Raw genomic sequence first — 72,089 nt, forward strand, 5'->3', positions numbered from 1 at the left:
GGGTTCGGAGGGCGTTACAGTTTGGCATCAGAGCCACATATTTTAAGTCACTGAAACAAGCCTAGATTGTCGGGAATGGATAGAGGGTTAGGATTAGGATTAGGAAATATAAAGATAGAACGTCGAGAGGTTGAATGTGACTATACAATAGGTTTTGGTATGATTCACGATTTTCAGATAGCTGCGATGGCAGATTCTTTTATCCCGGGATCTTTTGATCATTCGGAGCCTTCAGTCGGAGGACCATCATTTGATTCACGCCCTGCTCTTCCACTGGTGTTAGCTATATCACCTCCTGTCATGACGGTTGAACCTTTTTAAGCTATTATCTCATCCCCTGATGTGAGGCTACCTATTCGAGAATCCCCCACACGCTGATTCTAGTTCTACCAGATATTCAGTTGTGCATGCATCTTTTCTGTCTATTCTCCATTTTATTTTATAACATCCGTTTAAAACTTGTCTTATGGAGTAACAACACCCAGAAAGATGGATTCGAAAGCTATAACATATGGTGAGTACACGAGGTATTAAGAAATGTTAGAAAAACCTAGAGTGAGGATACGTGTGTTTCAGAAGATAGTCCCTACCAGGTTATAGGGAGCTACTAATGAGTATGCCACCCACGATTATCTTGTGGAGTGAGCTAGATGGATCTTTAAAGAAGTTTGAAAGGATTGGAAATCGAGAGTTTTCTTGAAATTAGATGATGATGTGATGACCAACCATGATACGAATAGAAGTAATGTGATATAAATCAACCTTGTGTTATAAAATAAATCAGATGATTGTTGGATAGATTTGTTATACTCAGTAATAGTAAGAGATGGCGATGTGAATATTACCAGTATGAAAGAGTATAAGTGAAGTTATGAATAAGATAGTATGCAACGGTAATTGGAATTTTGTTGACCAGTGAAGGTGTAAAATGGACCCATTAAGGGGTAAAAGATATATGGAAATGAATGTGCTCTTATCTGATTATTTTCCTAATTGGATTCCTTGTGATAGTTGAGAAGGACAACAACCAACTCATATAGTAATGACGACCAGATGTATGATTTTCAAAATTTTAGATCATTTTCTAAAGAGATTTTCTTCATAATTTTTTTAAATTCTTTGGAACAAAACAAGTTTTAAAAACATGGTTGTCAAATTACTATTTGAGTTTCTTGTTTGTTATAAGATTCAGATTATCCAGAAGAATACTTGTTCTAGAAGTTAGTATGTTTCGTTTAGAAGACCAAGTAAACCCACTATTACGGAGAAGATTTGTTTGTTCCTAACAGAAGAATGAAAGTCTTGTTTGATAAATTTAATGACAGAACCAATGTACGGAGAAACTGTTCATCCAATTTCTGAGATGATTAGAGTTCGAAGAATATGTTGCTTCACAAGAAGCTGGGTACGAGCAAAGAAGATTAAGGAAATCTCCAGACTTTCTAAAGGAAGAACATTATTAGCAAAGAAGGCGATATGTTCAACAACCAGCAGCATAAGCGAAATTTGAAGTTATAATTGTAAATCTCGTAAGACCGCAAATTGAGTCGAATCATATACATGGAAGTGCAACGCGAAAGATACGAGACCCGGTACATGGGAAATTATTCTAATGATCGATTAAGAAGGCATGTCAGAAAACTTTATAAAGTTAATATATGACTCAGAATGAAAACTATTGGTCAGACAAGCGTTGGAGCTGTAAGCGGATGAAATATGGATAGCTACCAATGGTATCATTCTTTCCTAATATCCTATATAATCCTATAAATCTCGAGTAAAGTATAGACTTCTTTCATGATCAGCTCTATAAGGTGATTGTTGAATCCCTTTCAAATCATTCCTTCTTCAAAATATTGTTTTCTAATTGGGACAAGCAGTGTTATGGTGTGACGCTTTGTCGAAATGACAAAGAGTCTGGTGGGATGCCACCTAATCATGTGTTGTGTGCCATATGGTATGAAAGACTGGCCATCTTGAGTACTAATATGGTTGTCTCATTCCTATTTAAATCGTTATTTATTCTTTCTTCTTGAATCTTGATTTGTTTATTCATGAATCCTTCCGATTGTTTCCTTGTACTCATAACCTTACAAAAAGTTTCCAATCATAATCATATACACAAATTCCTTCTTGTGTAAGGTCTATCCTTTGAATATTTAAGAAAGGAAGTAAAATGAACCCGTGTAGCAGATAAAGTTACGTAATAAGTATGGACAATTGCAAGCTGATGGATGGTGGACATTTACGAGCAGAGGAGAATCATTATGTTGATAACGGGATGGTTGCGAGGACATCAAATCAAAGGCAGAGATCCGCATACATGATACGTTGCAAATATGAGATTTTGGCGTGAATTGGAGTAATTAGCAAATCATATGAGGTAAATTAACTAGAGAAATAAGAAAGTAAAACTGCATATATCAAGTGAGGCAAATGATCGATTGGACAATAAAGGCGAATGAAGAAATTCTTAATAATAACCAGATAATCGATTAACACGTTGTGGAAATGAGGCATACCTCAATCATGTGGGAGATATTTGCCATGAAGATTCAAGATCGAAGAAATGCTAGTTATGAATAAACTTTGAGTGCGTTCGTCAAGGAATGATTGGGCTTTCCCATTCAATATCGTAATACATAAGGGGAGATGAAGGTAGGGTAGTTTGACTGCAACAATTTTTAAGATATGAAGCTTTAAAACCAAATGAACTCATTCGCAAGATTATAAAAGTGTTGGTTGAGACCAGGTGTTGGTCATCAGAAGTTGAACAAGTTAATTAATAAGAACAAGTGTATGTTGCCAATGATGGACGAATTGTTAAGTAGAGAGCTTGATTTGAATTATGAACTAGAATAATTTGTGATTATACTTGGTATTGATATTCTGTTATAATCAGAGAAAATGGGAAAAATATATGGTATAGTAAGAATTGTTCGCTATAATCCTAAGTAGAACTAGAGACATAGGTTGTACTGATTAATATTACATGAGGTGGTAAAATGGTGAGTTTAGAAGGTGGCAGTGAATTGGTATATTTGAGGATTGATTGTTGGTTGTTTTGATTGTTGGTGTCGGCTTGAGTCTGACTAGTAATTAATAATATAAAGGAGATGCTGCCCGAATTTTCAGAGATTACCCTGCTTTTAAAGATAGAATGTAAACTTCCGTATGTTATTGATATTTCTGTGATACTCCAAATAATTGTGATCTTGGTTTTCGAAAGAGGTTGTTACATCCAATCTGACTATATATAATTGGTTTTTGATTTCATTTAGCTAGTCATCACTTGGTACAATTGATCAATTAAGTAAGTTAATTGGTTAATTTTACCAATTAATGTTCAGTTAGATGGAAATCGATTCCAATTAAATTAAGTCAAATTTTGATGTGACTTTTAAATCTGAAATCAAAACAATAAGGAATTAGGGAAAAGTAAGAACGCTGGTAGAATTCAGAAATTGCTGCAAATGTGTAAGTTTTTACTTGGATGAGTATGCCCTTCATAATGGACAAGAGAAAAAAAAATTATTTGTATGGACAAGTGAGAAGAATATTTTCAAGAGCTAAAGATTTAAGATGAAGCAACGAGAAGGAAGGAAGAAAGGAGATGGAATAAAGCAGAGGTTAATAACTATACCAATGTGGACGTCATTAGACAGTCAATGAGATGTTATCATCTGCAACAAAGTTTTATCAAAAGACGTCTTGTTTCTAAAGTGTTGTGATAATCATATAATAAATAATTTGTCAAGTATTTCTATTTTGGATAAAGTCTGAGATACAGTTTTAATTCAGTTTCCGATTGATGTTGATACTTAGGTTGTTGTTAAATATCAAAAGTGGTATTAATACAGATGATTGATGTTTACTTCAGAATGGGATGTTGTAAGCATCAAAGTTCGTATTAACATCTAATTTGATATGACAACAAATGGGTATTAATGTCAAGTGTTCAGTTTTGAATAACCTACGAGAATGAAGAACGGAGATAGAAAAGGAAGTGGAATCAAAAGGGTGATAAAGAAACTTCATAAGATGCCAGGAAAAGCAAACGTTGTAAAAGATGCATTAAGCAGAAAGGAAGGACTGAACGTGTTGACAGTATCAGAAGAATTATACAAGGAATTTCATAAGTTGGAATTGAAAGTCAGAATTGTCATCCTAACAATGCAAAGATGTATAGTATGACTTTTCAGCCAGAGTTGCTAGAAAAGGTAAATAAATGTCAAGGGGAGATAATGGATCAAGATATTAATCGTTAAAAAAAAGGGGGGGAATATATATATATACTCAAAAGGATGATCAAGGAATTCCCAGATTTTATTTCAGAATTTGGGATTCCACTAGTGACAGAATTGAAGAATGGAGTTTTACAAGAAGCTCACAACTTAAGATATTCAATCCATCCATGGAGTACCAATATGTATATAGATTTAGAGGAAAAATTTATTGGTGGCCAGATATGAAGAAATGGTAAAATAGATTAGCAAATGTTACACGTGTCAAGAAGTTAAGGCGGGACATCAAAGACTAGATGGGTATATCTTGCCAAGAAATGTCATGGTGGTGCCACCTGAGAACCAAAGGTGAGGAAAGCGTTAATTGTATTATTATTGATAGGTTATTCAAACCTAATCATTCTCATTTATTAATAAACAGTTTGTCCAATAAATGGGTCAGTTGTTGCTTGAAGAAATGATGGTATATTATCAGATCTAGAAATTTATTGTAAATGATCAATATTGTTTAATGTGAGATTTGACGGGAGTATTCAGAATATACCTGTCGAACCAAAATATTATATACCACTCCTAGATGAACGGGCATTATGTAAGGCGGAACTAAAAAGATAGAAATTTGGTTGAATGATGAAAACTCAAGAGATTCAAGGTATGATACGAGACATAGATGTCAAAGAAGACTCTCTGATAAGATGGCATAAAGAAAAAATAAACGTTATATGTGATTAGACGTCCAGGAAAGCATTGCAGTTAGTTTCATATGAGAACTCCTTAGAACCAAAATAAATGATAATATGGGTTAAGAATATGTCGGTGATGCCTCCAAGTTAGTGTACTTTCTCCAAAATGACAAGAGATCTTCGCTCGATGAATATACTCGATTGTGATTCAAGAAAAATAAAATATGGTGATAAGTGTGTGCATTAGTCATAGTTAGTCGAGATTTTCTCATTAATTCTTAACTCTGAAGTAATTTCGAGAACGTTAGAAATCGAATACCCATAGTTTCAGTATATCATTCGCAGATGAACGAAAAGATTAAAAGAACGATTAAAGTGCCTCGAATGCGATTGGAAGTGATTATGAACTAGTGAATTGAATAGAGAAACATGTGGGAATGATGTTCAACAACCGGTAGCTATTGCAAACATTCATGAGTACGAATTACTAGAATTACAAAAAAAGATAATTAGTAAGAATTATGCTGGTCCTTTTGAGACAGTACAATAGTCAGGATAAGTGTAAATAAGTTGGGTTCACCGCCACACGTTTAGCAGATTCATAAGGTATTTATACGTGTATACTCAGGAAGAGTAATCTAGCTCCATTATATATAAATAGAGACTTGAGTTGAGTTATGTAAGTAACAGATATAATATGAGGGTAGAGAGGGGTTGTTAAATAACGACTGATGTTGCGAGTAAAAGTTTATGAAAAGTTGTAAGGCTGAGAGATCAACCCGAGAAAATGAGAGTGAGATATTTGGATGTATCATTATATGATCCTTAGTATGATTCTGAGGACATAATCCTTTTAAGGGGGAAGGATGTAATATCCGATATATCGCGTGTAATTATTTTTATCAATAAATAATTTTTATATGATTATTATGTGATTTTTTGGTGAATTATCTGATGATTGGTGTGGATATGTGGATGTTTATATGTGATAAAGTATAAGTATGTTAATTTTATTATGACCAGAACAAAATATAGATAATTAAGGTATTTTTCTGGTAATTTTTGGACTGTTATATGATTTTATATTGATTTATGAAATTATTAAAATTTTCTGAATAATTACAAAATTATTTTATAAAGCCGGGAATCGTCCGAATTCGACCAATTTTACGTTTTTACAACCCGAAACTCTTCCGAAAACTCCTTCCTAACCTAATCTGGTAATTTCAGACATTTTTCGTGTTTTGACTTTTTCGATCCGGATTACAGTTTGACCCGTGCGCGGCCCGGCGCAAGATTTTCGATACGATAATCATTTCGGTGAATCAACAAAACCCGTATTCTCGAAGGACGGGATATTATTACAATATTTTCGTATAAAGTGTTTTATAAGAAGCCCGGTTTGGATAATTATCCAATACGGGTATCAAATCGGATCATTTTTGCAGTTACTTAGCGGCTAAGTAACTAACTTATCGATCCAAAACGATCCAACACGAACCAATATTGCATAAATATATTGTAATAACCCCAAATTTTGGAATTTTTTTAAACCCTTATGAATAGTGATTTTGCTGAATAAGAAAACTTTTCATGCCACACTATGTAGGGGTTCTTCTATTGTTATTCTGAGATCTTATTAGTACTTTATATGGGATATAAGTGTATGTAAAGATCGTCAGAATCCAAATTCGAACATTTTGATTTTTCACGAAAATCCACCAGATACAGAAAGAAGTGAGTATAAGGTAACATGATAAATAGGATTTAAATTCAAGGATTTTAAGAGGGGATCATAAAAAGGAATATAATGTTTTGAGAAAGGTTAAGGAAACCTAAGTAATAAGATCCCAGGTATGATCCCTCAAACGATAAACGAAAATAAAAGTTAAGCGAACAGTATAACAGATCAGCGGTCATTAGCCAAATAATTAAAAGCTAATCAAAGAGATTAGTGGGGATGATGTCATCAAACCAATGAGAAGAGGACAAAGGAGGGAGGGTGACATCACATGGTGACATAAGCATGACCAAGCAAGTGTGTTGTTGGATGATTGTGAGCCACACAATATTTACCATGGTAACAACCTAATTAACAAGCAAAACAAACATAAAAATCAAAAGCAACCAAAACAAAAACATTTTCTTCTTCCCCCACTCTTTGCTCTCGGCTTTTCCATGAAAAGCAAAGGAGAAAATTTAAAAAATCAAGCTACACACCTTCATAATTCAAGAGGTTTGTTTCTTTAGCTTCCATAATTCATAACTAAGATGAGCCATAAGTTTAAGCTCAAGATTCCATGTTTAACATAGCTAATCAATTCATCTAAGTTCTTGGTGAATAGTGTTTTCAAGAAACTAACTTTGTATTTTCTTATGTTTTCTTCAAGATCCAAGCTTAGTAAAGATAGTTAGTGGTTATTTAAGGCTTCCTAAGTGATTCTCCACTCTCCAAGGAAGGTATAACCCCTCCAAACCCTAACTTTACTTTGAGTATTAGGTTTGGTTTTGTTTGTTATAGTTCATGAGAGCATGATTCTTGTATGTTTAGAGTTTGGATGGAATTATAATGAATTTGGGTTATAAATCTTGGTTGTTGGTTGATGAACCTTAAGTATAATTAGTAGCTCTTGTTTGAGATTGAATAAGTTGGAAAAATCATGAGGTTATGGACTGAGTTAGTAAGGTTTGGATGAAGTTTGGTGGTATTGGTGGTTATGGGTTGATTTGTGGTTGATTGTGGTTGATTGGAGTAGTTTAAAATTTGGTAATCGCGTAAACATAGTCGTCGTAATGTCTGATTTACTTTAGACTATTTTTTCTCTTAACATTAGGACCCGTGAACTCACTTCTAGGTTTTTACCATTGCCATGATTAGATAGTTCATGTTACGAGCTTCGTTTTGATATGTGGTTCGTTTGATTCCGATGTACGGATTAGGAGAAAGGACCGTTTTAAGTAACGGCGTTTCGCGAACGAACCATTACCCCTCGCCTTACTTTGAAACATAGGTTAAAGATCTTAAAGGACTAATTGGAGTATGAAACATTTATGTAAAGTGTATTAGGCAGTTGGTAAGGCACTCGCGAAATAATCGCCTTAAAACCCTTAATGGTTAATTTATTAAAAATGGTGGAGCCGAGGGTACTCGAGCGACTTAAGTGAATCGTTAAGCACAAAAGCGAACGTTAGGGTCTAATTGGTTAAAGTATAGATTCATAAGCGACTTTGGTTTAATTCCAACTTATATGTTGTTTATAGGTTACCAGACTCGTCCCAAGCTATTTGCAACCCCCAGTCGCTCAGGCAAGTTTTCTACCCGTATAACTGTTGTTGTGATGTATATATGTATATGCATGGTCTTGTGATAAATGCATGTTTGTTTTTAGCAAATTCTTGCGATATATTATAGCATGTGATATGGTATATATGCATGCCTGTTTCGTATTCTTGATTTATATATCTGTTGGTACAAATGCTTATTAGTTGCATAATACCTATGCTAGAGATAAGCAGTAGTTGCGTATACCCTGAGGATAGGGGACCCAAAGGTGAACCCTTTTCTAAAACCGGGAGTAGATGTTCCCGAGTATATGATATATATATATAGTTATATATATATATATTGATATAGTTTTCAAAACTATTAATCGAATAAGGTTTATTCGATAACTTTATTTTATTTAATGAATATTACTTGAATATTCATTCGAGGACTTATGACTCAGTTTATATTATTTAATGAATATTATTTCGAATATTCATTCGGGGATTATGACTCCGTTATTTTATTAATGAATATTATTTTGAATATTCATTCGGGGGCTTATGACTCCGTTTATTTTATTAATGAATATTATTTTGAATATTCATTCGAGGACTTATGACTCCGATTATTTACTAAGTAATATTCTTTATTTTATTAAAGAATAATGTTTCGATAATCAAACTTATTTTTGATTATTCAAATAAAGATAGTACTTTCGTATAAGTATATCTTTGGTTATTTAATACCCATTTCAAGTATGAGTTTAACACTTCTACTTCGATTATTTTATAGAGATTATCCTTTTTGGGAATATTATTACTTAAATAATAATATTCAGATATTTTCTAATATATTGGGACTGATTTATTTCATTAAATCAGCATTACTCCAAACATTCTTAAAAATGTTTTCGAGTCTTCAAAATGATTTTTAAAAGTTAGGGCGGATCCCAAAACTCATTTTTATATTTAAGATCCTCCTTTCGAAGGGGATTTAAATACTCGCTCAAAATCTGAGGGATCCGGCTCTGTGGTGTATTTTACATTCGCAACGAGGTTGCTGTTTTGAGAAAACAATTTGATTACTTGCCCAATGTCCGGGAAGTAAGCCCATCTAATTGAGTCGGCATAAGCGACAGGCCGGGGTACGGTCTATCAAAGTGTAAGTGGCTGGGTGGCAGTCCATCAACGCGTAAGAGGTCGGGTGGCGGTCCAGCACAAGGTCTTAATGCGGCCAGGGTGATGACCGGTGGGGGATTCATCCATCTACTAGTAGAAAAGGTTACTTATTGGTATCTTTGCCTGATCAGCAAGATATCAGGTTTATGCCAAGGTTTTCTCCTTTCCAAATTCATTGGATATTGCAACTCTGTTTATAATTTTCATAACAGAGGTTTTCAAGGAGTGTATGAAATATATATATATATAGGTGTATATATATATATATATATCGGGACTTAATGAAGTATCTCGTAACTTCATTATTTATAACGATATTCAAAGATTGAATCTATTCAAATCTTGTCTTGTAGTCTCATCTATGTGATGAACTTTTGAAACTAATTATAACTTGAACGGTGGTAGTTCAAGTAGTATTCGAAAAAGATATAAGCATATTGAAGTATCTTGTAACTTCATCTTTTCAACTTATATCTGGTTAATGATTATCTTATGCATGACAAAGATTTTCACAAAAATGTTGAGACAAGGTTAGATATATGAGATCACCTTACAACGATAGTTTTATACAGTTATAAACTGGAACTCTGTGTATATTAGGAACTACCAATAGGCTAGGCTTTCAACTTTCGATGTACCAGACTTATGTATCTTTATCAATTGTAATAATGACAAAGAAATGTAAATTTATTCAGAAACCCTTTTTTAGTGTATTGGCATATAATTTTGGAATAAAATGACTCGTGTTATTTTTGAATATTCATCTCTGAAACTATAACTTGTGGTGTGTGTGTTTATTGTGGGGTCACAGTACAGAGTAGTTGATTGTTTATTAAGATTGGGTGTTATTAAGGGAAATGGAACTCGTGACAACCCGGATCCCCGACCCCGGATTTGGGGGTGTTACATATATATAGCCCTTTTATTATTTCATATTATTCGTATAATCATAATCAGTCAGTAAATCTCGTAAAATACAGAGAAAATGTCGAATTCATGTCGCGTTCTTGATAATCAAACCTGAAAACAAAGGCGTTACCGAACTCGGAATCTAGCGTGCTATATACCGAATCAAAGCTCTCGAAAAACTCTATCCATCTCCACCATCTATTCAAGTGCAGAAGTCAAGGTTTTTTTCTTATTTATTCATTTTAATTCGAATTAATTAAGAATTAAAATAGGAATTTTTGTTCGTGATGTTGTTTGTGCGATTTGATGGCATAATCATGTAGATCTTTTCTTCCTGGTCATTTTGGTATTTATATGAATGATTTGGAGTTCAATAACATGTTCAAATTAATGTTTGATTCTCGAATTGAAGAACTAGGGTTTATAGCTATGAATATTCTTAATTGGAATTTAGGCGTTTGTGATTCAAGGGTTATTGGTTGAAATTGTTTGCACCAAGTTGTAGATCGTGGGAAGACAAGTCGATTGGTATATTCGTAATAAACAAACGATAAGGGGAAGGGGATGATCGGAAAATTGATGCTAACGGAGGCGTAACTTTCTGGTTGAATTTCCGGCTTACTCGTTGATTGTTTGATCAAACTAATGGCATAATCGTGTTCCTGGAAGCTTGTAGTTTATTCCCTGTTAATTTCACGCGTTTTTGGGTTATTTTGGTGGTGGCCGGAAAAGCTCCGAGCGGCGGCCATGGCTGCCGGCCGCCGGAGGTGGAAGAAGGAGGAGGGAGATGGTAGAATTACCATTCTACCCTCCCAGTTTGTAAAACTTTATAAATTGGTCCCTGTATTTTTAAAAACTTATGAAATTCAGAATTCTATTTATAAAAATTCCAAAAAATCAGATATCTGTTTATATAATTACAAAAATTGTATTTTATTTTTATATTATTTTCAGAAAATTGTTTTTAATTTTCAAAAATTCCAAAATGGTTATTTTAATTCCAAAAATTGTTTTTTAATTTAAAAATAAATCTTAATTATTTATTTAATTAATTTTAGTTAATAATTAATTAATTAATTAGTCAATTAATTTAAATATTAATTGATTAATTAGTTTAGTTATTTATTAATTGATTTTAATTATTTATTTAATTGGATTTAATTATTTAAAATTGATTTAAAAATTCTGAAAAATAGTTTCGAGCTTTAAAATATTATTTAAAATTATTTTCAAAGCTCGATAATTATTATAAATTATTTTAAAGCCAGATTCGGGCATTCAAACCCTGTTATTTAATTTTAAAATGATTCGAAGTCCCGTTTAAATTCCAAAAAATGTTCAAAAATACGTATTAAATACCTGGAAGGTCATTTTAACCCCGAATCATCTTTGAAAAATTATTTTGATGGAATATCTTTCGTTCTATGTGCTACGTGCTATCTGATTGATGTGTTTTATGCCTATGTGGTTATTGTTTGACGGTTTTTGCTGTAACTTTCAATCCGTAAATCGGATTTGAGTAAAACGAAGGGTAGATAAAAGCTTATGACGTCTATGTGACGATTAGAATAATATGAAATTGAGTATTGATAGATACTTGTGATGCCTAGCAGAGTAATCGAGGCATAGAAACAGAAAGCCAATGATTAGTAAATAGAACTGAAGCGTAGAAAAAGAAAGCAAGTGATCGGTGAATAGAAGCAAGGCATAGAAAAGGAAGATAAATGGTTGTTGAGTAGAAACGATAAATGAATGCAAGTGAAGTTGGTAATCATCTGTGATAAGGCAAGTACTTCTGAACCTTCTTCAAGATATATTGTAATTATTTTCGAACTATCTCATAACCTGTCGCTTTTATTCAAAATAACTCCTATTTTATATTGCAAGCGCTTTAAAATATTTAACCTTGAACCCTGATTCTTATTGATCTTGAGCCATAAGCCTTATTCCTGATAAACCATTGATTATTGAATTCTCAGATACAAGCCAAACACATACAATACTACTCCATGAATACATATCTACCACATACTAATTTCTGATATTGAATTGTTTGACATACCAACCCTTATTCATTGTTTAACAGAAGACCAATCCTTGTAACCCTTGAACCCTTGGTCTTCTACTTTCTGATTCTTTCCTTGATTGAAAGCCAATCTTTTTGAATTCCTTGTTATACCTTCATGGTATTGTGAATCACCCTATGCTTCAAGATAAATATTGTATATGATTCAGCTTATTGAATTATATTGATTATCATATTGAATTGTTTTAGAATTGGATAGTTTTATAAATAGGGGCCAGATTCGTGGTCGGACCAGATTCGTGGTCATAATAGGCCAATGTGTGCCTTGGATCCAGTATATAGAGTAAAGTTGGGAGCCTTGTTCGGGGTTAGTGTGTGACTGATCAACAGCCTAACCTTGGTTTTAAATTGAAAAGTAAATATCCAATTCTAATCATTGTTTATTCAGAAACTTGATTCTTCTGAATCATTTCAATTGGTTATTGTTTAACCTCAATTATTGCTATTATATCTTACTGAGCTAGTTAGCTCACTCTTACAAATATTCTTATATTTTCAACAGTTGAAAAGGAAATTATTGGTAACAAGGATTCCCAGTCCAGTGTGCAAGCTAGGATTCCAGGTTAAGTTGGATCGAGCTAGAAGGAGCTTTATATTGTAGATGAGTTATGCAAGATTGTAAGAACGATAGTATTATCAGTTATAAGTTGAACTAGTTGGGATTTGGTACGATGTAATAAAAGATAAGGTTGTGGCTTATTTTCATACTTGAACCTGTTGCGATCCGTGGTTGTGAAAATAAGGGTCACTGCATATAATATTTTATATACAGGTTTATATATTGTGTGTGTGTGTATTGTGAGCCCCAAACTTCTGACCCGGGTTTGGAGGGCGTTACTGTTTGTGATATATAGCGATGCCTCGCATAAGGGGCTAGGATGTGTGCTTATGCAGCACATAAAGGTTATTGTGTATGCCTCTCGACAGTTGAAAGAATATGAGATAAGGTATCCTACCCACGATCTAGAATTAGCAGCCATAGTGTTTGCTCTAAAAATTTGGAGGCACTACTTGTACGGTGGAAAATGCGAGATTTACACAGACCATAAGAGCCTCAAGTATAATTTTACTCAGAAAAAATTAAAAATGAGACAGAGAAGATGGTTAGAGCTGATTAAGGACTAAGATTGTGAAATTTTGTATCACTCGGGTAAAGCCAATACGGTGGCTGACGCCCTCAGTAGGAAACGTAGACTCAAAATGATAATGATATCTGAGGAGTTAGTTAAGTAATTTGAAAAGATGGAGATTGACGTGAGAATAACCGGTAAAGAATCTGAAGGACTATTCGAGATCATGTTAGTACCAAAACTAGATGAAAAGGTACGAGTGTGTCAGGAAAAGAAGATGAATGAAGAAAAAGAAACATTGACTGGTGAGGAGGTGAGATGCGAGAAAGATGAGAGAGGGATCATGAGGTATGCATCCCGGATTTAGGTTCCAAATGTGCAAGAACTAAGAGACGAGCTGATGCACGAAGGGCACAACTCTAGGTATTCATTCCACCTAGGAAGTACGAAAATGTACCATGATCTTAAGGAATATTATTGGTGGCCTAACATGAAGAGAGAAGTAGTAGAGTGGGTCAGTAAATGTTTGACATGCCAGAGAGTGAAGGTTGGACATCAGCGACATAGTGGACTATTACGGCCCCTGGAAATTTTGGAATGAAAATGGGAGCATATAGCTATGGATTTTATGACAGGCCTATCAAGGACTAAAACCAATCATGATGTCATATGGGTTATCATAGATAGACTGACCAAGTCCGCACATTTCCTTCCAATCAATCAAAGGTACACCGTAGACAAGTTAGTGGATATTTACCTGAGATAAATCGTGGTGAGGCACGGTGTTCCCATTGCCATAGTGTCAGATAGGGACCCAAGGTTTAACTCCCAATTATGGAGAAGCTTCCAAGAGTGTGTAGGCACCAGACTGAATATGAGTACCACTTACCACCCCTAAACAGATGGGCAAAGTGAAAGGACCATCCAGACCCTAGAAGATATGTTACGAGTAGGTGCCATTGACTTTGAAGGGAACTAGAATGACCACTTACCCCTGATCGAATTTGCCTACAGTAATAGCTACCACGCTAGCATAAGAATGCCTCCGTATGAAGCTCTTTACGAAAGAAGATGCCGATCTCCCTTATATTGGGATGAAGTTGGGGAACATAAGATAACAGGGCCTGAGTTAGTCCAGCAAACCAGAGAGATGGTAGGACTCATCAGAAAGAGGCTGGTAGCGGCTCAAGACAAACAGAAGTACGCCGACCAGACCAGGAAAGATAGAGAGTATGAAGTAGGAGATTCAGTGCTGTTAAAAGTGTCTCCATGGAAAGGAGTGATGAGATTTGGAAAGAAAGGGAAGCTGAGTCCAAGATTCATAGGACCCTTTGATATCTTGAGGAGAATAGGACCTCTAGCTTACGAGCTCGCCTTGCCTCCTAATTTGTAACAAGTGCACAACGTGTTCCATGTGTCAATGCTAAGGAAGTACCATGCAGATGCGCGACATGTGATTGAGTATGAACAGGTAGATTTACAACCAGACCTGACCTACGTTGAGCAACCAGTGAGAGTGATGTACAAGAAAGAACAAGTGTTGAGGAATAAGACTGTGAAGCAGGTCAGAATCTTGTGGAGAAATCAGAATGTTGAAGAGTCAACTTGGGAACCAGAGGACGCGATGAAGGAAAAATATCCCCACCTATTTTCTGTTTGATTCCGGGACAAAATCCTTTTTGGAGGGGAAGACTGTAATAACTCGAATATTTAGAAGGTAAAAGGGAACATGATGAGTACTTGTAATTAATGGGATAATAAGATTAAAGTGAGTTACATGGACGGTTAATAAAGTATCACGTATGTACGAGTAGCCATAAATACGAACGAGATCTAACGAACCGAAATTGTTTATAATTATGGATTTTCGAGTGGACCCTAGAGCATCCTCCACTTCAAAGTATCCATGCAAGTTTACGAACCCAACTTCATATACCGTTGTGTTGTGAAAAGATTGTTTTACTATCTTTCGTACAAATGTCATGCTTGCCATGATAATAACATTATGAGTTTTACGCTTCAAAGGCAATTGAGTTACGATACATATTTGTCGTAGAATATTATAGCGCCACTATAAGCATGGTGTATAATTATAAGACCGAGAGTCGGTCAGGGTTATAAAACAAAAGCCCGGGAGCCATCCCGGTGATGTTTTGGACGATCAAAAGTCCGTGTTTATTTATTCCAAAGGGACTCGATGTCCACTTGCGAAATAATTATTACCTCAATTTATTTAAAACGATTTCCAAAATCATATTCCCGTAACTATATTTTGTTACTCGATCAAGGTATATACTTCAATTATTCATTTAATATAGGAGAATTATTCTCCAACGGTTTATAATTTCAACTCTATTATTTATAATTATTAAGACTGCTTTAATTATTAAACATAAATTAGTTGAGAAATATTATTTCAAATATTATTTTAAAGTATAATTATTTGAGGTTTAGTTATTTAATAATTATTATTTAATTATTAAATTATTTATCAAATGATTCAATATGATTAAAAAATCACAAAACCTAATTTTAAAAAATTTCTAAGTTTCATAAAATCATACTAATACTTTTAGATCATCGAAGAACATTATCTCGACATATTTAAAATATTTTGAGTATAATTTCAAAAGAAATTCCCCCTTATTTATTTATCTGTTGACAACGGTCAACTCACATTATCTTAGTACTTCCTCCGAAAATTCTCGGAAGTACATATATATATATACATATATGAGATGAGTTATGCCTATCAACAAGCAAACGCTTGGGGAGCTTCGATATAGTTCGATGTTCCAAATATATGATAGGATTCTTAAAAGGACAAGGGAGGGTAGAGATCCAGTACTACGTGGACTGGGGAGACTGCCATTCTAATTTTCCGTATGTGAAGGTACCATGCATACTAAAGGACATACGAAGTATGCAAAATATACTGGGGGAAGGGAAATCATATAAAGCCTGAATACGGTTAGGGTGACAACCAGGAGTAAGGAAACCATCGTTCTACATGTAGAGAACAATAAATATTTACAGTTATACGACTGATCATCGTATCTCGGGGTCTCCGGTGAATGTAATATTCTTCCAATTGGAATTGAGATGCAATGTCGTACCCCAAGCTTCGGTGCTGGGTTTACCATTAAGGTATTTACAGACTAATAAGTCAATAAAATAATTATTTTGAAAGAAGGTGTGTATCACCGAGAAGTACTATTTCTAAAACAAACATATTGATAAGTATATGGTGTCAGTCATAAATTTCTCATACAGTCTTTTCATATTGTACATTATTATGCTGTAAATTATAGTTCACACTTATTTTCTTAAATTGACACAACACAACAGTGAATCAAGATTCCTATCATGAAACTCACGGCCAGGAAACGGGTAGGAAGCGGCCAGCTGTTCCGTAGGATGTTGGTATTGTGCCTCAGGTAGATCGAATAAGCTGGATTGGTTTTCAGTTATTTTTAGTCTGTCTTATTTACAAATATGACTTATGTAAAATAATAACTAAGAAATGTATATTTGGCCGCCGGTCTAACCTTACATAGCGGTTACCCCCGCGTTAAGACTTAATCACTTTTGGGATTGTAATAATTATCAGCTTGTGGATTGATACACTTTAGTAATGTATGGTTCATTTCCAAGACAATAACCTGTAAGTGCGTATGGGTTGATAAGTGTGGGGTCATAAAGTATGAGTATTTATATATTGTTGTACGAGATAAGTGTTAAACAGGATGGCATGGCCTCCTAGGTCCCTGACCCCGGATTTTGGGGTGCCACAAAAATAATACAGAGCCTTAGGTTATCAAGTCTTGGAAACGATAGGATATAACGTAGACATAAGAATAATAATAATCAATTAGAACTCAAGTCGGGTTCATCATCAAACTACACTAGTAGTCTTGAGAGTTTTACCCTCAAGGGAATTCTGACTTTAAGTTAGTAACACCTTGCCTATTTTGTCAGGTACTAGTGGAGCCTATGGGGGAGGTTAACCCTGTTGAGGATGATTTGGCCCCTAAGTATGACCCTACTCCCGAGCCAGAGGACCCACCTATTGATGACTCAGATGATGACCCTACCAAGAAACCCCCGGAAGAGGAGACTAACTTCCCTATCCCCATAGTTAATGATTTTGAGGTGCCCCAAGGCGATGGCGTAGGCTGGACAGATATAGAGATGTACCCTCTCCCGACCGTTCACCCTCCCACACCTCACCCAGGGATGCTGAGCCCTTTCCCCTCTTCCTCCCTTTCTCCAACTGTTCATCCTGCTCCATCTCGAGCTCATAAGTTTCTAAAATCCCATACAGTCTTTCCAAAGTAAACCCTTTATAATCTTGAGAGTTTCTGAGAGAGACCGTCATAGGCTTATAGTATTTTGGCAGAGATCTAAGGAATTTCAGGTTCAAATCTTTTGTTTAGTAGACTCTTCCATGCAGCTTCAGTGTATTTGGTAGTTTTGAAACCTACTGAAGATGTCACTTAAAGACTCATTTTCTTCACAATGACAGTGCTCATATTGTTATATTGGAAGGTTTTATAACTAAGATTAACTAAGAGATTATACTAAGGAACATTAACTAAGAGAGTTGAATACTATATGATACAAACATGGGATTCTAACTTCATTAAATACTTCATTCAATAGCCTTTTCGTTCTTAACCTTAGCATGTAATGGTGATGACACTAATCAGATAACACGAAACTGATAAACGCCAACTTTTGTTGTACGAAAACCATACTACCAGACATCCATAAAAGAGATAGAAGCTGAATAGACACTAATTATACTGAGACCCTATATGTCTATAGAATTTGACAACATAACGGTTTAATGCACAAGTTATCTATCGTGATTACATAGGGCAATTAAGATGTTTAAATTACCTAAGAATCATTTACAATAAATACATGAACCTATGCTAGCATGACAAGTTCTAAACCCTTAAATTCACTTTCGCTTCATTAAAGATTAACACACTATCTAAAAAGTTCGCGACGCTTATTAGACGAATAAGCAAAACCAATACTAGGTTATCATACAATCACCACACACTAAGGTATCGAAACAAATTAACTAAAAAATCCATAAATAAATCTGTTAGAACCCCACGATAACGATTAGCCCATAATCGGACTCATCATCAATGTGGGTTCCGATGAAAACATGGTATAATAAACGTAGTCTTTATACTGAATAAATAATAAACCAAGTACGAAACAAGAGTATAGGTTCACGAATAAGAAAACTAGCATCCAAAGTTATAACTTAAAATATAGAATCACAAGAATAAACTAGATCTTCTTCGCCTTGGTTGAATTGTGCTCTCCGGTCTTCTTACACCTTCTCCTTAAGCTCTGGTACGTCTTGTTATGAAAAACAAACATAAGTTATGTTTATATAGCAGCCCATGCAGAGTAGAACTCCATCAATTAGAATCACAAGAGAATCAGGATTCTTTTGTCTCGACCTGGCGCGGCTGCGCGCTTGACCAGCGCGGGCGCGCTGAGTTTCTGTTCTTTGGGTGCAGGCACGCGCTATCACAGCGCGGGCGCGCTGACTCTTCGGAGAATTTTCTGACTTCTTCATTTCTTGCTGATTTGAGTTGGTCTTTTCATAAGCTTTTATTCTGGACATCATCCTAACACCATATTAGCATCAAATCAATGTCAATTCACCTGTATTCCTGTTATAAGCATGAAATGCAAAAACACTACAAAACACGTTAAAAACACCAACAACTTGAGTACAAAACACCAATACAAAGATTTACGGAGCGTTATAAAGTGTCATAAATGCCACTCAACATACCCCCAAACTTGAACTGATGCTTGTCCTCAAGCATAACAGACTCAAAGAACAAGAAATAAAAATGCATGAATGCAACTATATAAATACAACGGTCCCCATAGAATAACTAAATCGATCAACAAGCAACATCTCAACAAATGCAGTTATTCGCATAAATATCAATCAAGCCCCACAAATCAACTTACAAGCCAGAAACGTACGTGTGTGCAAATGCTTACAGATATACTATCACAACTAGATCAATAATCATGACTCACTACTCATCAGAGCAATCGCAAGGTTATAAATAGAATAAAAGCTAAACTCAAAATAACTTATAATACTTAAATCTTATATCGGAGTTTTACATGGATCCATGCTTTTATTGCTAACACATAAACAATACAAATATTCTTATTTGACCGTGCAATGAGTGAGGTCCATAAAAGGTTTATACTATAATACCCATGTAGCAAGCGTTAGGTGAGTGGATCCCATACTTTAAAAAGCCTTAGGTTACTAGGCACAAAGTCCCCTAGGAACTTAATAACTTGAGTATTAAAGAGCCCACTCGTGATCAATTATGCATAAACACATATTTTTTTTCCTTTTTTTTATAATTTCTGAACGAGTGTGTTTCGCTCCATCTCGTTCAACCCTAGACTACTCATAAAATGAGCCGGCTACTAGCCATTTGACACCTATCCACAACAACTAGCAATGAAATCCAATTTTCTCCAATTTTCTAAATTTCCATGCTATTATTTCATTAAGAGAATATCCTAAATTCTAAATATAAACAAGCGATTAAACCTCGACAAACAAATAAACCATGACCATGATCTAGCCCTCAAGCAACCTATAAGACTTAGTGAAATATAATTGTCTCTAGCATGTAAATCAACTCGATATGACTTAACATCACTAAGCACGACATCACTACACCAGCATCAATATCACTTATTAATCGGAAAAATCATCTAAGGGATCATGTTATTATGCAAATGCATGAAACTATATGCAACAACCATCATAAAAACTACAAAAAACTACTACATGACAAATATGTAACTATATGAACTAAACTAGCATGATACAAACTATATATGACTCACACAAAACACATAATCCTTAACTACTACCCCCATACTAAAAATATTCAATGTCCTCAGTAAAGGTAATAGCAAGGAATCAGGCATACCTAATCAAAAACAAGGTCATCACTCTCAAGGGGTGGAGTGTCATGAGTGTCTGGAGGTGGATACACAGAGTCCTCATGGAATGCTATGGATGTCATGCATTACATCCATCCTCCTAGCTAAATGTCTATACTGCGTCTACTCAAACCAACACTACCCTGTGCTTTCTCCTGCTGCTGCTGCTGTGATCCCGAAGGACCAGCCTCCCTCCCAACTGAACTCTCCATGCTGCTCGACGAGCCTGCGAAGTCCCACCAGCATAAGTTTTATCCGCTGGCCTTCCACTTGGCAGATGGTCATAAGAATATCCAAGCCCCTTAGGATCGGGCTTCCCACCATACCACTCCGTCATATTCAACAATGTCGAACTATCAATTGGAGCACTAGGGAGTTGCAGCTGCTCATGTGCGGGCCAATGAAGGCCAACCGCCACACACAACTTCGTCACAATGGACGCATAGGGTATCGAACCTATATTACTCCCTTGCAAGAACCTCAGAATACCCTGAAGGATAACCATCCCAAGATCCACATAGTCTCCCTGAAGAATCCCCCACAACAAACGCGCACGCTCCACAGTAATCTCATACACGTGAGAAGATGGCATCATGTTAGCACATATAAAAGAATTCCATTCACGTGCAAACCTGTTCATGCACGATGCAGGGAAAGTGGCATACTCGTTCGTGCCCTTCTTGAACTTCCAATGAGTCTCAGGCACACACAGGATAGTAACAATCAAATCCAAGTTAAACTCCTTCGGAGTCTTCTCATTCCAGTTCTCCTGATCAGGCCTCCTCTCGGGCTGCTCAATCTCTCTACGAATAGCCTCAGCACTGTATTCCACTATCATCCCCTTAACCATCATGAAACCGTTCTTCTCCGCCTCAGCATTAGCATAAAACTCACGCACCACACTCATGGGCATAGTAGCGGGTGTCTCGCAAAAAGCAACCCAACCCATCTCCAAAATCATCTCCAACAACTTACCATCTTTCTCCGATGGAAGAAAACCACGCTCCTTGGCTATAGGCTTCGATAAAAGCCTCACATACTCCACCTTAGCCTCGGGAGTTGAAAGTCTAGGACTCACACCACCTGCACTCGAAGAATCAGTGGTGTTGTTGCTTACTTGGGTTCGTTGTCTTTTTGGTGCCATTGAGATTGAATAAGTTTAAGAAAATAGAAGTTTGTAAGAGAGATTTGTGTGTTTGAGAGTTTGAGAAGTGATGGAAAAATTTGTGTATAAGTGTATGTATATAGGAGATTGGGAGAGAATTAGTTATGGAAAAGGAGTGGAAATTGATTATGGGAATAATGGGAATAATGGGTTTGAATTGATTTTGGAATAAAGTCCCCGATTTTCTCTTATATTATGCTGTTTTTTTCCGAACACAGGGATTCAGCGTGGCCGTGCTACTGTAGTTGGCCCTGAATTTTTCTATTTTTCTATTTTTTTTGTGTTTTTCTCTTTTCTTTCTGCTCCCTCTACCTACTAATGTACAACAAACTTGGGTTGCCTCCCAAGAAGCGATTGGTTTACGTAGTTAGCTTGACGTAGAATCTCGAGATCAAGTGGACAATAAAACGACACTAACCACCTCACGGTTTACCGTATCCCCATAGTAGTGCTTCAACTTCTGACCATTTACTTTGAATGCTTGGCCTGGATCATTCTCAAAAATCTCCACAGCTCCATGCGGAAACACAATTTTGATTATGAAAGGCCCGAATCATCTTGACTTTAATTTTCCAGGAAATAGACGGAGACGAGAGTTAAATAACATAACTTATAGTCCAGGCACAAATAACTTGAGCACTAGATCCCTATCGTGCCACCTCTTGACTTTCTCCTTGTACATTTTATTGTTTTCATACGCTTGAAGCCGAAATTCGTCGAGTTCATTCAATTCAAGCATTCTTTTCTTACCAGCTGCATCTAAATCAAGGTTCAACTTCTTCAAAGCCCAATACGCTTTATGTTCAAGCTCCACAGGCAAATGACACCCCTTACCATAAACCAACTGAAATGGTGACATTCCCAACAGAGTCTTGTATGATGTTCTATATGCCCAAACAGCTTCATCAAGCTTCAAAGACCAATACTTCCTTGATGGACACACAACTTTCTCTATAGCAGTGAACTTGCGATTGCAAAAATGCGATCCCTCATCACTGATTATGACTCTTGGAGTCCCAAATCGTGTGAATATCTTCTTATGAAGAAAATTAAGCACTACATTCGCATCATTTATCGGCAAAGCCTTAAATTCAACCCATTTCGACACATAATCGATTGCCAACAAGATATACTGATTATTACAAGATGAGACAAACGGCCCCATGAAGTCGATTCCCCAAACATCGAAGATCTCAACCTCGAGAAGCACATTAAGATGTATCTCATCCCTCTTGCACATATTACCCACACGCTGGCATCGATCCCACTTTAAAACAAAGTGATGTGCATCCTTAAACAATGTAGGCCAGAAGAATCCCACTTGAAGTACACGAGCTGATGTCTTCTCTCCACTATAATGGCCTCCATAAACAGTCGAATGACAGTCTCGCAAGATCCCCCCATTTTGCTGTACGAAATACATCTCCTGATGATTTGGTCAGCGTCTTACCTAAACAAATATGGTTCATCCCATATGTACCACTTCACCTCATGAAGAAACTTCTTCCTTTGAGCGTACGAAAAGTCTGGAGGCATGATATTACTCACAAGGTAGTTTATAATATCTGCAAACCATGATTCTTCCTCTTGCACTCCAAACAGCTGCTCATCGGGAAAAGACTCATTTATCAATGTCTTATCTTGTGAAGTCGCACTTGGATCTTCCAAACAAGAAAGATGATCAGCGACTTGATTCTCGGTACCTTTTATGTCCTTGATCTCTAATTCAAACTCCTGAAGCAAAAGAACCCATCTAATTAATTTAGGCTTCGAGTCCTTTTTCGAGACGAGATATCGAATTGTAGCGTGATTAGTGAAAACGGTCACCTTCGTCCTAAGCAAATAAGATCAAAACTTCTCAAAACCGTAGACAAAGGCCATAAATTCTTTCTCAGTAGTAGTATAATTCAGTTGAGCACCATTGAGGGTCTTACTAGCATAGTATACCACATGAAATATGTTGTTCTTTCTCTGCCTAAGAACTGCTCCAACTGTATAGTCACTTGCATCGCACATCATCTCAAAAGGTTCATTCCAATCAGGTGCAGTTATGCAGGTGCCTTGATCAAACTCTTCTTCAAGAACTCAAAAGCAACTAGGCACTCTTCATCAAACTTGAATGGTACATCCTTCTCCGGAAGATTGCACAAGGGTTTAGAGATTTTTGAGAAGTCCTTGATGAACCGTCTATATAAACCCGCATGACCAAGAAAGCTGCGAACTCCATTAACAAAAATTGGTGGAGGCATATTTTCAATGACCCCCACCTTGGCTTTGTCCACCTCAAGACCTTTACTAGAGACCTTGTGACCAAGAATAATGCCCTTTCGCACCATAAAGTGATATTTCTCCCAGTTGAGAACCAGATTGGTCTCAACATACCTTTTAAAAACATCGCCAAGATTCTGCAAGCACTCATCAAATGAATCGCCAAACACAAAGAAGTCGTCCATAAACACCTCCACATTCAGACCAATCATATCAGAGAAGATGGCCATCATGCATCTCTGAAATGTGGCAGGTGCACCACATAAACCAAAAAAACTCTTCTGAAGGCGAAAGTACCAAATGGACAAGTGAAGATAGTCTTTTCCTGATCTTCTGGAGTGATACAAATCTGATTATAGCCCGAATAGACATCAAGAAGACAGTAGTACTCATACCCATCCAACCTTTCGAGCATCTGATTAATAAAAGGTAGAGGGAAGTAATCCTTTCTCGTGGCCTTGTTCAGCTTCCTGTAATCTATGCAAACTCTCCACCCCGTGATTGTTCGAGTAGGAATGAGCTCATTCTTCTCATTAGATACGACTGTGATGCCTCATTTCTTCGGTACATACTGAACTAGACTCAGCCAAGAACTGTCAGAAATGGGATAGAAGATCCCTGTATCCAGCCACTTAAGAATTTCCTTCTTCACAACTTCTTTCATGATTGGATTAAGCCGTCTCTGTTGCTCAATAGTAGGCTTGCTACCTTTCTCTAGCAGAATTTTGTGCATGCAATAAGAAGGGTTGATTCCCTTAATATCTGTTATCGTCCATCTAATTGCCGATTTGAACTCTCTCAGAATTTTTAAGATTTTTTCCTCATCACTACCTGAAAGGTCAGATGCAATAATCACGGGCAAAGTAGATGCATCACCTAAAAAAGCATACCTTAAGTGTTTAGGTAATGGTTTAAGCTCAAGTGTAGGAGCTTCCTCAATAGATGGCTTGAGGCGCTTTGGAGATTTGTTCAGCTCCTCCATTCCAAGAGATTCAAAAGGCATATCCATCTTCCGCTTCCAGGGAGAAGCATTTAGATATTGAAATTGCTCATCACCTTCATCATCTTCACTATCTGAATTCCCCAACAAGGCCTTTTCTAAGACATCAGCTCTTACCAATTGATCAAGTTATGAAGTAACCACAGAATCGACCAACTTCACCTTTAAGCACTCCTCATTTTCTGTAGGGAATTTCATGGAATTAAACATATTAAAAGTTACATCCTGATCCAGCAATCGCATGGTGAGCTCACCCTTCTGCACATCTATTAAGGTTCGGCTAGTAGCCAAGAAAGGTCTTCCCAAGATTATGGGAATCTTCTTATCCTCCTCGAAATCAAGAATTACAAAATCAGCAGGAAAGATGAGTTTATCCACCTTGACCAAGACATCCTCCACAATGCCCCATGGATATGTAATAGAACGGTCATCCAACTACAAGGTCATATAAGTCGGCTTTGGATCAGGTAAGTCCAACTTCTTAAAGATTGACAAAGGCATCATATTGATGTTAGCTCCCAAGTCACATAAGCATTTGTCAAATGACATTTTTCCAATGGTGCAAGGAATAGTGAAGCTTTCAGAATCTTTAAGCTTCGGAGGCAACTTCTGTTGTAGCACAACACTGCATTCCTCTGTGAGAGCAACGGTCTCTAAGTCATCAAGCTTCACCTTCCGAGAAAGTATACCTTTCATAAACTTCACAAAACTAGGCATTTGTTCAAGAGCAGTATGTTGATATGAAGTTTCTTGAACACCTCTAAAAACTTCTCAAATTGCTTATCCAGCCTTTTCTTCTACAGCCTCTTAGGAAAGGGAGGTGGAGGATGTATATGTTTCTCCTCTGTATTACCCTCAGGAGGAGTGTGTTCAACAGTTGTCTTCCTTGGTTCCACTTCAGCTTCCTTATGCACTTCTTCTTCAGCCACAGCTTCTTCATCCGAAACTTGAGAGTGTTCAGGATTTGCAACCTTCCCAGACTTCAATGTAATTGCCTTTACCTGCTCCTTAGCTTCCCTCTTTCCTGGCACTTCAGTGTCACTAGGGAGTGTACCAGGTTGACGATTTAGCAAGGCATTGGCAATTTTCCAATTTGATTTTCCAAGGTCATGATAGAAACCGCTTGGCTCTTGCACATGAGCCTCAACTCCTTCAATTGAGATTTTTCATTAGACTGTTGCAGCTGGAGTTATTGTCTTGGTGCATATTGCGGTTGCTGAAAACCAGGAGGGTTGTACTGCTTTGCTGGATACTGCTGATACGGCTGCTGAACCGCATTTTGAGTGTTACTCCAGCTAAAGTTAGGATGATTGCGGTTGTTGGGATGATAGGTGGCTGGCACAGGTTGCTGCGACCTCTGAAAGTTGCTCATGAACTGAGCTGATTTCACTAGAAATAGCACACTGCTCTGTCTCATGGGCGCCAGCACAAACTCACAAACACTAGTGATCTGGTTAACTCCATAATTAGCCAAAGAATCTACCTTCATCGTCAAAGCCTTAAGCTGAGCAGCTATAGCAGTAGTTGTATCTAACTCCAGAATTCCTGCTACCTTGCCCTGAGATAGTCTCTGAGTAGGATTCTTGTATTCATTAGCAGCCATCAGTTCAATCAATTCATAAGCTTCATCGTAGCTTTTAGCCCACAAGGCTCCTCCTGATGATGCATCAATCATGGGTCTAGAAGTAGCACCCAATTCATTATAAAGCAGTTAATGATCATCCAGTTAGGCATCCCATGGTGAGGACACTTTCTAAGCATCTCCTTATAACGATCCCATGCCTCACATAAAGATTCTCCATATTGGTGAGTAAATTGAGTAAGTGCGTTTCTGATTACAGCAGTCTTCGCCATAGGAAAGAATTTAGTTATAAATTTTTGAGCAAGATCCTCCCATTTGGTGATAGACCCTGGTGGTAGAGAATGTAAGCAGGACTTCGCTTTATCCCGTAGAGAAAATGGGAAAAGCCTCAACTTAATAGCATCTTCAGAAACTCCATTGAACTTAAAAGTGTCGCAGATCTCGATGAAATGTCTGATGTGCATGTTGGGGTCTTCTCTTGGAGAACCCCCAAACTGAACTGAGTTCTATATCATCTGAATCGTGCTCAACTTGATCTCAAAGGTGTTAGCTGAGATGGTTGGTCGAACAATGAGAGACTGGATATTATTGATCTTCGATTGAAAGTAATCCATCAAAGCCTCTAGATTCGCTTCTGGTTCTCCCATTATAATAAGTTCTTCTTCTTCCTTTTTAACTAAGATCTCTTCTTCAACTTTCTCCTCTACTACAACTTCTTCCTCAGCTTGATCCAGTGTTCTCTTACGAGATCGAGAACGCGTATGCATACACGCTCGCTAGATTACCTGAAACACGACAAGGAAACAAGTAAGTAACAATATCCGAGTCACTGAACTTTAACAACCAATAATGACAAACACATAAACTAAAAAATAACACCGAAGTCCCCGGCAGCGGCGCCAAAAACTTGTTAGGGCGAAAACACGCGCTAAACTTACACGCAAGTATATGCGTTCACAAGTAATATAGAATTAATTCTGGTTCATTCCCACAGGGACTAGTTTAGGTTAACTTTAATCAATGTATCTATGCAACAATGGTATAGTTATTATCCAATGCTAAGAAGAATCATAAAGTGAGGTTGTTTATAACTAAGATTAACTAAGAGATTATACTAAGGAACATTAACTAAAAGAGTAAAGAGAGTTGAATACTATATGACACAAATATGGGATTCTAACTTCATTAAATACTTCATTCAATAGCCTTTTCGTTCTTAACCTTAGCATGTAATGGTGATGACACTAATCAGATAACATGAAACTGATAAACGCCAACTTTTATTGTACGAATACCATACTACCAGACATCTACAAAAGAGATAGAAGCTGAATAGACACCAATTATATTGAGACCCTATATGTTTATAGAATTTGACAACATAACAGTTTAATGCACAAGTTATCTATCATGATTACATAGGGCAAGTAAGATGGTTAAAATAACCTACGAATCATGCATAACAAATACATGAACCTATGCTAGCATGGCAAGTTCTAAACCCTTAAATTCACTTTCGCTTCATTAAAGATTATCATACTATCTTATAAGTTCGCGATGCTCATAAGACGAATAAGCACAACCAATACTGGGTTATCATACAATCACCACACACTAAGATATCGAAACAAATTAACTAAAGAAATCCATAAATAAATCCGTTAGAACCCCACGATAACGATTAGCCCATAATCGGACTCATCATCAACGTGGGTTCCGATGAAAACATGATATAATAAACGTAGTCTTTATACTTAATAAATAATAAATCAAGTACGAAACAAGAGTATATGTTCATGAATAAGAAAAATAGCATCCAAAGTTGCAACTTAAAATAAAGAATCACAAGAATAAACTAGATCCTTTTCGCCTTGGTTGAATTGTGCTCTCCGGTCTTCTTACGCCTTCTCCTTAAGCTTTAGTATGTCTTGCTATGAAAAATAAACATAAGTTATGTTTATATAGCAGCCTATGCAGAGTAGAAGTCCATCAATCAGAATCACAAGAGAATCATGATACTTTTATCTCGACCTGGCGTGGGCGCGCGCTTGACCAGCGCGGGCGCGCTGAGTTTCTGTTCTTTGGACGTGGTCGCGCGCTATCACCGCGCGGGCGCGCTGACTCTCTGGAGAATTTTCTGAATTCTTCTTTTCTTGCTGATTTGAGTTGGTCTTTTTATGAGCTTTTACTCTGGACATCATCCTAACACCATATTAGCATCAAACCAATGCCAATTCACCTGTATTCCTGATATAAGCCTGAAATGTAAAAACACTACTAAACACGTTAAAAACACCAACAACTTGAGTAAAAAACACCAATTCAAAGCATTACGGAGCATTATAAAGTATCATAAATGCCAGTCAACACATTGTCAAACATATCACCATCAAGACCGTTGAATAGAATGTGCATAGCCTTTTTATCTTTATGCACTTGCTCAATGTCTTCATCTGTCTATTCTGATTGAGGCTTTGGAATGGTTTGCTCATTGCCAACAGCTCCTTAAATGTCTATTGCAGCTCTACGAGGAACGTGAGGACCTTTCTCAATTTAATCAACATATCTCTCATCTTGAGAGAGAAGATGCAGGTGCATTTTCACCTTCCAATGGTGATAGTTGTCTTTGTCCAGAAAATGGATCTTCACTCAAACATCCTTTCTACTCATATTGTTAGTTTGTTTTGATATTTAAATACTTAGTGTGTCAAGAGCTTGTTCTGATACCAATTGTTATTCTTAAACAATCTAACAACAGAATTACAGAAGGGGGTTGAATGGAATTCTGGTTTTCTTTGGAAATTTAAAACTTCTTATGAATACTTATAAATGTGTTTGAATAAGCTAGTTGCGGATAATAAGTATTCAAGTATTCAAACACAATATAAATAAACACGGGTGTTTAAAAACTTTTTGGTGGATTGATATTTCCACCAGAGATATATATAATTGAAGAAGATCTATGTGATGCAAAAGCACACAGTTGCTTACAAGAGTTCTTACAAACTGAACTTGAGAGTTCTTAAGGATACAGCTTACAAATTCTCTCTAGTTCTTACTTGTATTGACCGTGTCAATCAATCTTTTTAACTCTTTGTTACACTTGGTTTATATATCACCAAGTTACATGTGTGATACGACAAAACATAACTCTATTATTTAGATGTCATCACATGTTTCTTCATTTCTCTATCCCATGCAATCCATATAGATATAACATCTTTGAATGTCCCTATTTTGCATGAAAATGGAAATGCTTCTTGATCTTCATAACCCTAATTATAGGCTGCCACATTCCTTTTGTATACAATCAACCCATGTCACTGTCTAGTCATTTTCAACTGTTATTTGAATCTGATGTTCCTTGAGACTTCAACATTATCCATTGAGTCTGTTATGAAACATCCGTTGAAGGTGCCTTGAGTCATCGGTTGAGAGCTTTGCAGATTATCCGTTGATAGTATTTTCTTAGCAGTTTATACCCTTTCACTTATGCAAAATTACAAGGCATCACTTATTTATAATTAGGCAACCTGTTCTGCATATCTTGCCGGTAGCCAACATGACTTAGAATGTCTAACAATTTCTAAACTTCTAAGATATTATAGTAAACATGAATGAGCTACATACTTGTTTGATACAAGCTACTCCATCAAAAGATGGTTACACAAATTATTTAACTTATCTACTTAGAGTGTTTTGTTAAGTTATCATCAAGCCTACAATATATTCCTAACAAGTAAAAAGAAGAGAAAGAATGCACCCTTAACAGTAATTACTGAGAGTGGTGAGAAACAAACAGAACCCGAGTCTCACCTGGTTAGAAAACCAAAGAAGACCAAGAAACCTGAGTTGACCACTCAATTGGCCACCTCTGCATCTTCCCAAAAGGTTGCAGTTGAAAAAAGGGATCAAAATAGACTCTAGAGGCATCCTCTCAACAGGGTGTCTCTATTGAATAAAGCACTCTCCCTAGTGCATCTTATAAAGAGTCTGCACCACAACTTGAGCACACTCAAGTTTGTGAAAGAAAAAATAATGATGACACACACATTGAGAGCACATCATTTGAAGCTCCCTCATCTATTCAGAGGGAGCTGTCAACACTCAATTCTTAAATCACTAATGTCATCTCTCAAATTTCTTCTATCTATAATGAAACACTTGAATCCACTTCTCAAGTGTTATCAAGATCAAGTGACATAGTTCAAGAGACTATGATCACCACCCAGGAACCATATTCAGTTGGGGAGAGGCTACATTCTAGGGTAGACCTTGATGACACAAACAAAAACACAGTAGTTTCATCAATTTTTACTAAAGACCCTGTGGTAGTACCAAATGCACCTTCATGTGCAAATCAATCTTCACAAATTGAGAGGTTTGAGGGTAGTACTCTTGAGGGGGATCTATCTAAATTCTCTCCGATTCATTTGGAGGTTCCTCATATAGGGACAACTCCCCTCAAAACCCTGGCTGAAATTGCTTTGTCAATAGAAGATGGGAGTAAAATTGTCAATGATCCAACTATTGGGGAGACAAGTTAAGCACATTTAAGTGCCAGTTATTTGCAAGAAGAACAAGGGTTTAAGGATATGGTACATGATAGTAACCCGGTCAAATCCCCTCCAATTCAAATGGAGGTTCCCATTACCGATGAATAACACATTATCACAACCACAATTTCTACTATGAGTTCAACTGTGATTCCAATCATAGGGTTTCCTAACACCTCACAACCCTCTACCTCATACCAAACAAACATCCCATATACCTCCAACCCCACTCAACAACCTTCACACTTTATCTCTCAATGGCTGCATGATGCTCAATCTTAGCCAATTATAATGAATGATCTCCTTGTAGACCAACTAGCTGGCCTTACAAATATTACCCAATAGCTACTCACAACTGACATGTCCAATCAGGATTATCAGACTATCTTGTTGTCATATAAAGAAGATGTTGAAGAATAGCAGCACAAGATTATTAATGAAGCTGAGCAGGATGGGAATGTGGATGCTTGGCTAGACAAGGATTTCAGTTTGAGTATGGATGAGGTCTTGGCTAGATTCAATGAAGAATATGTCACCATCCTAGGAAGCAATTCCAAGACTCCCAGTCCACAGGAAGTATATAATGCTATTACAGAGGTCTATAAGGCACAACTCAAAGCCTTCCACCTCATTGGTAAAACATTTCAAAAGACACTGGATAGTTATCAAGACAGGATCATGAAATTGGTGAAAGATAAACTGGATCAACTTGTGCCATCTCAGTAGAGATCAAAAATAAATTCAAAAAGTTTGTTGATCAAATGGCCAGGTTTAATGTGACCGGTATGGAGCAAAGCATCAAAAATTTAAAGCAATCATTTATGGCTCTTCATGAGGTTGTCCAGAATTAAATCACAAGTAACAATGACACAAGAGTCAAGTTGGACCAACTCCATCAAGCCAGATATGAACCCTCAACATTATTGATAGGGGGAATTAAGGAATTGGTTCAAGCCACCTTTGGTACTCCCATCTCATCAAGCTAACAACAAGCAATCTCTACCTCAAAAAATCTATAAATCCAGTCTCTACAACAACAAGTCTCCAATCTTTAAGCCTCCAATGATTCTCTTACAGCTCAGGTCACTATTTTCACTACTTTAGTGCAGAGTCAGCAAAATGATATAAGGTCCCTAGTAGACTCCCACAAACATCTCCAAATGCAGAATTTTGTCTCTTTAGGAGCTATTATGGGAGCCTTGAAGATTCCACTACCTGTATTTCCTGAAGCTGTTAGGCCATAAATTCCAACTCCTCTACTCATGCCTGCTACCAAGACTAAGGGGGAGATAGAAGCTAGAATTCAACAATCAAAGGAATCTGGAAAATCTATATACCACTCTGGCCAAAGCTCTACACAAGTCAAAATTTCTCAAGATGTTGGTAAAGACAGACTCTAAAAAGCTGCAGAAGGACCCTGTCAAGACAAAGAGTTCAATGAGCTACTAACTGTGCTAAGAGTCTCTCTTCACAACAAATACATCACTTACAAGAGAGATTTTGTCAACAACATCAATTTTATAAGAGTGGTGATTGTAAAGGTTGGAAACTTCTTGGAGAAAAAGATAGTTGCAAATGTCAATAATTGTGATTTGGACAGGTGTCTACAGGTGTCTCTCCCAAATCTTCAATCCATGAGAGCATATGAGATGGATGTAATAATTGATAGAGTTAATCAAGTTTTTCCATAGGACATCTAATTGCTTAATGAACATAAGAAGGCTCAAATAGCTGCTTTTCCTGAAGCCTATCTCCATCCAAGCAAAGGGGTGGCCTACATCCATCCACAAACCATAAAGTACAAATACTTCACAATCCCCAAAAAATGTGTGAGGGGTAATCTAAGATTAATCATGACATTGGAAACTGATTTGGAGACAAAGAAGAAGAAGACAGATGAAGATAGGGAGGTGATAATGATTTTGGGAAGATTCTTACAAAATGCTGAAACCATGTTGCCAAACACTCAATTTAACACAAAAGATGACTGGGATGATGATGAACAGAAGAATGATGAGCAAAAACCTTTGGGCTCAAATCCAAGTCAATCTATAAAGGCAACCGGCCGTAAGAAGAATGATGAGAAGAAAAGGGATGATGGAAAGAAGGGAGAAGACATCGGGAGAAGAAAAGGGGAGGAGAAGAAAGTTCGAAGAAATATGTCCAACAAATCTAAATCTCACAAACTCAAAGCACCAAACCTAGCCAAACACCATCTCAACCAAACCTACCTCAAAAGCCAAAATTCTTGTATAAACAAACTGCAAACACCCTACTCAAGATACCAATCAGATCAAGCCATGTCATACTAAAGAAAATCATAAACCTACCTTCATTCAAGCCTCCAACCATAACTCACTTCAAGATTGTTAGAAGAAAACTAAGGAAAATGCAAGCTGGTGTTGCGGTCATCTGGAACTGTTTCAATTAAACTGACTTTCTACCTCTAAATATGTGCATCAAAGATGATGACTTTTTCCAACAACTATATGAAGAAATTGTCAAAGTTTGGGTTGTATCTTTAGCAGAAGTCAGAATCTACTACATGGATGGCTCCTTCATTTTGCTTAGCAGGGGAGTAATGGAAACTTTACCAACCACAGAATTGAAGAGGTTAATTAGCTTGATGAAGGATAAGGACACAAGTACTAGAATGTGGAAGGCTGTGATGTCTGAAAGGTTGAGGGAAAGGGATGAAAGATATGCAAGATTGAAGGCTGGAAAGGAGGAAAGGGATAGAAAATATGCCAAAGAGATAGAGATGTTTGAACAAAGATCAAATAAGCTCAAGGCAAAGGGGTTGAGTAGAATATCAAAAGATGGACATTTCCTGAACATACTCATAAGTGGCATTTATATCCACTTAGAACGCTGTGTAAAGGCTCGAATTGGTGTTTTGTACTCAAGTTTTTTGTGTTTTTGATGTGTTTCTCTAGTGTTCTGCATTTCAGGGCATATTCGAACGAAGGAATGGATATTGCATGTCTTATGTTTAAAAGAGTGTTAGGATGGAGCCTCGGTCGATTGCGTGCAAGAAATCAGCACGAGAAGTCAAGGAAACAAGAAAAAATCAGTTTTTTTTCAGAAGCTCGGGGCGGCTGTGTTGGTTTTGGGAGCGGCCGCGCCCGTTTGGCAGAAACTCAGGGCGGCCGTGCTGGATTTGAGGGCGGCCGCGCCAGGTCATTTTCTCGGAATCCTGTTTCTACTTGAATTTTGAGCATTTGAAAGCCCAGGTCGTCCAGAAGCCTATATATATAAATAAAAAGACGTTTTTCAGATAGAAGAGCAAGGAGAGAGCATAAAGAAGATCTAGTAGCACAATACAATAAAGGAGAAGAAGATCTTGTTTTTACTTGTGATTCTTTGCTTAAGTTGTAATCTTGGATGCTTGTTTTCTTTGTTATTTGAACCTAATACTCTTGTTAACGTACTTTGTTATTATTATTCAGTTATTTCAGACCTAGTTTATCTTAGTTTATTTACCATGCTTTCATTGGAACCCATGGTTACGATGAGTTCAATTATGAACTAATCGTTATCGTAGGGTTCTAACGGATTTCCTTATGGATTTCTATAGTTAATATGTTTCAATACATAAGTGTGAGGTGATTGTATGATATCCTAGTATTGATTGTGCTTATTCGTTTTATGTATGTCGTGAACATATAAGATAGTTTGTTAATCTCTATTAAAGCAAAATTGAATATAGAGATTTAGAACTTGCCATGCTAGCATAGGTTCATGTATTTATTATGCATGATTCGTAGGTAATTTTAACCATCTTACTTGCCCTATGTAATCATGATAGATAACTTGTTCATTAAACCTTTATGTTGTCAAATTCTATAGACATATAGGGTCTCAATATAATTGGTATCTATTCAGCTTCTATCTCTTTTGTGGATGTCTGGTAGTAGCGTATTCGTACAACAAAAGTTGGCGTTTACTAGTTTTGTGTTGTCTGATTAGTTGTCATGACCACTACATGCTAAGGTTAAGAACAATGACTTTGAATGAAGTATTTAATGAAGTTAGAATCCTATGTGTATCTCATGTAGTTAATTCAATCACTTTTAATCTCTTAGTTAATTGCATGTTAGTTTAATCTTAGTTATAAACATCTCAACTTGTTATTATCTTAACATTGAGAGATAGCCATGTTAGTCGCTAAACACGTGCTAATATTACACACAAGTATACGAGTTCGCAAGTAGTATAAGATATAAATCAGATTCGATCCCACAGAGATTGTATTGGTTAACTATCTAAATTACGCACCTAAGCAACAATGTATGGTTATTATTCAATGCTAAGACGATAACAAATTAAGAATGTTTATAACTAAGAATTACGCTAACTATTATAACTACGAGAATAAGATTGATTGAAATGACTGCTAGGTTCGAGCCTACTAAGTATACATCTGTGCAGGTGATGCTATCGTATTCTAGCCCGAGACCAGATTATGTCTGGGTTCCAGTTCAGGATGAGCAGGGTGTTGAGGAATTGGTTAAAGTGAGCATTATCTATCCGCAACTGCCCTACTCCTGTACCCATTGCCAGGCTTTTGGGCACTCTTTTGCAAGATGCATTCATAACCCAAACGCTGTTAAACAAGCACCTCGAGCAAGGCCTGGAGGAGCAACTCAAGGTGCTTCGAAATTGGCTAAAAAAAATCATCATAGTAGAGCAGATTTGCCTGACTCTATTGTGTTGCTTCAAACACAGAAGGATGATCTCAATAATGCAACAGGTACTAATAATTCTAGTGAAGATGTCAACCCAGTGGTCTTTGGGGAATTTATGGGATGTGATTTAGTCTTGGATGGGGATCAGACTATCGAAGATGTGCAGCAAAATGAAGACAATGTTGATAATTTAGAAGAGTTTGATAAGGTACATGGCACAGATATTGACATCAATATTTTGGTGCCAGTTTTGACTCAGATGGAAGATCAAATGGTGGTGTCTGTAGAACCCAATACTGCTCCTGATTGTCCAGTTGTTGACAACATTGTTCCAAAATCACCGGGTCAAAAGAGAAGGAGAGGTCGTAGTCAAGATGCAACTAGAATTACAGCTTTGTCTGCAGCTCCCACAGTTCCCACAGCGCCTGCAGCTCCTGCAGTGTCTGCAGCGCCTATAGCAGCTGTAGCACATCAAACTCATACTCACCCTGTGGTCATTTCTCACCGGGTCAAAAGAGAAGGAGAGGTCGTAGTCAAGATGCAACTAGAATTACAGCTTTGTCTGCAGCTCCCACAGTTCCCACAGCGCCTGCAGCTCCTGCAGTGTCTGCAGCGCCTATAGCAGCTGTAGCACATCACTACAATGGGCGTGTTTGGGTTGGCTGGAATCCGAGTGTGTGGGACATTTCCATTCATTCTATGTCTAGCCAGGTAATAACTTGTAATGCTACTTTTCTGGAAAAGAACATAACTATTTTGGTCTCCTTTGTGTATGCTTTTAATGATGCAGTGGATCGAGTTCCTCTTTGGAACTATTGTTTATCTTTGAGCACTACTACGGCACCTTGGTGTCTTTTTGGTGACTTCAATTGCGTTACTAGTCTAGGTGAAGTTTCTGGTGGGAGGGAACATTGGACACCTGAAATGCAAACCTTCACTGATTGTTTAGCTAATTGTGGTATGGATACAGTTTGTACAGTGGGGAATATTCATACATGGACTAACAAGCGTCTAGCTAGTCCTATATTCAAGCGCCTGGATAGAATGGTTGCTAATGGTGTTTGGTTTAATTCATTTACAGAGGGTAATGTCTTTGTTAAACCTCGAGGGATCATGGATCACAATGCGCTTTTGTTTGTAGAACCGATGCATCTTCAAAAGCTTAATAAACCGTTTCAGTTCTTCAACTTCATGATTGATATCCCTGGGTTTCAGGATGTTATTAGTAAAGCTTGGTCCTTAGATTGCAATGGTCCTTGCTATGTTCGTTTTTTGTCCAGGTTAAAAGAAACAAAAAGGTTGCTTAGGCAACTTAACAAGGATCATGGCAATGTCTCCTCTAACGTCTCGAATGCTAGAGCTAACCTAGAGGAAGTCCAGTTGCGTATGATCAATAATACTGACATCGTTCTTCTAAATTTGGAGAAGGACTTGATTAATAAGCTCAATTCAAGTCTAGTCGAAGAAGAGTCTTTTTTCCTCCAAAAATTGAGAGTAAAATGGATGGAGCTTGGAGATGGGAATAATTCTTTTTTCCATCAACAATACAAGGCAAACTGGAACCGTAACAAGGTGCTTGCCCTTGAGGATAATTTGGGAAACATGGTGCATGGCCAACTTCCATGTGCTAATATAGCAGTTAATTATTTTCAAAATCTGTTGGGGCCAGATATTACTCACTCCAATATTGATTTGGATTATGTCGAATGCAAGGTTATTATTGAGGCCCAAGCTACCTTTCTGTGTGCTACGGTTACTGATGCTCTAATCTATGCTACCTTGAAGAAAATGAAGAAAAACAAGGCACTTGGGCCTGATGGCTTTAATGTCGAATTCTTCTTGACCACATGGGGTATTACATGGGTTGATTTTTGTAATTCTGTAAAACATTTTTTGTGAAACTGGATTTCTACCCTCAGGTACTAATTCCACTTTCATTTCCCTTATTCCAAAGGTTGCTTCTCCAATAGTTATGAATGATTTTCGACCTATCTCCCTTTGTACTGTAATGTACAAGTGCATATCCAAAATTATAGCTGCTAGACTAAAGTTGATCATGCCGTCTATCATTGACATTGCACAGTCTGCTTTTATCCCTGGAAGGTCCATCTCTGATAACATTCTGCTTGCTCAAGAGCTATTTCGTGGTTATGACAGGGTTACTGGCTCGTCCAAGTGTGCCCTCAAAATTGACCTCCACAAGGTGTTTGACTCTCTAAGCTGGGATTTTATTTTAGCTATTTTAACTAAATTACACTTCCCAGCCATGGTCATCAATTGGATCAAAGCTTGCCTTTGCTCTACTCGGTTTTCAGTTAAACTAAATGGGGTAATACACGGGTACTTCCGAGGTTCTAAGGGCATTCGACAAGGGGACCCAATGTCTCCCTACATCTTTGCCATGTACATGCAGATTTTGTCTTGCATTCTCAACAAGGTTCCTCATGATTTTAAATACCACTGGCGTTGCAAAGATATGGGCCTCACACACCTGTTCTTTGCTGATGATGTCCTTTTCTTTTCGCATGGTTCTCAAAGCTCTGTTAAGCACATCATGGACTCTATAACAACCTTTTCTTCATGGAGTGGTCTTTCCCCCAATATCCATAAAAGTAACAGCTTCTTGTGCAATTGTGATCAAGACTTTGTGGAGTGGTTTGATTCTCTTCTGATTCCTCGAGGTAACCTGCCAATTAAGTTTCTGTGCGTCCCTTTGATCACCTCACAGCTTTCTGTTAATGACTGCATGGCCCTCATCACTAAAATCACGAACAGACTCAATGGTTGGACCAATTTGGTGCTTTCTTTTGCTGGAAGATGCTTACTCATTAAATCTATTGTGTTTGTTATCGAGGGTTTCTGGTGCAACCATTTTCTTTTGCCTGGCACAATACACTATACCATCCAGTCTCTACTCACTAGATTCTTATGGCGTGGTAACATCGACCACAAAGGAGGTGCAAAAGTTGCGTGGCAAACAGTTTGTCTTCCTCGTGAGGAAGGTGGGCTTGGCTTAAAAAACATGCAAAAATGGAATAAAGCTCAAATTCTGGGTCACTTGCTTAAAGTCATTACTAACTCGGACACACTTTGGGCTACCTGGGTCAATAAAACTGTCTTAAAAGGGAAGCATTTCTGGACTACTAAGCTTCCCACTGATTGTTCTTGGATCTGGAGGAAAATTCTCAAATGTCGTATATTGGCTTTGCAGTTTGTTTCGTTCCGTATTGGCACGGGTGAGTCCATCTCCCTTTGGTTCGATCCTTGGTGGAACAATGCATGCTTAGCTTCTAACAGAACCTCTAATATCATTTCTCAATATGGAATGCAACCTGGTGATAAACTTAGTGCCATTATCAATAATGGTACTTGGATTTTACCAAGGGCAAACTCAAGAAGTCACCATCTGGAACCAATGTTAGTGCACTGGCTATCAACTTTTGTCCCTCCAACTTTGAATACAGGTCCTGATCTTTTATTATGGGATGGCTGTGATGCCACAAAAATTAAAACCTGGGATGTTTGGAACTCAATAAGGCTTTTAGGTACCTTGGTTTCTTGGTATCGTGTGGTGTGGCACAAGCTGCGTATCAATCGATATGCTCACCACCAATGGCTTTCTTGTCACGGAAGGCTCTACACATTGTCTCGCCTTCACATATTTGGCCTTGTGGATAACCAACAATGTTACTTATGTATTTGTGGCCGAGAAACGGGCTCTCATATCTTTCTTCACTGCTCTTACAGTAAATGGGTTTTGTGCAATCTTATGTCCCCGTTGGGAATCAACATTGTTGGTGAATCATGGCTTGGATTTCTCACTTACTTGGCTGATCTTCATGATAAACCTAAGAGCACGGTGGCTCTCTGCTATGCTCAGATATTCTGCTACCATATTTGGAGGGAGCTAAATTCTCGAGCTCATGACTCTGGGGTCCTTGGTCCGAGGAACCTGCTTAAGGGTATCAACAGAGATGCTTATGCTAAACTGCAAAGCTCTACTAGGTTTTCTAAGCTTGTAATTACTAGACCAGATCTTGTTCCTTGTAATAGTTTGTAGTAGGTCTTTTACTTTTGCTTGCTTTCTATCTCCAATCTTTTCTAGATTGGTTATAGATAGTTTTCTCTATGGCTTGTCATAGAGCTTAGGGTAGATCCCTTCTTGTCTTTGTTTCGTTCTTTGTTTTTTGTTGATATATACTTAACTTAGCAAAAAAAAAGATTGATTGAATTAATATATATGACAGACATGGGATTCTAACTTCATTAAATACTTCATTCAATAGCCTTATTATTCTCAATCTTAGCATACAATGGTGATGATATTAATCAGACAACACGAAACTGATAAACACCAACTTTCGTTGCACGAGTACCATTCTACCAGACATCCACAAAAGAGATAGAAGCTGAATAGGCACCAATTATATTGAGACTCTATATGTCTATAGAATTTGACAACATAACAGTTTAAGCACAAATTATATATCTTGATTACATAGGGCAAGTAAGATGGTTAAAATTACCTACGAATCATGCATATCAATACATGAACCAATGCTAGCATGGCAAGTTCTAAATCCTTAAATTTACTTTCGCTTCATTAAGAATTAACACACTATCTTATAAGTTCGCGACGCTCATAAGACGAATACGCACAACTAATACTAGGATATCATAAAATCACCACACACTAAGGCATCAAACAATTTAACTAAAGAAATCCATAAATAAATCCACTAGAACCCCACGATAATGATTAGCCCATAATCGAACTCATCGCCAACGTGGGTTCCAATGAAAAAATGGTATAACAAACGTAGTCTTTATACGAATAAATAAACCAAAGTACAAACAAGTGTAAAGGTTCAGCAAAACAAGAAACAAGCATCCAAATTACAACACAAAACAAAGATTCATAAGAATAAACTAGTTCGTCTTCGCCTTTATTGAATTGTGCCAAAAGGTCTCTTGCCGTCTTCTCCCTCCTTGATGTCTTGATAACTCTGAATATATCCTGAAAAATGACCTAAATTATGTTTATATAGCAGTCCATGCATCCCAGGAGTCCAATAATTTGAATTATAAAATAATCAGGATTTTAATATCCAGACCCAGCGCGGTCGCGCGCTTCACCAGCGCGGGCGCGCTGACTTCCTGCTCTCCCGGCGCGGCCGCGTGCAACACCAGTGCGGGCGTCCCTGCCTTCTGCCAAAACTTCATTTTGTTCTTCTTCTTTATTCCTTGTAGCTTCAAGCCAATCTTTCAAGGTTTTATTCCAACACATCCTAAACACCATATTAGCATCAAAACAATGCTAATTCACCTGATTCACGAAGTAAAGTCTGAAATGCAAAAACACTTGAAAACACGTTAAAACAAAAAGAACTTGAGTATAAATACACCAACTCAAAGCTTATTAGAGCATAAATAAGTGTCATAAATGCCACTTAACACACGCCCAAACTTGAATCCATGCTTGTCCTCAAGCATAAACAGACTCAAAGAACAAGAAATAAAAATGCATGAATGCAACTAATATGAATGCAATGATCCCCAAAGAATAATTAAACCAATAAACTAGCAACACCTCAACAAATGCAATTATTCGCATAAAGATCCATTAAATCTCACAAATCAATCGACACACTAGAGACGTGCTTGTGTGCAAATGCTTATAGATATACTATCGCAACTAGATCGACAATCATAACTCACTACTTATCAAAACAATCACAAGTTTATAAATAGAATAAAAGCTAGACTCAAAATAACTTATAACACTTCAATTCTTATATCGGAGTTAACATAGATTCATGCTTATTCATAACAACACAAATATGCTTATTTGATCGTGCAATGAGTGAGGTCCACAAAAGACTTATACAATAGCACCCATGTAGCGAGCGTTAGGTTAGTGGATCCCAGACTATAGAAGCCTTAGGTCACTAGGCACAAAGTCCCCTAAGAACTTAATAACTCGAGTACTAAAAGCCCACTCATGATCAATTATACATAACACTTATTCTCTTTTTTTTTCTTTTTTTCTATATTTTTTTTCTTTTTTTTTCAACAATTTCTGAATGAGTGCGTTTTGCTCCATCTCATTCAACCCTAGACTACTCATAAAAATATGAGCCGGCTACTAGCCATTTGACACCTAGCCATACAACTAGCAATGAAATCCAATTTCTCCAATTTCTAAATATCCATGTCTTTTATTATTAAGAGAATACCCTAAATTCTAAATATAAATAAGCGATTAAACCTTGACAATCAAACAAATCATACCCATGATCTAGCACTGTAGCAACCTATAATACTTAGTGAAATATAAATGTATCTAGCATGCAAATCAATCCAATAAGCATTAACATTACTAAATATGACATCACTACACTAGCATCAATATCACCAATTAATCGAAAAAATTATCTAAGGGAATCATAATATAATGCAAATGCATGAAACTAAATGAACAAATTATCATAAAAACTAAAAAAAACTACATGGCAAAATATATGCAACTATATGAAATAAAACTAACATGAACATGCAAACTATATAAGACTAACATAAACATATTTCTTTAACTACTACCCCCAAACATAAAATATTCACTATCCTCAGTGAAGGTAATAGTAAGGAATCAGGCATACCTAGTGTGAATCAGAATCTTCACCCTCAATGGGTGGAGTGTCAGGCATGTCCGGAGGCAGATACACGGAGTCCTCACCAAAAACTGACCACTGAATGTCAACTCATGTGGCTCTAAATGCAGTCCCAAGTGCCTGGGTGAGATCGCGTGCAAAATGACTGTGGATGTCATGCATCGCATCCATCCTCCTCGCAAGACGCCTATACTGTGTCGAACTCAAACCAGCTCCCATCTCTGATCATGTTATCTCCTCCTGTTGTTGCTGCTGCCGTGATCCTAACGATCCAGCCTCCTCTCCATACTGAGCCCTCCAAGCTGATCGTCGGGCATGCTGAGAACCTCCTGCTGCCTCCATAGGCACACCACCTGGCAGATGATCATATGAGTAACCAAGCCCCTTAGTATTGGGCTTCCTTCCATACCACTCGACCATACTGTGCAGTGTAGAACTGTCAATAGGAGCACTGGGAATCTGAAGCTACTCATGTGCTGGCCAATGAACACCAACTGCCATGCACAACTTCATCATAATGGACGCATAGAGAATAGCCCCAGTAGTACCTCCTCTCAAAAACCTCAGGATCCCCTGATATATCACCATCCCCAAATCAATGTAATTACCCTACAGAATCCCCCACAACAGACGAGCACGCTCCACCGTAATCTCATACACATGAGAAGATGGCATGATGTTAGCACAAATAAAAGAGTTCCAAGCACGTGCATACCTGTTCATGAAGCAGGGAACGTGGAGTAATCAGTAGTGCCCCTCTTGAACTTCCAATGAGTCTCAGGCACACAGAGAGTAGCAATAATAAGATCCAAATCAAAGTCCTCCAGCGTCTTATCGTTCCATGTGTCCTGACCCACCTTCCTTGCAAGTTGCTCAATCACCCTCCTGATAGCCTCTGCACTGTACTCAACAGTCATCCCTCTCACCACCGTGAAACCATTCTTCTTCGCCTTTGCGTTGGCGTAAAACTCCCGCACAACACTTATGGGCACAGCAGTGGGAGCCTTACAAAAAGGAACCCAGCCCATCTCAAGAATCATCTCCAAAAGCTTACCATCGCTCCCTGATGGCAAAAACCCCCTCTCCTTAGCAATAGGCCTCGAGAGAAGCCTCGTGTACTCCTCTTCAGCCCCTAGAGTAGAAAATCTGGGCCTCACACCACCCGCAGATAAAGAGTCGGTGGTGCTGCTTCCAACTTGAGTTCTCTGTCTTTTCGGTGCCATCAGAATTGAAAAAGAGAGAATGAAAGCTTAAGTGTTTAGAGAGAATTTGTGTTTGAGAGTTTGTGGATTGGTGGAGAATTTGTATGCAAGTGCATGTATTTATAGGTGGAGGGGTGTGAATTTAATAAGGAATAGAAGTGGGAATTGATTATGGGAATCGTGGGAATAATGGAATTGATTAGGAGAGGGAATTATGGGATGTGGAAGAGTAAAAATCGGGTTAGAATTGATTTTGGAATTAAAATCCCGATTTTCTCTAATAAAACTGCTATTTTTATTTTTTTTCTTGAACAGGGACTCGGCGCGGGCGCGCGCTAGGACAGCGCGAGCGCGCTCACATTCTGGAAAACCGGCGCGGGCGCGCTTGGTTACTGGAAAAACGGCGCGGCCACGCCCAGTTTCTGTACTTAGCCCCGAATTTTTTCCTTTTTCTGATTTTTTTTGTGTTTTTCTCTTTTCTTCTTGCTTCCTCTACCTACTAATGTACAACAAACTTGGGTTGCCTCCCAAGAAGCGCTTCTTTTACATCGCTAGCTCGACGTAGAATCTCGAGATCAATTGGACAATAAAACGGCACTAACCACCTCGCGGTTTGCCGTGTCACCATAATAATACTTCAACCGTTGACCATTTACCTTGATGCTTGGCCCGGATCATTCTCAAAAATTTCCACCGCTCCATGTGGAAACACATTTTTGATTATGAAGGGCCCTGACCATCTTGACTTCAACTTTCCAGGAAAAAGACGGAGACGAGAGTTGAATAAAAGAACTTGTTGCCCTGGCATAAATTTCTTGAGCACTAGACCCCGATCGTGCCACCTCTTGACTTTCTCCTTGTACATTGTATTGTTCTCATAAGCTTGAAGTCGAACCTCGTCAAGTTCATTCAACTGAAGCATCCTCTTCTTTCTAGCCGCATCCAAATCCAGATTCAATTTCTTCAAAGCCCAATAAGCTTTATGCTCGAGCCCCACTGGAAAATGACACCCCATACCATAAACCAACTGAAACGGAGACATTCCCAATGAAGTCTTATATGCTGTTCCATACGCCCAAACAGCTTCATCAAGCTTCAAAGACCAATCTTTCCTTGATGGACACATAACCTTCTCTAGAATGCGTTTGATCTCTCTGTTAGATACCTTAGCTTGACCATTCGTCTGGGGATGATAAATCGTAGCAATGCGATGATTCACATTGTACCTTTTCATCATAGCAGTGAACTTGCGGTTGCAAAAATGCGACCCCTCATCACTGATTATGACTCTTGGAGTCCCAAACCTTGTGAATATCTGCTTGCGAAGAAAATTAAGCACGACTTTCGCATCTTTGTTGGAAACGCCTTAACTTCAACCCATTTCGACACATAATCAACCGCCAACAGGATATACTAATTGTTGCAAGATGAGACGAATGGCCCCATGAAGTCAATTCCCCAAACATCGAAGACCTCAACCTCGAGGAGCACATTAAGAGGCATCTCATCCTTTTTAGACATATTACCCACACATTGACAACGATCATTTTTCAAAACGAACTGATGCACATCTTTAAACAATTTTGGCCAAAAGACACCTGCTTGAAGAACACGAGCTGTTGTCTTTTCTCCACCATAATGTCCCCCATAAGCCGTTGAGTGGAAATCTCGCAAGATCCCCCCCGTTTCGCTATAAGGAGTACATCTCCTGATGATTTTGTCAACTCCTTCGCGAAAAAGAAACGGCTCATCCCACATATACCACTTCACTTCATGTAGAAACTTCTTCCTTTGAGCATAAGATAAGTCGAGAGGCATGATGTTACTCACAAGGTAGTTCACAATGTCTGCAAACCATGGTTCTTATTGCACTCCAAACAGCTGCTCGTCGGGAAAAAACTCATTTATCAAGGTCTTATCCAATGAAGTAGCATTAAGATTCTCTAAACGCGAGAGATGATCAGCGACTTGATTTTCAGTTCCTTTCCTATCCTTGATCTCTAGTTTAAATTCTTGGAGCAAAAGAACCCATCTAATCAATCTAGGCTTCGAGTCCTTCTTCGAGATGAGATATCGAATGGCGGCGTGATCAGTGAAAACTGTCACCTTAGTCCCAAGTAAATAAGATCGAAATTTCTCAAAACCATAGACAATAGCCATAAGTTCTTTCTCCATAGTAGTGTAATTCAGTTGAGCACCATTTAGAGTCTTACTTGCGTAGTAGACTACATGAAATATATTGTTCTTCCTCTGCCCAAGAACTGCTCCAACTACATAATCACTTGCATCGCATATCATCTCAAAAGGCTCATTTCAATCAGGTACAGTTATGATAGGTGCCGAGATTAGACTCTTCTTCAATGTCTCAAAAGCCGCAAGGCACTCGTCATCAAACTTGAAAGGGACATCTTTCTCTAGTAAACTGCACAATGGATTTGAAATTTTCGAGAAGTCTTTGATGAAACGCCTGTAGAAACCCGCATGACCAAGAAAACTGCGGATTCCCTTAACATAAATAGGTGGGGGAAGATTTTCAATGACACCCACATTGGCCTTATCCACCTCAAGACCCTTATTAGAAACCTTGTGCCCGAGAATTATGCCTTGACGCACCATGAAATGACATTTCTCCCAATTGAGAACCAAATTGGTCTCAACGCACCTCTTAAAAACGTGTCCAAGATTTTGCAAGCATTCATCAAAAGAATCGCCAAAGACTGAGAAGTTGTCCATGAATACTTCCACATTCTGGCCAATCATGTCAGAAAAGATGGCCATCATACATCATTGAAATGTAGCTGGTGCACTACACAGACCAAAAGAAACTCGTCTAAAGGCGAACGTACCGAATGGACAAGTGAAGTTAGTTTTCTTTTAATCTTCTGGAGTAATATAAATCTGAATATACCCCGAATAACCATCCAGAAGATAATAGTACTCATGACCACCCAACCTGTCAAGCATCTGATCAATGAAGGGCAAGGGCAAGTGATACTTCCTAGTGGCCTTGTTTAGCTTCCTGTAGTCCATACAGACTCTCCACCCCGTGACTGTCCGTGTAGGAATAAGCTCATTCTTCTCATTTTCTACCACAGTAATACCTCCTTTTTTGGCACACATTGAACCGGGCTTACCCATGAACTGTCAGAGATAGGATAAATGATCCCTGCATCTATCCACTTCAGAATTTCCTTCTTTACTACTTACCTTCATGATTGGATTAAGTCTTCTTTATTGCACGACTGTGGGCTTGCTACCTTCTTCTAGCAGAATTTTATGCATACAGTAAGAAGGGCTGATTCCCTTGATATCTGCTATAGTCCATCCAATTGCCGATTTGAACTCTCTCAGAATTCTCAAAAGCTTTTCCTCATCGCTACCTGAAAGGTCAGATGCAATAATAACAGGCAGAATAGATGCATCACCTAAAAAAGTATACCTCAAATGTTCAGGCAAAGGCTTAAACTCAAGAGTAGGAGCTTCCTCAATAGAAGGCTTGAGGCGTTTAGGAGCTTTGCTCAATTCTTCCATTCCAAGAGATTCAAAAGGCATATCGATCTTCCTCTTTCAGGGAGACGCATTCAAATATTGCAATTGCTCATCTCCTTTATCATCTTCACTGTCTGAATTTCCCAACAAGGCTTTTTCTAAGGCATCAGACCTTAGCAATTGATCAAGTTCCGATGTGACCACCGAGTCGCCCAACTCGACTTTTAAGCACTCCTCATTATCAGTAGGAAATTTTACAGCAGTGAACATATTGAAAGTCACATCCTAATCCAACACTCGCATTGTAAGCTCACCCTTCTGCACATCAATCAAGGTCCGGCCAGTTGCCAAGAAGGGCCTTCCCAAGATTATGGGAATCTTCTTATCCTCTTCAAAATCAAGAATGATGAAATCATTATGGAAGATGAGTTTATCCACCTTGACCAAGACATCCTCCACAATACCTCTTGGATATGTAATAGAACGGTCGGCCAACTGCAAGGTCATATAAGTTGGTTTGGGATCAGGTAAGTCCAATTGCTTAAAGATTGACAAGGGCATCAGATTAATGCTAGCTCCCAAGTCACATAAGCATCTGTCAAAAGACACTTTTCCAATAGTACATGGAATAGTGAAGCTTCCTGGATCTTTAAGCTTCGGAGGCAACTTCTGCTGTAGCACATCACTGCATTCCTCCGTGAGAGCGACAGTCTCTAAATTATCTAGCTTCACCTTCCGAGAGAGAATACCTTTCATAAACTTTGCATAACTAGGCATCTGCTCGAGAGCCTCGGTGAAAGGTATGTTGATATGAAGTTTCTTGAACACCTCCAGAAACTTCTCGAATTGCTTGTCCAGCTTTTTCTTCTGCGGCCTCTTAGGAAAAGGCGGTGGAGGATAGATCTGTTTCTCCCCTTTATTACCCTCAGGCAGAGTGTGCTCAATAGTAGTCTTCCTTGGTTCCACTTCTTCATCCTGCTACTTTGCTTCTTCCTCAACCCCAGCTTTTTCAGTCAACACTTGAGTATGATCGGGATTTGCAACCTTCCCAGACCTCAAAGTAATTGCCTTTACCTGCTCCTTAGCTTCCTTCTTTCCTGGTACTTCATTGTCACTAGGAAATGTACCAGATTAACGATATAGCAAGGCATTGGCAATTTGCCCAATTTGATTTTCCAAGGTCTTGATAGAAATAGCTTGACTCTTGCACATGAGGTTCAACTCCTCTAATTCAGATTTTTCATTAGCTTGTTGCAGCTAGAGTTGTTATTTTGGTGCATACTGCGGTTGCTGAAACACAGGGGGGTTGTACTGCTTAGCTAGATACTGCTGATAAGGCTGTTGAACCGCATTCTGAGCATTGCTCCAACTGAAATTAGGATGATTGCGGTTGTTAGGATGATAGGTGGCTCACATAGGTTGTTGCGATCGCTGGAAGTTGCTCACAAACTAAGCTGATTCATTAGAAATTGCACACTGATCAGTCTCATGGGCACCAGCATAAAGCTCACAGACACTAGTAATTTGATTAACTCCATAATTAGCCAAAGTTTCCACCTTCATTATCAAAGCCTTAAGTTGGGCAGCTATAGTAGTTGCTGCATCCAACTCCAGAATTCCTGCTACTTTTCCCTGAGTCAATCTCTGGGAAGGATTCTGGTACTCATTAGCAGCCATCAGTTCAATAAGTTAATAAGCTTCAGCATAGCCCTTAGCCCACAAGGCTCCTCCTGATGCTGCATCAAGCATGGGCCTAGAAGTAGGACCCAATCCATTGTAGAAACAGTTGATAATCATCCAATCAGGCATGCCATGGTCTGGGCACTTCCTTAGCATCTCCTTATATCGATCCCAAGCCTCACACAGAGATTCTCCAGTTTTCTGCGTGAACTGGGTAAGAGTATTCTTGATTGCTGCAGTCTTCACCATGGGAAAAAATTTAGTGAGAAACTTTTGAGCAAGATCTTCCCAAGTCCTGATAGACCCTACCGGTAGAGAGTGTAACCATCACTTAGCTTTGTCCCTCAAAGAGAATGGGAAGAGTCGCAACTTGACAGCATCTTCAGTCACACCATTGAACTTGAAAGTATCGCAGATCTTGATGAAATCCCTGATGTGCATGTTGGGGTCTTCGGTAGGAGAACCCCCAAACTGAACTGAGTTCTGTATCATCTGGATCATGCTGGAGTTGATCTCAAAAGTGTTAGCCGTGATGGCTGGTCTAATGATGCTAGAGTGAATGTCATTAATTTTTGGCTTAGAATAGTCCATCAAAACCTTCGAATTTTCTGCTTGATCACCCATAGCTACTATAATTGGCTCTTCATGTGGCGCCCTCCAAACCCGGGTCAGAAGTTTGGGGTCCACACACACACACGCCTTATTTACAACCTGCTTATAATAATAATAAAGATAACAATAATATGCAGTGACCCTAATTATCAACTACCACGGATCGCAACAGGTTAAAGTATGCACACAAGCCACACATCTACTTATATTACATACTGTTCAAATCCTAACTATTCCAAACTCAAAACTGAGTATTAAACATTATTACAAACTTTTACAGACTTAAATTATCCCAAAAGAAACCTACTAGCTTAGCTCGATCAACCTGAACCCCTAGCTCTCGCGCTGGACTGGGGATCCGCGGTACCAACTGGTTCCTTCTTAACTGGAAAAGAACAGAAACAATATCGCACAAATGAGCTAACTAGCTCAGCAAGTCACAATGACAAAACTGAGAATAATGATCATCAAGTGAACATGATTATGATATCAAGTGAACAATAGATTATGATTTAGAATTGGATATTATATTTTCATGTTAAAACCAAGGTTAGGCTGCTGATCAGTCACGCACTAACCCCGAGCAAAGCACACAGCACTGCTCTAACTACTGGATCCAAGGCACACATTAGCATAACTTGATCATTATATGGTCTGACCACGAATCTGGTCCATAATTTTATAAAAACAATCCAATTCTAATATAATAACAGAAAAAGCAATAATAATCAATAACCAGAATCATTAACAATAATGAGTGTTTAACAATGAAAGGGTTTCAATCCTTGTAATGATCAATAAGGTAATTTCAAAGCTTGGATGCTGGGCAATGAAAGAATTGGATAACAAAGGAATCAATATTTCAGGGTTTCAAGGACTTGGTCTTTCAAAGCATAAAATACAAAGATTTGATTGTGTAAGCAATCTGGTTCAGTGTTTAATATTTAGTTTGTATATATTTGTGGAGTAGGATCGTATACTTGAGGTTCGTGTTTGGGTATACAACAATCAATGGTCTAGAAAGAATCAGGTTACGGCTCAAGATCAATAACTGGAATCAAGGTTTAGGGTACAGTGCTTCAAAGCACTTGCAATATCAACAAGACTATCAAGTACTACAATATCTCGAGAAAGTTCATAATACTTGCCTGATATTAGCTTACTACACTGCACTCGCTTCCAATCACAATCGTCTTACTCCTCAACTACCTGTTTCCCTTTCCTACGCCTTGCCTCTTCTGCTCACATATCATAAGCATCTATCAATAATCGACTCATAGGGTTCTATTCAACACATACTTCTATCTACCATTCGTTTTACCCAAATCCGATTAACGGATTGAAAGTTATGCAATAATCAAGTAAACACCGAATATATAGACTGATAGTCAATCAACAAGTCACATATAGCACATAATACATCACGTAGTCAATGATATATTATTTATAAAGAAGTCTCGGGTCATAAATAGGCTTTCTGATATTTAAAATGATTTTTAAAACATTTTTCAGAATTAAAATAGGTCGTTGGATCAATTTCGGGTTAATAAAAAGGGTTCGGTAGGCCAATTCTGGCTCCGAAATAATTTTATACTAATTATCGAGCTTTGGAAATAATTTAGAATAATATTTTAAAGTTCGAAACTATTTTTCGGAATTTTTAAATCATTTTCATATAATTAAATCTAATTAAATAATTGATTAAAATCAATTAATAATTAATTAAATCAATTAATCAATTAGTTTTTGAATTAATTGACCAATTAATTAATTAAAAATTAAATGAAATTAATTAACTAATTAATTTAGATTTATTTTTAAATTAAAAATAATTTTCGGAATTAAAATAATAATTTTCAGAATTTTCAGAAATTGAAAATGAATTTTTATAATAAAAATAAATAGGAAATATGATTTTTAAACATTTTATAAACAGGAATCCTATTTTTAAAAACTTTGTAAACTACAGGGACTAAACTTCACCATCTTCAAAAATACAGGGACTAAACTGCAATTTTGCAGTTTCAGTCGCCGGAAAATCGGGGGTGGCCGGAGAACTCACCTCCGACATCCTCCCACCACCATCACCTCCAGAATTAAACTACACAACACCAGGAACCTATATCTGCAATCAAAATTCATCAATAACCCCAGACTTGGCCGGAATTTGATCAAGAAACTCGCCGGTTTCCGGAGGGTTCGACGTAAACTTCAAAATACAACTCCCTTCTCTACAGACCTCGTTGATTCATGAAACTTGTACGACTAGATTGCAAATTTCACAGAGAATACAATACACTATACCACAACATCAATCTATTTCAGAATAAGAAACCCCTAAATTTCAATTAAGAACATTCATACGGGTTATAAACCCTAATTTTAAAATTCGAAAATCAAACTCAAATTTGAACATGTTATTGAACTCCAAATCAGACGTATAATATATCAAAATCATCAGGAAAACAAGCTCTACAACATGCAATCATCAAATCATATAAACAATCATCCGAACAAAAATTCATATTTTTAATAAATTTAATTCGAAAATAAATAAATTTCCAGAAAATAAACCTTTAACTCTGCAGTGAAACAAAGCTCAGAATATGATAGAACACTTCAAATCCTTCGTTTTGGTTACTCAAGCTTTGAAAACAGAGATCGGCAACGCCTTCGTTTTCCTGTTTGATTCTTAGAACAGTTTATGTAATTAGGGTTTTTCTCTGAAAATTATAGAATTAACTATCTGCAAATGATTTTGATACGAAATAAAATACGGAAAAAGGCTATTTATATTTACGAAATATTAATATCCCGTTGGATCATTCCGGATATAAAACGGTACATTTATTTGTAAAAACTGATCCAAACGGTATCGGTTTTCGGGATAATTATCCAAATCAGTACAATTTATACTGCGGTCTTGGTCTCAGCGCCTGGTTACACGTATTACGAAGTGATAATTATGATAGTTTAATAAAAAGCTCCAGTTTATCGAAAATACGGGTTTTATTGATTTACCGAAACGAGTATTGTATCGAAAATGTTGCACCGGGACCCGCGCAGGACAAACCGTACGCCTGATCGAAAAAGTCGAAACATGGAATATGCTCGGAATATTACAATTAGGTTAGGAAGGAGTTCTCAGAAGAGTTTCGGGTTTCAAAAACGTAACAACGGTTAACGTCGGTTGGTTCCCGTTTTTATAAAATAGATTTTAAATACTCGGAAAAAGATTTTATAAATTTCATATGATCCTTATAAATCCATAAATCAACATAAAAATAATTAGGAAGATATGACAATTATCTATGTTTTATTTTGGACATATAAAAATTAAAATACTCAATTAATGTTATTTTTGAATATCCAAGTACAGATAACATTTAACAATTAACTCACAGAATAGATACTGAACTCACATAATAATTATTTAATAGAAAAATAATTATACGATATATCCCGGATATTACACTTCAACTTTCTCTTCTTCTTCTACCTTCTTTTCTTCCTCAAAAATTTCTCTGCGAATTACCACAAGTTCTTCCCCGGCTTTATCCAGTGTTCTCTTACGAGTACGCGAACGCGTATGCATACACCCTCGCTAGATCACCTGAAATAAAATAAGGAAACAAATAAGTAACAATGTCCGAGTTAATGAACTTTAACGACCACTGATGGAAAGCACATAAACTAGTAATTAACAGTGCAGTCCCCGGCAACGGCGCCAAAAACTTGTTAGTCGCTAAACACGCGCTAATATTATACACAAGTATACGAGTTCGCAAGTAGTATAAGATATAAATCAGATTTGATTCCACAGAGACTGTATTGGTTAACTATCTAAATTACGCACCTAAGCAACAATGTATGGTTATTATTCAATGCTAAGACGATAATAAATTAAGAATATTTATAACTAAGAATTACGCTAACCATTATAACTACGAGAATAAGATTGATTGAATTAATATATATGACAGACATGGGATTCTAACTTCATTAAATACTTCATTCAATAGCCTTATTATTTTCAACCTTAACATGCAATGATGATGATACTAATCAGACAACACGAAACTGATAAACGCCAACTTTCGTTGCACGAGTACCATTTTACCAGACATACACAAAAGAGATAGAAGCTGAATAGGCACCAATTATATTGAGACCCTATATATCTATAGAATTTGACAACATAACGGTTTAAGCACAAGTTATCTATCTTGATTACATAGGGCAAGTAAGATGGTTAAATTACCTACGAATCATGCATATCAATACATGAACCAATGCTAGCATGGCAAGTTCTAAATCCTTAAATTCACTTTCGCTTCATTAAGAATTAACACACTATCTTATAAGTTCGCAACGCTCATAAGACGAATATGCACAACCAATACTAGGATATCATACAATCACCACACACTAAGGCATCAAACAATTTAACTAAAGAAATCCATAAATAAATCCGCTAGAACCCCACGATAACGATTAGCCCATAATTGAACTCATCGCCAACGTGGGTTCCAATAAAAACATGGTATAGCAAATGTAGTCTTTATACGAATAAATAAACCAAAGTACAAACAAGCGTAAAGGTTCAGCAAAACAAGAAACAAGCATCCAAATTACAACTCAAAACAAAGATTCACAAGAATAAACTAGTTCGTCTTCGCCTTCGTTGAATTGTGCCAAAAGGTCTCTTGTCATCTTCTCCATCATTGATGTCTTGATAAATCTGAATATATCTTGAAAAATGACCTAAATTATGTTTATATAGCAGTCCATGCATCCCAGGAGTCCAGCAATTTGAATTATAAAAGAATCAGGATTATAATATCCCGACCCAGCGCGAGCGCGCGCTTCACCAGCGCGGGCGCGCTGACTTCCTGCTTTCTCGGCGCGGCCGCGTGGAACACCAGCGCGGGCGCGCCTGCCTTCTGCCAAAACTTCATTTTTCTTCTTTTTTATTCCTTGCAGCTTCGAGCCAATCTTTCAATCTTTTATTCCAACACATCCTAAACACCATATTAGCATCAAAACAATGCTAATTCACCTAATTCACGAAGTAAAGCCTGAAATGCAAAAATACTTGAAAACACGTTAAAATACAAATAACTTGAGTACAAATACACCAACTCAAAGCTAATTAGAGCATAGATAAGTGTCATAAAATCCACTTAACAAGCCATACCATTTTTGCATAAGTGCATAATCTTAAGTTAACTAAAAAGAGTCTATGTGGGAACGAATCTGATTTATATCTTATGCTACTTGCAAACGCGTATACTTGCGTTTAATTTTAGCGCGTGTTTTCGTCCTAACAAGTTTTTGGCGCCACTGTCGGGGACTCGGTGTTAATTTTTAGTTTATGTGCTTGACATCAGTGGTCGTTAAAGTTCACTAACTCGGATATTTTACTTACTTGTTTTGCTTGTTGGTATTTCAGGTACTCTAGAGGGCGTGTAAGCGAACAGGTTCTCAATCTCGTAAGGAAGCACTGGAAGAAGTTGAAGTAGTTGAAGAAGTTTTGAAGAAGTTGAGAAAGTTGAAGAAGAAGCTATTATTGTAATGGGAGAACCAGTAGCAAATCTGAAAGCTTTGATGGATTATTCTCCGCCGAAGATCAATGATATTCAGTCTAGCATTATCAGACCATCCATCGCGGCTAATACTTTTGAAATCAAATCTAGCATGATTCAGATGGTGCAGAATTCAGTCCAGTTTGGGGGTTCTCCAACGGAAGATCCCAATATGCACATTAGAGATTTCATCGAGATATGTGACACTTTCAAGTTCAACAATATTTCTGAAGATACTATAAAGCTGAGGCTTTTCCCATTCTCTCTGAGGGATAAAGCTAAGTGTTGGTTGCATTCTCTACCACCAGGCTCTATTACTACTTGGGAAGATCTTGCTCAGAAGTTTCTTACTAAATTCTTCTCTATGACGAAGGCAGCTGTAATCAGGAACGCTCTTACTCAATTTGCACAGCAATCAGGAGAGTCTTTGTGTAAAGCTTGGGAGTGCTATAAGGAGATGCTTAGGAAGTATCCTCATCATGGGATTCCTGAATGGATGATCATCAATTATTTTTATAATGGTTTGGGAGCACAGTCTAGACCCATGCTAGATGCAGCATCAGGTGGAGCCTTACGGGCTAAGAGCTACGATGAAGCTTATGAGTTGATTGAACTGATGGTTGTTAATGAATACCAGAATCCAACTCAGAGACTACCTCAAGGCAAGGTAGCTGGAATTCTGGAGGTGGATACAACTACTGCTATAACTGCTCAGCTTAAGGCTTTGACGATGAAGGTGGATTATTTGGATAATTATGGAGTTAATCAGATCACAAGTGTTTGTGAGCTTTACGCAGGTGCGCATGAAACTGAGCAGTGTGCTATTTCTAGTGAATAATCTCAGTTTGTGAGCAACTCTAAGAGGTCACAACAACCAGTTCCATCCACTTACCATCCCAAGAATCGAAATTACCCTAACTTCAGCTGGAGCAATAATCAGAATGCGGTACAACAGCCTTATCAGCAGTATACAGCAAAGCAATTCAACCCTCCTGGTTTTCAACAACCACAATATATACCAAGACAACAACTCCAACTTCAACAACTACCGCATGGAAGTACAAGTCAATCTAATAAAAAATCTGAATTGGAGGAGTTGAGGCTCATGTGCAAGAGTCAAGTGGTTTCTATTAAGACCTCGGAGAATCAAATTGGGCAGATTGCCAAAGCCTTGCTAAATCGACAACCTGGTACACCCCCTAGTGACACAGAAGTTCCAGGCAAGAGGGAAGCTAATGAGCATCTCAAGGCAATTACATTGAGGTCTGGGAAGGTTGCGAACCCCGAAAAATCTGGAGTAGTGGCTGGAGAAGATGTGTAGAAGGAAGCAGAAGTGGAATCAAGGAAGAAAACTGTGGAACACACTCCTCCTGAGGGTAATACAGGGGAGAAACAGGTCTATCCTCCACCTCATTTTCTTAAGAGGCTAAAGAACCAAAAGTTGGATAAGCAATTTGCTAAGTTTCTGGAGGTGTTCAAGAAACTTCATATCAACATACCTTTCATTGAAGCACTTGAACAGATGCCTAGCTATACAAAGTTTATGAAATGTATTCTCTCTTGGAAAGTGAAGCTCGATGACTTAGAGACTGTTGCTCTTACGGAGGAATGCAGTGTTGTGCTGCAACAGAAGTTGCCTCCGAAGCTTAAAGATCCTGGAAGCTTCACTATTCCTTGCACCATCAGAAACTTGTCGTTTGACAAGTGTTTATGTGATTTGGGAGCTAGCATCAATCTGATTCCTTTGTCTATCTTCAAGAAGTTGGGTTTACCTGATCCAAAGCCTACATATATATCCTTGGAGTTAGCCAATCGTTCTATTACATATCCACGAGGCATTGTGGGGGATGTCTTAGTTAAGGTGGACAAACTCATCTTTCCTGCTGACTTTGTAATTCTTGATTTCAAGGAGGGTAAAAAGATTCCCATAATCTCGGGAAGACCATTCTTGGCTAATGGTCGAACCTTGATTGATGTGCAGAAGGGTGAGCTCACTATGCGAGTACTGGACCAGGATATGACCTTTAATGTTTTCAATGCCATGAAATTCCCTACTGATAAAGAGGAGTGCTTAAAAGTGAAATTGGTCGATTCTGTGGTTACTTCAGAACTTGATCAAATACTAAGTTCTGATGCCTTAGAGAAAGCCTTAATGGGGAATTCAGATAGTGAAGCTGATGAAGGTGATGAGCAGTTGCAGTATTTGAATGCTTCTTCTTAGAAGTGAAGGCTGGATATGCCTTTTGAATCTCTTGGATTGTCAGAACTCAAAAATGCTGAGGGGCGTCTCAAGACATCTATTAAGGAAGCTCCTACATTCGAGCTTAAACCTTTGGCTAAATACTTAAGGTATGCTTTTTTAGGTGATGCATCTACTTTGCCTGTTATTATTACATCTGAACTTTCAGGTAGTGATGAGGAAAAGCTCTTGAGAATTCTGAGAGAGTTCAAATCGGCAATTGGATGGACTATAGCAGATATCAAGGGAATCAACCCTTCTTATTGCATGCACAAAATTCTACTAGAGGAAGGAAGCAAGCCAACTATTGAGCAACAAAGAAGGCTAAATCCGAACATAAAGGAGGTTGTGAAGAAGGAAATTCTTAAGTGGTTAGACGCATGCATCATGTATCCTATTTTTGACAGTTCTTGGGTGAGCCCAGTTCACTGTGTGTGCCAAAAAAGGAGGCATCACTGTGGTTGCTAATGAAAAGAATGAGCTCATTCCTACCCGAACAGTCACGGGGTGGAGAGTTTGCATGGATTACAGGAAGCTGAACAAGGCCACAAGGAAAGATCACTTCCCTCTTCCTTTTATTAATCAGATGCTTGACAGGTTGGCTGAGCATGAATACTACTGTCTTCTGGATGGCTATTTAGGCTATAATCAGATTTGCATTGCTCCAGAAGGGTTTCTTTTGGGTTATGTGGTGCACCTACCACATTTTAGAGATGCATGATGGCCATCTTCTCTGACATAATTGGTCAGAATGTGGAGGTGTTCATGGATGATTTTTCTATGTTCGGGGATTCTTTCGACGAGTGCTTGCAAAATCTTGGCGCGGTTCTTAAAAGGTGTAATGAGACCAATTTGGTTCTCAACTGGGAGATATGTCACTTTATGGTGCATCATGGCATCATTCTTGGGCGCAATATCTCTAGTAAAGGTCCTCAGGTGGACAGAGCCAAGGTGGAGGTCATTGAAAACCTTCCTCCACCAATTTATGTTAAGGGAATCCGCAGTTTTCTTGGTCATGCGGGTTTCTATCGATGGTTCATCAAGGATTTCTCTAAAATCTCTAAACCATTGTGCAATCTATTAGAGAAAGATGTCCCGTTCAAGTTTGATAATGAGTGTCTAGTTGCTTTTGAGAGCTTAAAGAAGAGCTTGATCACGGCATCTGTCATAACTGTACCTGATTGTAATGAGCCTTTTGAAATGATGTATGATGCAAGTTACTATACAATTGGAGCGGTTCTTGGGCAAAGAAAGAACAATATATTTCATGTGGTCTACTATGCTAGTAAGACCTTCAATGGTGCTCAACTGAACTACACTACTACTGAGAAGGAACTCTTAGCCATTGTCTACGGTTTTGAGAAGTTTTGATCTTATTTGCTTGGGACGAAGGTGACAGTTTTCACTGATCACGCTGCAATTTGCTATCTCGTCTTGAAAAAGGACTCGAAGCCTAGATTGATGCGATGGGTTCTTTTACTACAAAAGTTTGAGTTGGAGATCAAGGATAAAAAAGGTAATGAGAATCAAGTTGCTGATCATCTCTCTCGTTTAGAAGATCCAGGTACAGCTTCACATGAAAAAAAAATTGATAAATGAGTCTTTCCCCGATGAGCAGTTGTTTGGGGTGCAAGAAGAAGAACCGTGGTTCGCAGACATTGTGAACTATCTTGTGAGCAACATTATGCCCCCACACTTAACTTATGCTCAAAGGAAGAAGTTTCTTCATGAGGTGAAGTGGTACATGTGGGATGAGCCATTTTTGTTTCGGCAAGGAGCTAACCAAATCATCAGGAGATGTATTCCGTACAATGAGACGGAGATTATGTTGCGAGACTGTCATTCGACTGTTTATGGAGGCCACTATGGTGGATAAAAGACAACAGCTCATATCCTTCAAGCAGGATTCTTCTGGCCTATATTGTTTAAGGATGTACATCAGTTCGTTTAGAAGTGTGAACACTGTCAGCGTGTTGGTAATATGTCAAAGAAGGATGAGATGCCTCTTAATGTGCTTCTCGAGGTTGAGGTCTTCGATGTTTGGGGAATTGACTTCATGGGGCCATTTATCTCATCTTGCAATAACCAGTATAACTTGTTGGCGGTCGATTATGTGTCAAAATGGGTCAAGTCAAGGATTTGCTAATAAATGCTGCGAAGGTAGTGCTCAATTTTCTTCACAAGCAGACATTCACAAGATTCGGGACTCCAAGAGTCATAATCAGTGACAAGGGATCGCATTTCTGCAATCGCAAGTTCACTGCTATGATGCAGAGATATAATGTGAATTATCATATTGCTACAACCTACCATCCTCAGACTAATGGTCAAGATGAGGTGTCTAACAGAGAGATCAAGCGTATTCTAGAGAAAGTTGTATGTCGATCGAGAAAGGATTGGTCTTTAAAGCTGGATAAATCTGTTTGGGCTTATCGAACAGCATTTAAAACTCCGCTAGGCATGTCACCGTTTCAATTGGTTTATGGTAAAGGATGTCATTTTCCTGTGGAGCTAGAGCACAAGGCACATTGGGCTTTAAATAAATTGAACCTTGATATGGATGCAGCTGGTAAGAAAAGGATGCTTCAATTGAATGAACTCGACAAGTTCCAATGATAAGTGGCATTTTATACCACTTAGAACGTCTTATAATAGCTTGAATTGATGTCTTGAAATCAAGTATTTTGTGTATTTGATGCATTTTTCTAGTGTTTGTGCATTTCAGGGTATTACTTGCATTTGTGGGGAGATTTCATCAAGAATAAGCCTTAGTATGTGCTTGGCATTGCAAGTGGGAAGTTAGGAGCAGAATGCAGCGAAGAACGAGAGCAAAAAAATGAATTTTCCAGAAAGGTGTTGGGCGCCCGCTCAGCCTGGCTGGGCGGCCGCTCAGGAAGCTGGGCGCCCGCTCAGGATTGCTGGGCGGCCGCTCAGGGGTGCGAAATTAGAATCTGATTTTTAAAGTTCTTATTCTGCTGGACTTCTGACTTCTTAGATGGCTGGGTTTTGTGGGGCTTCTATATAAGTAGTTTTCAGAGACGTTTCACGTGTGTTGAATCGTGGTATTAATCGAGGAGCAAGAAGATAATGAAGAAGACCGTTTTAGCACATCGCAACGAAGAGGAAGCATAGTTTCTTGTGATTCTTTTATTCGTTATAACAGTGAATGCTACTTTTCTTTGCTTTAAACCTATTTACTCTTGTGACGTACTCTGGTTTAATATAAGTAGTTTATTAATTATTCTCGTGTGTTATTATCATATTTTCATATGAACCCATGGTGATAATGAGTTCAATCATGGGCTAATTGTGATCATGGAGTCGTAACGAATTTGCTATGGAATTCTTTAGTTAGTTGTTTAATACCTTAGTGTGTGATGATTGTATGATATCTAGTATTGGTTGTGCTTATTCGTCTTATGTGCATCGTGAACATATAGGATAGGGTGTTAATCTCTTGTAAAGTGACGGTGGATCTTGAGATTTAGAACTTGCCATGCTAGCATAGGTTCATGTATGAGTATGCAGCCTGTGCCAGCTACTTATCATCCTGACAACAGAAATCATCCCAATTTCAGCTGGAGCAATACTCATAATGCTATTCAGCAACCATATCAGTAAGGCGTAAGTAAACAGTTTAATCCACCTGAATTCCAGCAACCACAGCAGTATGCTCAAAGGCAATCATATCCTCAACAGGGAGGTGCTGCTCCACTTTCTAGTGCTGATTTTGAGGAACTCAAGCTGTTGTGCAAAAGTCAGGTTGTTTCTATCAAGACCTTGGAAAATCAAATCGGTCAAATAGCCAATGCAGTGCTCAATTGTCAACCTGGCACACTTCCCAGTGATACTGAAGTGCCAGGCAGGAAGGAAGCTAAAGAGCAAGTCAAGGCTATTACCTTAAGGTCTGGAAAAGTTGTTGATGCTGAAAAAACAAAAGACGGAGAAGCTAAAGTTGGCGAAGAAGAGAAGCAAAAGGAGAAAGCGGCGGAACCAAGGAAGACTACTGTGGAACACACTCTGCCTGAGGGTAATACAGGGGAGAAACAACTCTATCCTCCACCATCTTTCCCTAAGAGATTGCAACAACAAAAACTGGATAAGCAGTTTGGTAAGTTTCTGGAGGTGTTCAAGAAACTTCACATCAACATACCTTTCGCTGAGGCTCTGGAGCAAATGCCTAGTTATGCAAAATTTATGAAGAGTATTCTTTCAAGAAAGGTGAATCTGGATGACCTTGAGACCATTGCTCTAACGGAAGAGTGCAGTGTCGTACTGTAACAGAAATTATCTCCAAAGCTTAAAGATCCAAGTAGCTTCACCATTCCTTGCACCATTGGCAAGTTGTCTTTTGATAAATGCATGTGCGATTTGGTAGCAAGCATCAATCTGATGCCGTTTTCTATCTTCAAAAAGTTAAATTGGCCTGATCCAAAGCCCACCTACATGTCTCTATAATTGGCTGATCGTTCTATTACATATCCACGAGGCATAGTGGATGATGTGTTAATAAAGGTGGATAAACTCTTCTTCCCTGCAGACTTTGTTATTTTGGATTTCGAGGAAGATAAGAAGATTTCCATAATCTTGGGAAGACCCTTCTTGGCTACAGGACGCACCTTGATAGATGTGCAGAAAGGTGAACTTACTATGAGGGTGCAGGATCAGGATGTGACATTCAATGTATTCAAAGCAATGAAATTCCCTACAGAAGACGAGGAGTGCTTAAAGGTGGATTTGATTGATTCTGCGGTAACTTCGGAACTTGATCATATGCTAATGTCTGATGCATTAGAGAAAGCCTTAGTAGGGGAGTTTGACAGTGATGATGAGGATGGAAATGAGTAACTACAATATCTAAATGCTTCTCCTTGGAGGCGAAAGCTAGACATGCCATTTGAATCTCTTGGTACTTCTGACCTCAAAAATGCTGAAGGAAAGCTCAAACCATCTATTAAAGAAGCACCTACTTTGGAGCTTAAACCATTACCTGAACACTTGGGATAAGCATTTTTAGGTGATACATCTACTTTACCTGTTATTATTGCATCTGACCTTTCAGGTAGTGAGGAGGACAAGCTCTTGAGGATTTTGAGAGAATTCAAGTCGGTTATTGGATGGACTATAGCAGATATTAAAGGGATCAGCCCTTCGTACTGCATGCATAAAATTCTGATATAGGAAGGTAGTAAGCCAACTATTGAGCAACAACGACGACTTAATCATATCATGAAAGAAGTGGTGAAGAAAGAAATTCTGAAGTGGCTGGATGCATGAATCATATATCCTATTTCTGACAGTTCCTGGGTGAGCCCCGTGCAATGTGTACCGAAGAAAGGAGGTATTACTGTGGTAGAAAATGAGAAGAACGAGCTCATCCCCACTCGAACAGTCACAGGATGGAGGGTATGCATGGATTACAGAAAGTTAAACAAGGCCACGAGAAAGGATCACTTCCCTCTTGCATTTATTGATCAGATGCTTGACAGGTTGGCCAGTCATGAGTATTATTGTCTTCTGGATGGCTATTCGGGGTATAATCAGATTTGTATTGCACTAGAGGATCAAGAAAAGACTACCTTCACTTGTCCATTTGGAACGTTTGCTTTACGCAGAGTTTCGTTTGGCTTATGTGGCACACCTGCCACTTTTTAGAGATGTATGATGGTCATATTCTCTTATATGATTGGAAATAATGTCGAAGTATTCATGGATGACTTCTCCGTCTTTGGAAATTCGTATGATGAATGTTTGATAATCTTCGTTCGGTGCTCAAAAGGTGTGTGGAAACTAATTTGGTACTAAATTGGGAAAAATGTCACTTTATGGTGCGTGAAGGCATTATTCTTGGGCATAAGGTCTCTAGCAAGGGTCTTGAGGTGGACAAAGCCACGGTGGGAGTCATTGAAAATCTTCCACCCCCTATTTCTGTGAAAGAAATCCGTAGTTTTCTTGGTCATGCGGGTTTTTATCGGCGTTTCATTAAGGACTTCTCGAAGATATCTAAGCCGTTGTGCAATTTGCTCGAGAAGGATGTTCCTTTCAAATTTGATGATGAATGCTTGGCGGTATTCGAGACTCTCAAGAAGAGTTTGATAACAGCACCGGTTATTAAGGCACCTGATTGGACAGAGCCTTTTGAGTTGATGTGTGATGCGAGTGATTATGCGGTGGGAGCAGTTCTTGGGCAGTACAAGAATAATCTTTTTCATGTGGTCTACTATGCTAGTAAGACTCTAAATAGAGCTCAAATGAACTACACCACTACAGAGAAGGAGCTATTGGCTATAGTCTTTGGTTTCGAAAAATTTCGATCTTATCTGCTTGGAACTAAGGTGACAGTGTTCAATGATCATGCTGTCATTCGCTATTTGGTTTCCATGAAGGATTCGAAGCCTAGACTTATTCATTGGGTGCTTTTGCTACAGGAATTTGAGTTAGAGATTAAGGATTGAAAAGGTATTGAGAATCAAGTAGCTGACCATCTCTCTAGATTGGAGAATCCCGATTCTACTTCACATGATAAGACATTGATCAATGAATCTTTTCCGGATGAGCAGTTGTTCGCAGTTCAGGAGGAAGAGTCATGGTTCGCAGATATTGTGAACTATCTTGTCAGCAACATAATGCCTCCTAATATGAATACAGCTCAAAAGAAGAAGTTTTTGCATGAGGTGAAGTGGTACATGTGGGATGAACCGTATTTGTTTAGACAAGGAGCTGACCAGATCATCAGGAGATGTATCCCATTCTGTGAGACGGAGGGGATATTACAAGACTGCCACTCCATAGTTTATGGTGGACATTATGGTGGTGAAAAGACAGCAGCTCGTATTCTGCAAGTAGGTTTTTTCTGGCCTGCTTTGTTTAAGGATGCTCATCAGTTCGTTTTAAGGTGTGATCGTTGCCAAAGAGTGGGGAATCTTACGAGGAAGGATGAGATGCCATTAAATGTGATGCTTGAAGTCGAGGTCTTTGATGTTTGGGGAATCGATTTCATGGGACCATTCGTTTTGTCCTGTAATAATCAGTACATCTTGCTGACAGTCGATTATGTCTCAAAATGGGTAGAAGTTAAGGCTCTACCGACGAATGATGCAAAGGTAGTGTTGAATTTTCTTCATAAGCAGATTTTCACAAGGTTTGGAACGCCACGATTAATAATAAGTGATGAGGGGTCGCATTTCTATAACCGTAAGTTCACTTCTATGATGCAGCGCTACAATGTGAATCATCGTGTTGCTACTGCCTATCATTCGCAAATGAATGGTGAAGCGGAAGTGTCTAATAGAGAGATCAAGCGCATTCTAGAGAAAGTTGTTTGTCCGTCAAGGAAGGATTGGTCTTTAAAGCTCGATGAAGCTGTTTGGGCTTATAGAACAGCATACAAGACTCCACTTGGGATGTCCCCGTTTCAACTTGTTTATGGTAAGGGATGTCATTTACCTGTGGAGCTTGAGCATAAGGCTTATTGGGCGTTGAAGAAGTTGAACCTTGATCTAGATGCAGCTGGGAAGAAGCGAATGTTTCAGTTAAATGAACCTGATGAATTTCGACTCCAAGCATACGAGAACAACAAAATGTACAAGGAAAAAGTGAAAAGGTGGCACGACAAGAAGCTATATCCTAAGTCATTTGTGCCGGGGCAGCAAGTTCTTTTATTCAACTCTCGTCTCCGACTTTTTCCTGGAAAGTTGAAATCAAGGTGGTCTGGACCTTATATTATCAAAACTGTGTTTCCACATGGAGCGGTGGAGATTTTTAAGAATGATCTGGGCCAAGCATTCAAGGTTAATGGTCAGCGTTTGAAGCATTACTATGGAGACACGGCAAACCGGGAAGTGGTTAGTGCCATTTTATTGTCAACTTGAGCAAGGTACGCTACGTCAAGCTAATGACGTAAAAGAAGCGCTTTTTGGGAGGCAACCCAAGACTTGTTGTTATAGGAACCCTTAGGAATCAGTAACCTATCCAAAAATACAAAAAAATCAAAAAAAAGGGCAAGAAAAAAAAATCCAGTCACCATCTGGGCGCCCGCTCAGCTCTGTTGAGCGGCCGCTCAGGATGCTGGGCGCCCGCGCAGCCCCCGAATTCCTGAATTTTTTTTAAGCCTTATAAAATCCAAAAAAATCAGAAAACAAAAAATAAAAAACACATCTCATTACCAGAAAGGTGTTGGGCGCCCGCTCAGCCTGGCTGGGCGCCCGCTCAGCCTGGCTGGGCGCCCGCTCAGGATTGCTGGACGGCCGCTCAGGGGTGCGAAATTAGAATCTGATTTTTAGAGTTCTTGTTCTACTGGAATTCTGACTTCTTAGATGGCTGGGTTTTGTGGGGCTTTTATATAAGTAGTTTTCAGAGACGTTTCACGTGTGTTGAATCGTGGTATTAATCGAGGAGCAAGGAGATAAGGAAGAAGACCGTTTTAGCACATCGCAACAAAGAGGAAGCATAGTTTCTTGTGATTCTTTTATTCGTTATAACAGTGGATGCTAGTTTTCTTTGCTTTGAACCTATTTACTCTTGTGACGTACTCTGGTTTAATATAAGTAGTTTATTAATTATTCTCGTGTGTTATTATCATGTTTTCATATGAACCCATGGTGACGATGAGTTCAATCATGGGCTAATCGTGATCATGGGGTCGTAATGGATTTGCTATGGAATTCTTTAGTTAGTTGTTTAATACCTTAGTGTGTGATGATTGTATGATATCTAGTATTGGTTGTGCTTATTCGTCTTATGTGCGTCGCGAACATATAGGATAGGGTGTTAATCTCTTGTGAAGCGACGGTGGATCTTGAGATTTAGAACTTGCCATGCTAGCATAGGTTCATGTATGAGTATGCATGATTAGTGGGTAACTCTAACCGTTTTACTTGCCCTGTACAATCATAAGGAATAACTTGTGCTTAAATCGTTATGTTGTCAAATTCTGTAGACATATAGGGTCTCAACATAATTGATGACTATTCAACTTCTATCTTAATTGTGGATGTTTGGTAGAATGGTATTAGTACAACGAAAGTTGGCTTTTATCAGTTTCATGTTGTTCGATTAATTTTATCACTGTTACATGCTAAGGGTAATAACGATAGCTATTGAAGGAAGTAGTAATGAAGTTATGATCTCATGTGTGTTTAATATTGTTAATTCAAGTGTCAATTAATTGTTTAATTCTCGTAATTAATTCTAGTTAATAATTAGTTAATCAATTTATGTGTTATTGTCTTGACATTGAGAAGTAATCATACATTGGTGAGTGAGTGTTAATTGAGCATAATTAGTCTTAGTCTCTGTGGGAACGAACTAGAAAGTATTCTATATTACTTGCGAACGCGTATACTTGCGTGTATTATTAGCGCGTGTTTTCCGTCCTAACATCCAACTTCAAGCGTATGAGAACAACAAAATATATAAGGAGAAAGTCAAGATGTGGCACGATAGAGGTCTAGTGCTTAAATCATTTGTTCTGGGGCAACAAGTTCTTTTGTTCAACTCCCGTCTCCGTCTTTTTCCTGGAAAATTGAAGTCGAGATGGTTAGGGCCGTTTGTTGTCAAAACTGTGTTTACACATGGAGCGGTGGAAATTTTTTAGAATGATCTGGGCCATGCATTCAAAGTGAATGGACAAGTTTTGAAGCATTATTATGGAGATACGGTAAACCGTGAGGTGGTTAGTGCCATTTTATTATCAACTTGATCTCAAAATTACACGTCAAGCTAGTGACATAAACCAAGCGCTTCTTGGGAGGCAACCCAAGCTTATTGTATATTAGTAGGAAAGAAAAGAAGAAAGAAGGAAGAAAAACCAGTAGAACATAGAAAAAAATCAGAAAATCAGAAAAATAGGGGACTTTTTCCAAGAGCACGGCGCGCCCGTGCTGGGAAGCGGGGCGACCGCGCTGAAACAACAGAAACACGGCGCGCCCGCGCTCCCATGCGGGGCGGCCGCGCGGAGCCTCAGAGAAAAAAATCCGAAAATCAGAAAAAAAAAAGAAAAAAAAAAGATTTACACAGCAGTTATACCCCTTTCTTAACCCCCGATTTTACTCCCTATTTTTCCCATATTCCCACTACTCCCACTTACCTACAATCACTACCCCATAACCCTAATCTAATTCTAATTATCTATATATACATACACCTATATACATCCATCTCTACCTTACTTTTATTCTCTCAAACCCTAAATCTCTCTACATACCTCTCTTATCTCACTTAATCAATTCCAATCGTACCAAAGAGAGCCCACACTCAAGGAAACAGCAGCACTAACCCCGTCTCTACCAATACTTCGAGTGTTGGGGTACGAGGCCACGATTTGTTACTCCGGAGGCTGAAGTAGAGTACACAAGGTTATTGTCTAAGCAGATAGTGAAAGAGAGGGGTTTTTACCTTCGGGTAAGGACGGTAAGCTTCTCGAGATGATCTTGGAGATGGGATGGGTTTCGTTCTGTGAGGCACCCGTGGTTGTGCCTATGAGTATCATTTGCGAGTTCTATGCGAACGTAAAAGCTGATAAGAATGGGTATTCGGTGGTACGTGAGTTGACAGTGGACTACAGCCTGGAGGCTATTCGCAGGGTTACCAACCAACCTATGAGGCAGCCAACTCACGAGGAGTGGGTGAATAAGACGGGGGAGGACTTTGATTTGGATTTGATTGTGGCTACTCTGTGTATTCCGAATACATAATGAAAGTTCAAGAGGGGATTGAACGAATATCTTAATTTCCCTGTTTTATGCATGAACAGGTTTGCTCGTGCTTAGAATGCTTTTATTTGTGCGAATATCATGTCTTCTTCTCATGTGCATGATGTGACTGTGGATCGTGCAAAGTTGTTATGGGGGATTTTACAGGGAGATTATGTGGATCTCGGTTCTATTATTCATCAGGGTATTTTGCGATTTTTGAGTGGAGGCACTACGGGGTCTATCCCTTATTCCTCAATTATGACCAAGCTTTGTGTTGTTGTGGGTGTTCATTGGCCCGCACACGAGAAGCTTCAGTTACCGAGCGCCCCCATCGACAGCTCTATGATCTTGAGCATGCATGAGTGGTTTGGTGGGAAGGCTAACGAGAAAGGACTTGGGTACACCTATGATCATTTGCCGGGTGGCCAGCTAGCCGATCAGACGTATGCTGGTGGTTCAACTCAGGCATGCAGAGCAGCATTGAGACATCAGATTGGTGAGGCTAGTTCTTCGTCGCAGCAGCAACAACAGGAGACATAGGATAGTGTTGGTTTAGGTTCGACGCAGTATAAGCATTTAATGAGGCGGATGGACGTGATGTATGATGTCCAGAACATTTTTACGCATGATCTTACTCAGGCATTGGGTACAGCTTTTCGAGCCACGGGGGTTGACATACAGTGGCCAGTGTATTGAGAGGATTCTGTGTATCCGCCTCCTGACACTCCACCTGCGGAGGATGATGATTCTTCTTCTTCCGAGTAGGTATGCCTTGATTCCTTGCTATTACCTTCATTGAGGACAATGAAATTTTTAAGTTTGAGGGTAATAGTTAAGGAATATTTGTGTGTGAGTCCATATAGATGCATATTCATGATAGTTTTAGTTCATATAGTGTGCATATTTGTCATGTAGTTATTTATTTTGCATATTTGTTATCATGTTAGTATGTTGCATATAGTTGCATTGGCATTATATCATGATCCCTTAGGTTGCTTTTCCGATTATTTTATGATGTTGATTCGAGTGTAGTGATGTCGTATAGAGAAATGTTAAGTCCTAACAAATTGATTTGCATGATAGAAACAAGAAAATTTTCACTAAGTCTTATAGGTTGCTTGAGTGCTAGATCATGATCATGATTTGTTTGTTTGTCGAGGTTTAATCACTTGTTTATGTCTAGAATTTATGTTATTCTCTTAGTGACGAAATAACATGGATTTTTATAATTGGAGAAAAATATTGGATATCAATGCTAGTTGTGGCTAGGCGTCAAATGGCTAGTAGCCGACTCATATTTATATGAGTAGTCTAGGGTTGAGCAAGATGGAGCGGAATGCACTCGTTCAGAAATTTTTGAAAAAAAAGTACAAAAAAGTGTAAAGAAAAAATATATGTGTTATACATAATTGATCACGAGTGGGCTCTTTAATACTCGAGTTATTAAGTTCTAGGGGGACTTTGTGTCTAGTGACCTAAGATTTTTATAGTCTGGGATCCGCAAACCTAACGCTCGCTACATGGGTATTATTGCATAAGTCTTTTGTGGACCTCACTCATTGCACGATCAAATAAGTATGTTTGTGTTTTTTATGTGTTATCAATAAAATCATGAATCCTTGTATAACTTCGATAAAATTGAAGTGTTGTCAGTCATTTTGTGTTTATCGTTTATTCTGTTTATAACCTTGTGATTATCTTGACGAGAGGTGAGTTATGATTATTGATCTAGTTTCGAGAGTATATATGTTAAGCAATTGCACACACACACGTTTTTGGTTTATGAGTTGATTTGTGGGATTTGATTGAACTTTGTGCAAATAAGTGCATTCTTTGATATGTTGCTTGTAAGAACCCTGATTTTTGTAATATTTTAAAACTTCAGTGAATAGTAACTGGAACTAATTATGTAGTACGTATGGAGTTCATCACAAATATGAATTAGTGGAATTTTGGAAATCCGAGATCATATTCTTGTTTATCAAGGAAAATAGGTGAATGTAAAAGCCGTCGGAATTCGAAGATTCACGATTATACTACGTGTTTTCGTATCCGTAAGGAATGGCGTAGAATCGGGAATACTACGTGAAATAAATATCATATCAAGGTGTTTCTATGATCAAGAGAAAGGAATAGAGTTGGTTAAAGGATTATAAGCGATAAAAGAATTCACTATGAAACAAAATGTTATGCGAATAAACTATCAGAATGGAACGACAATCGCGTATACGATAAATAATCGAATGAAAAATTAATTCCATGCAAGTTGGCCATGAAAAACCAAGCTAACTAGTAGTTAGGAGATTTAGCTAGGGAATTAGAAGCTAACTAAAATAGTTAGTGGAATAGTAAGTGAATAGTAAGTGAATAGTAATTGGGAGACAAGGAAGTACAAGGCCATACCTCCTCATATCTACTCATCTAAATTGTCAACCAAGCCTTATTTTTGCTGATTATTATGCCCATATATACACACTATCAAGAACATCTTATACCCTCCCACACTTTAACAAAAAAATCAAGCCAAACCCCCCCATCCCTCTCTTGCTCTCGGCTGCTTCATGCAGAAAAGAGGAAGAATCCTCTTCTTCACTTCACTTCTCCATCCTTCCCTCTATTAAAAATTCCATAAAAATTCACAAAGCTTCCTTACATCCTAGTGAAGGTATGTCTATGATTTCATGGCCAAATTCTTAATGGTTTATGAGAAACAAATTCTTGAAGTTCAAGAACTTTAGGGACTATTTTGACTAACATGGTTTCTTGGTTTTGTTTCTTAAGGATCTAGCCCTTCTAAGTGTTTTTCAAGCAAACCAAGCCCTAATCATCTTAGTAATAACCTTCCTAGTGCTCAAGAAGGTATAACTTCCAACTCTTTAAAGTTTTAAGGGTGGGTTTAAGAGTTATTTATGATGTAGTGTCAAGATCCAAAAGTTTGTGTATGTATGAGGTTGTTTCGCTCATATTCTTGCTAAGTACTTGATTTTTTGAGTTGTGATGCTTGTATGTGATGCTAGATAAAGTATATAAGGTGTATGTGGGTGGATCTTGAGAAGTAAAAAGTGTTGTGTTGGTCATAAGTAGTGATTTTGTCAAGAACAAGTAATAGAAATGGAATGTGGAGCCTATTGCACTTGGTCTGCCTTCTGCAGTGTATTCGGCCATGTAATTTTTTGAAACTTGTGAGTCACTGGCCATGGCTGGGTAGATCTTGATTTGTAGTTTCTGTACATGTGTGGATCATCACGAGGGGATTTTCGGTTTAGGAGTTATGACCGTTTTAGTGTAGAGCATTCATACGAAAAGCCAAATACACATAAGGCCACTTGCATGATGATTTTGAAAGGCTAAAAATGATTTCGGAATCTTGGAAAAATCATGTTAATTAAATAATGCAGCGAGGAAGACTGTCCAAAAAGAATTTTAAGAAAATATTAACTCTTCGATTTTATAAAAATGTTTTAGTGAAACGAATCGATAATCGCGTACTAACTAAGATCATTGGTTATTGATTTTAGATCGCCAACAAAAGCCCCGAGACCATACCACTCCTAGCACTCGAGGAAAGTTTACGAAACCCTATCACAAATTATCCATGCTATATATGTAACACCCCCAAATCTGGGGTCGGGGATCCGGGTTGTCACGAGTTCCATTTCCCTTAATAACACCCAATCTTAATAAACAAGCAACTACTCTGTACTGTGACCCCACAATAAACACACACACCACAAGTTATAGTCTCAGAGATGAATATCCAAAAATAACACAAGTCATTTTATTCCACAATTATAAGTCATTACACCTCAAAAGGGTTTCTGAATAAATTTACATATTCCTTGCCATTATTACAATTGATAAAGATACATAAGTCTGGTACATCAAAAGTTGAAAGCCTAGCCTATTGGTAGTTCCTACCTCAGCTACAGCGACATCAACGCCTATAGGAAACTGCGGAACGTTTCCTATCCGCTCGCGAATTGGGAGCTTGGTCCTGTTCATCTTGTCTATCTGATGTTGTGTGATGAAAGAAGAAAGCAAGGGTGAACAACAAGCCCACCCAAATAATATGTATAATGATTAACTATATATGAGCATTCTCATAGTACTCATGAAAGTCTTGGTCAAGAAGAAATGAACCAAGCTGATATCTTAACGCGACGAAGTCGCAAAATATTCAGTATATATACATATATACTT

General features: G+C 38.1%; 1 protein-coding gene and 3 non-coding genes across 4 annotated transcripts; 3 read left to right on the top strand and 1 right to left on the bottom strand.

The window, feature by feature from the left end:
- The first annotated feature begins 26,623 nt into the window (after positions 1-26,623).
- On the top strand, positions 26,624-26,730 carry LOC141710102 (small nucleolar RNA R71). The gene has a single exon (XR_012570640.1). It is a non-coding gene; the product is annotated as a small nucleolar RNA R71 (small nucleolar RNA).
- Positions 26,731-37,725: 10,995 nt separating this feature from the next.
- Positions 37,726-39,777, top strand: LOC141692415 (uncharacterized). The gene has a single exon (XM_074497246.1). The coding sequence runs from the start codon at positions 37,726-37,728 to the stop codon at positions 39,775-39,777; it is 2,052 nt and encodes a 683-aa protein (XP_074353347.1).
- Positions 39,778-48,886: 9,109 nt separating this feature from the next.
- LOC141709763 (small nucleolar RNA R71) lies at positions 48,887-48,993 on the top strand. The gene has a single exon (XR_012570325.1). It is a non-coding gene; the product is annotated as a small nucleolar RNA R71 (small nucleolar RNA).
- Positions 48,994-55,335: 6,342 nt separating this feature from the next.
- Positions 55,336-55,442, bottom strand: LOC141709151 (small nucleolar RNA R71). Its single transcript, XR_012569742.1, has one exon. It is a non-coding gene; the product is annotated as a small nucleolar RNA R71 (small nucleolar RNA).
- Positions 55,443-72,089: the final 16,647 nt, after the last annotated feature.

This window comes from Apium graveolens, chromosome 2 (assembly GCF_009905375.1).
Source record: "Apium graveolens cultivar Ventura chromosome 2, ASM990537v1, whole genome shotgun sequence".
In the NCBI taxonomy this organism is placed as follows: Eukaryota; Viridiplantae; Streptophyta; class Magnoliopsida; order Apiales; family Apiaceae; genus Apium; species Apium graveolens.

Coding starts and splice junctions, on each gene's coding strand:
- LOC141692415 (XM_074497246.1), top strand. CDS start 37,726: ATGTACAAGTGCATATCCAAAATTATAGCTGCTAGACTAAAGTTGATC.